This window comes from Protomyctophum bolini (genome assembly GCF_963924005.1).
Source record: "Protomyctophum bolini genome assembly, chromosome: 19".
Classification (NCBI taxonomy): Eukaryota; Metazoa; Chordata; class Actinopteri; order Myctophiformes; family Myctophidae; genus Protomyctophum; species Protomyctophum bolini.
In genome coordinates, this window is record NC_137880.1 from 16,745,694 (window position 1) to 16,817,782 (window position 72,089).

The window sequence follows — 72,089 nt, forward strand, 5'->3', positions numbered from 1 at the left end:
CTCGTTTCAAATTCCAAAACGTTTCAGCGTGGAAACAGGGCATTTAAAAAGTGGTCAGCGTCCGCCGCCGCGGAGGGAAAACAGTTTAAGCAAAAACATTAGTTTGTACACCAGGTCACGTACCGAGGTTTTGGTCGATACGGGATGGAATTGCAGTTGTCTCGGCTTATTCGATTGATGGTGACAGGGATGATGGATGGCCTACTCGGAATTCAAGAAACTGGATGGAGAGAGGAGAGGAGGAGACCCCCATGCTACCTTTCCTTTTAACAAAACCTCGCTGGAACTTTCATAGATCGCATATAGGCCTATATCGGCCCGTAACGATGCAGGATAGTGTGTGCGTACTGCGTGCGTGTGTGCGCGAGTAGGAGAGAGAGAGAGAGCGAAAGAGAGAGAGAGAGGTGTTATGATTTCCCCAATATCTAATAATTTCGTTCCATTTCAATAAGTCTTGTTGATTTTTAGCTTCTCCTTCGATTGAGTGTTGTTTTCGTTTCACTGGGGCAAGCTATCTGCATCTCCATGTTGGATATAGGCTACTGGCTCAGGCTGGCTGCCGAGGGAGCCTGGCAGGGGGAAAAAAAATAAAAAGAGCGCTTGGAGCTCATTTATCAATGTCAGCGACATAACGATTCAATGCGTGCCGTATTGATGAGGGAGGAGGCTGCTGGGCCACTGCTGCTTCTAAATGTGCTGTTATGATCACTGATAAATATTCATTTCAATAAGTTGTAGCGAAAATAAACTTACTATATACGCAAGTTAGAACTTTAGCCTACAAATTGTTTTCCCTGGCCGAATAGTATGCATATTATGGTTAATTAATTAAGGTGGGCTATTTCGATTATTATTATTATTATTAAGAAGAAATGTAATAGTAATACTATGATAATTCAAGTATGTTCGTATAGCCTCTCTTTCAAATAACAGAAACAAATATATGTATGTGATATTGACGTAAAAGATGAACATTAGATTCCTTTAAGAGCATTTTTTTTCTTCATTAAACGCCATAAGTAACAGTTGTTGAGAGGACGTATACGAGATGCCATTTTGCATAATGTGTACAAAACTCAGTTTATTCCATCATACTCGAATTAATTATATTCCAATTAGAATTTCATGATAACTTATAAACCATGTCGGGGCAAAAATATAACAACTTTCAACATTCTATTTTACTTAATAGCCTATAGGCGATGTTCAATGGTATATATGAAAACGAAATTAAGCATAATAATTTCCTGAGAAATCGCCTAAAGCCAGACAACTGTTTAGGGGAAAACAAACAAATAAAATAGAAAACAGTAATTTTCATTATTTAAATTTATAATAATAATAATAATAACCTGAAGCCTTTCATGAAGACTATAATGTATGTGGTATACCGTATTTCAGATATAAACAAAGAGTGTTTTGCTGTAGCCTGCCCTTGCCTACCCCGTGCAGTCATTGCTCGCGAAAATAAATGCGTTTTGATGGCTGCCGGAAACGGGCGCCTATACAAATGAAATATGGGTCATCCTCATCCCTCCTGCAGAAAGCAGCCCCCCGTGCACGTTCTGCTATAACTGTTATTTTTCAAAGCACATATATTGGCCTTACCATGAGGACAAGGACTATAACCTGCAATGTCCTCCACTGTTATAAGTGTTTTCCGAGGTTAAAAGTATCTCTGCAACATCTGAAAAGACCCCAAAAGACTGCATGCGAGTGATGACATTTTCATTTGAAAGTACTCGAGAAGCACTGTAGCTATAGGCCGTATACAGAAAATAGCAAAGTGGTAGGCCTATAAGAAAAACAAATCATCAACGTTTCGTTTGGAAAGTCACAAACTCACGACACAACATTTCCAAAAATGGCCTATAATGCCTATCTTTTAGTCATACTCATACTGATAGCTATAACAATTCAACGTACATAATAAAGCATAAATATGTCTGACTGATTTAAAACACAGTGTTTACTGTTTCGAGTGTTTCACCTCAGTGTATCGAGTCCCTGCAAAAGATAAAATATTCATAGGCCTATGCAACCCAAGTTCTCTTTAGGGATAGCCTATAGCCTAAGAAGGTTTTCCTTTTCTTTTCTTATATATTTTACGACCTGTCATAGCTTATTTGATCTTATCTCGTGATCCATGAGTGTAGGCCTGTACCACTTTATATCTGGTATCATAGTGGTTCTCAAAGTGGGGTCCGGGGACCTCTCTCTCTCTCTCTCTCTCTCTCTCTCTCTCTCTCTCTCCCTCCTCTTTGACGAGGTGGAGGGTGAGGAGGTGGTGAGTGGTGACGCGGGTGGCGGCGCATTTACAGCCGCCGGTAACGGGACGAATCATTCTCCTCCTCCTCCTCCTCCTCCTCCTCCTCCTCCTCCTCCTCCTCCTCCTCCTCATCATCATCATCATCATCACCATCATCTTCACCACACAACCACCGTGACCGCTCATCAGTCCCATCATGTCTTCCTCCTGTCAAGCGCGCGCCAATGTCCCAGATATTTGTTACTGACGTCATTGTTCCATGCAGAGCATCCTGATATACCCAAGCTTCAGTCTACCCATGCAGATGATGCAGTGATGGAAGAAGTTGGCTCACTTTTAAAAACTTAAATAAAGTATCAATAGGCCTATACCCTGTAGAAATGCAGTAGTATGTTACAACTATGTACAAGTTCGATATTCAAAATGTCTTAATACTATTGGCATCGAAATATACTTGTCTTAAAGTATACCAAAAGTAAAAGTAGTCATGCAGAATGTCCCATTTCACAAGTTTTTCGAATTTAAAAAACATATAGGCCTACAAAAAAAAGAACAGAAAAAAGAAGTGGAATAGCAGGTGCTATAGGTCTGTATAGCCTACAGAGTGGGCCGGCCTATTGTATAGGCTATTGATTCATGTTCATGTTCATCTCATATACAAATTTGCATACAATTAGAATGTGCCCACTGAACATTTTTTTAGTCTATTAGACGTCTAAATGGCCGTCTAAAAACTGGGGTAATTCTTTTTAGTTTTTTTTAGGGAGCATTAAAAATAAATTGCTTAAAAATAACGTGCTAATCAACGCACAACATTTCAAATCCCCGAAATGTAGAGGTTTGTTTAAACGCATTGTTGACATGTGATCCTTGACATGTGATCCCTAGTCCCTCCTCACTTCAGGCCCATTTGATCCCAGGTGGAAGGAGTTGTGTGTAATTGCTCCGGACGGCCGTGACAGAACCTCTAGATCGGGGCTGTCAAACACAATCTGACACATGTACATCCTCTCCTCCGGAATGGCGACATGTTCTCTTTGAGACGTTCAGCGGCATGAACTAGACTTGTTTATTCCCAGGCCTTGGACCCGTGGCGGCATACGGTAAGTCTGCTGCTGTTTAAACGTGCGTTAAGGAAAGTCATGTGTTGGAGACCGGAGAGAGGGAGGCCTCCCTCGAGTCTCACAGTCTTATTTGCGGGGATTCATGTTCGGGGTCAGGGGGTGAGAGTTGAGAAAATGGCCATGGCGTGGAGGCCGCCGAACGGTGCGGGTTCTTTCTTGGGGAGCTGATGCTTGACGTTTGATGTGTCAGTTCTTTTCTGCACGCTCGCTGCTCTCAACCTTGAAATGTCTAGTGGCGTTAAGCCGGGCTATTGCATTGCATTACTCCATATCAAATGGCGTCTCAACGAAGCTCTTTTTTCCCCTTCCCCATTTTGGAAAGTGCCCAGTGATATTTCAGCGCCACTCTGGAAGGCAGACAGATCATTATCGTCGTTATAGGAAACCCTGGGGGTTCAGGGGGGTTGCAATAGTTTTGAGGATAAATTATCAAATTGGAGATACATTGCAGATATTCCTATATGCTGACATTGACTTGTTTTTATAAAGATGTCTCGGTCAAGCTAAGGTTTAGGTGCTCCTGTCTGTCAATCTCAAACAATATTACCTGCAACTGCAAGGTCAGGTGTGCACTAGCTTCCCACATGGGACTACCAGGCTAACAGTTAATGGAGAAAGATACTCTGTGATACATTATAGTGGTCTGACTCTGTTCCCCATTTTTGAGGGGCACTAGCCCCTTCTATGTCCAGCTTTGTGTGTCGTGTCATAGAGTTATAAGGGATAGAGTGAGGACCGGGAGCGACCCCCTGCTATTCCTTTCAATGGAAGTTGCTCAGTGGCGTTTTGAAGCACCCGGAAGACTGCCGGAAGTACCATTATAATTCAATGGCTCGAGCGGTCTCAAATTTGAGGTCAGGGTTGATGCACGTTACGCACATTACGTCACGTGGACGTCCGTCCACCACCATGAACGTGCTGCAGTTCCACTTTTGGCCAGTAGGTAGTGACAGCTTCAACATTGGACAGCCCTTCTGGGGCTTGGTCTGTGTGCACCACTGAATGTGATGATTTAATTGGCTGAGCACGGAGTGCTACTTTCAAAATGACCAGCTCAACAAGATCTACGCACCAAAACAATATTATCCAGTTGCTGAAAACCGCTGTTTTTGTATTTTTATATAACTTTTTTCGGCGAATGTCTTGTGGATGTCTACCTGCATACACATACCTTTTGTGATCTACTGGTAGATCGCACTACCTTTTGGGCACCCCTAGTATACCATAGCCTACTGTAGGTGGGGAGATATCAGTGAGTAGAGTGAAAGTTAGGCTATGGTCTGCCTGAATACTCATTCTTATGCATTCTCTCTTCTAGATCTAGATGACGAAATAATAGTGAAATTTAACCATTTATAATTTTCACTATAGGGACTTCTGGCATTCCCTAAAATCAACCTCTGGAGGTCCCTATAGATCATTTTGAGAACCACTGTTTTAGAAGGCCAAACCTTTTTTGTCTGATTTGCATACTCTTTAATCCAGAGTGACTTGCAAGTGGTCTGATGGACAACATTTGCTCATTTGTTCCTTTTGGTCAGTCCTTCTCTACCACTTTATCCCCATGATGTCTGTCCTACAGGCCTCTGATGAGGGTCATTTACTCATAGTTGAGCTCATTTGTTCTAGTTAGTAGCTAGTTTACTCACTTGTCTCCTTTGGTTTGACCCTTTCCCAACATGGGACAAAATGTCAATTTATTGTCAACACTGGTTCTTAATAGTCTATTTACAGCATCCTTCATATGAAGTTGGTTGACAGGGCCATTAAACACATTAACCCTGGTGTGTCCCTGTCTTGAGTTTTTAAAAGAAAAGTGCACACAAACATGGTGTTTCTTAAGAAGTTCTTCAGTGATTCTTTGGAGTGGTTGAGGGCTGTATAGCTGTGTTACAAAGAAAATGTCCAGGCCCTTTATGGTTCTTTAGTGGGTCTATTCTGATTCTTATTTTATACACCTCAATGACTCTGTAACACGGTACACCATTTGACAAAGGTGCTGTATAGCATTATCAGATGTAGCCTATGGAACCAAAATGTGAGCCAAAGAAACACTTTTGGTGAGGGGGAAAAGTGCCCTCTCCAAAACATTGTATACTTGTCTACAATGTAGAGATGAAAAGCTGGAAAAGAAAAAACAACAAACTTATACTCTTTGTATACGGTAGTTAACTTTCCCCATTTCCCTTTTCCACACTTATAGTACCGGTATGTTAATTTTAGGATCACAAGATTGAATATTTTGCTGAACACTGCTCTGATCTTTGCAATCCTGGCCTTACTAATGGTTGCTTATGCACACTAATGAAGGCGATTTGTGTGAAGAAAACATTGTTTTCCTTACAGTCCTATAACATGATTGGCTCTCACTAGGAAGTGGGTTAATCTGCATGCTTATGTATGGGATGAGTGTAAATGCATGCGTGCGTGCATGTGTTTGAGGGATGTTATGAATAATACCACAATATCAATTATACCAGTGTTTTCCATATTGGTCTGTGCATACAACTGCACGTTTATTGTTTGGAATGTTACTAATATCACCATCAACATGGCATTATTTTCTTTGAGCCTCACATGATTATGAGCATCACATAAAACTCATATCATATCAGTAACTTTCTTAGTCTAAAATGATGACACAAGATATTGTCTCTCTTAACCCAGACTGCCATTGTCCATTCCTTTCAGTTTTTACCATAAATTCCCACATTTTGTGTCAGCCGAGGCGTCTCCGCCTGAAGCCCTGTCCATGTCCATCTGCCTTCTCTGAATATGTACATGTTTTCACTGGGACAACAAGACCCAGAGAGAGACACAGGGTGATTTGGACAGCCACAACGGACAGCGAACAGCAAACACTGACCATTGCTTCAGAATCAAAGTGACACATGTCGTCCCAGGTTCTTCACCTGACATTTTTGTCTGCACCGTTGTCCAGTCTCTGTGACAGGCATCTCACACTATGGTTAGCACGTCTCTGTTTCCCACCACCAACGCCCACTTTCACACGCAGAGATTCACTGCTTGTTTTTTTTAATCAATTGCTTAAAGGGAAAACACTAGGCAGATTTTGTCATTTGTTTTCCCGTACAGGTGAAAAATTGCATAAAAGTAAAAACACGGCAGCTTAATAAACAAGGCAGCTGCAGCAATGTGTAATGGGTAGGCCTATGTTAGATTTGGTAGTGCCATGAGCCATCGGTGTGCCAGTATAGACAGTAGTCAACATTATTGTCATTGCTCGTACATTTAATTGGCACACCTAAATCTAATACACCCATTATCAAATTGATAACTGTAGCTGCAGCTGTTTTTGTGTTCTATTTTTGTTCATGATTTCTCTAGTATATACCCTTTATTCATTTTTAAAGACGAGAGAGAGAGAGAGAGAGAGAGAGAGAGAGAGAGAGAGAGAGAGAGTACACGGTCAGAGAGACAGATTGTGTTTGAGATAAATTCACCTTTATTCTACATAATATATTTACATTTTAAAAATAATTATGTTTGGCCACTTTTGGAAGAAGAGCTTAAAAGTTAAGGGTGCCGACATGGTTATACATTAACTTGTTTTTAATTTTCAAAAAGAATAGAAATGAGCAGATCTATAAGCTTACAACGCATCTCTTTGTTACACTTTGTTAGCTTGTACATAAGCTATTTTCTCTGTTTTATTTACTATTTCTTGTACAACAAAGTATATAGATGCTTATGCCATTTGGTAAAGGTATTGAATGACAAGTTTGACAACCCGATCAAAACCAACCCACCCACCTTTCAAGCGGGATATAATACATGATATCTGAACAGAACTCGTTTTACTACAGTTCATATTGTGTCAAAAGCTGATCTGACCAAGTTGCAACAGTATAGCCTAACAGTAAATGTACAATTCCTGAAGTTAATTTAAGGAGAAAATACTTAATGATGGGTTCACATTAGTTCAAATAGGTTAGTGGCTTCTAGCATGTAACCTAATTACTCACACATGTGGAATGGTCCGGCTTCAGAGCGAGCACTGACAAATGAGATATTCTATGTCAGCACAAATTAATGAGAAATTAAAGGTCAGAGGTCAAACCCCAACCCCTCAGAACGCACATACGATTTTGATTAGCAGGCCATTCTGTTTGGCTGTAACTGTCACAAACATTCAAGCCATCGGGGCAATCACTGCAAGCCGGAGAGACTGGGAGGTGAGGTTTGTTTAGGCACAGTGTCGCAGGGCACGATGATGAAAAGACAAATTAATATTTCAGGGACGGTGTTTTGTTTTCATGGTTCACGACCCGTGGGTTCACAAGTGTTGAAATGCATTTGAATTCCTCTTCGAAATGGCTGTGATAACATTGAAGCAGTGCATGGTTCTCAAACGTTTTTAATTTGAAGGACCCTCATAATTCTGAGAGTGTACAAATTGAACTAAATGAAGGTGTGTGTGTGTGTGTGTGTGTGTGTGTGTGTGTGTGTGTGTGTGTGTGTGTTTGCGTGTGTGTGCGTGCGTGCGTGCGTGTTTCATATAGTAGAGTACAAAATTCAAAGTTGTATTATTGTTACAGCATCTTGTGCACAGATAGATAAGAGTAAAAGTATTTAATTCTATTTCTGTCCTCATACATTTTGGCAGCAGGAATAATTCACATACGAAAATTTGAAGAAAGAAATAAAGAGCATAATCTAAGAATAGCAGCAATATTAAGACAATTTGTACAATGGTCCCATAATAGTGCACTTGAGGTGCTTGTAGGTGCTTTGTGTTAAAATAATAATCTATTTACGTATATTTATTTGTGATTATAACAACTGTTGAGTGAATTCTGACAGTTTTACACACAGGCTGAGCCTTTACCACAGATAGGCAATTGAGGGGATTCACATTCTTTTTAAAGATTAATATTCTTTCCCCTGGCTTGTACATAGACCTGATTGTTCAGAAGAAGTAGTTGTTAAGCAATCTACTGACTTTGTCTCTGTTGGCTATACGACACACTTGCCTCCTCCTGGCAATCATCTTCTACAACAGTTTGTACACACTCGGCTGTCTGCAATCTCTGCATGACCTGCCTGCATGTATTGGGTTTTGCTTTGCGGATGAGGTCAGTACATTTCAGGCAGTGATACAGCCAGTCAGGATGTGCTCAGTATAGGATCTTGGGCCCCCATACCAAACTTCAGCAATGCTGTGTGTGTGTGTGTGTGTGTGTGTGTGAGTGTGAGTGTGAGTGTGTGTGTGTGTGTGTGTGTGTGTGTGTGTGTGTGTGTGTGTGTGTGTGTGTGTGTGTGTGTGTGTGTGTGTATATTGTAGCGGCCGGCTATGGCTTCAGCCAATAGGAGGGACTTTGGGGTGGGACTTCCGAGACTGGGGAGTGAGTGACGGATGTTATGTGTATGTGCTGGGAGTGGAATGTTGTTGTGTGTGTGTGAGCAGCACTAAGTTATGAGGAACATCCATGGTTGTTGTACTGATCCTTGACTAATAAATAGAGAGCCTCAACCTGTGAACTACGTCATATACCGGTATGTATTTATATATATATAAATATAGCAGCAAGTGTTACAATGCAGTATTACAGTCACATTGTTTATACAGAGTCATGTTGATAGATGCACATTGTTGTTACGGTAATAAAGCATGTACCTTTTTGCTAATTTCTTGAGCAGTCCACCATTGTGGAGGATGTCAATATTGGAGCCAATTATTACTTATGAACCATCAAGACACTTGAACTTAGCCAAGACACTGCACCCCCATACAGAGAGAGATATGTGAGAGCCAGGGAGGGAAGATGGAGATGGAGAATACGAGACAGTGAATGCTATATATAGACAGAGAAAATAAATAGATTGGCAAACAGAACAAGAGCGAGACACCAACACAGAGACAAGGTTCAGCAGCACCAGGGACTTTGGTTTGGCCTGAGCTCATCTGGTTCTATGTTACGACAACAAAGTCCGGTCCTGATGGATGGTGAGGGCAGACTGAGGGAACATGGAGGGCCTCCTCAGGGGGGCATGGTAGGGTTGAGGTAGGGGACACGGCTCGGGAGAAATCATTGAGTCAGGCCATGTTTATAAACAGAGAACCAGTCCTAGTCTATGCTTTCAGTCGTGGGAGGAGGCTGTATTGATGGCATGTCCGTTTTCATAGTTTTTTTCTTCTTCTTTTTTTTGTCTGCATTATGGGAGAGTGAGGAGAGACGAGGAAGCGAGGAGTTCAACCTAGACACACAACATTGCTGTAATATGGTCATTACAGTTGAGATACCAAGGTTCCTCATGACACCCTTTTATTAACGCTTATATTCAAGGCTTCTCTGCCAGCAAAGTCGTCGTTGCAGTAAACGTGTGAGGAGTTGGAACGCACTTGACAAGTCCTTGAGTCAGAGTCTTGACAAGATGGGACACCCCACCGCGGCAAATGCTGACGGGGACAACTTGACTTTTGCGCACATTGCACACCACTTGCATCACATAAATCTGACGCTGGATTTGCCGCAAAAACGTAGGACAATTGTACCCTACTGACTCCCTCCCTCTCATAGCAAATTAGAAATGTAATCAAAGGCCATGTCGTGTGTTTGATTATTCTTTTGGTGTATTTTCGTTTCCGTGTCACCTTTGTGTGCCAAGCAGTGTTAAGTTGGCAACATTTTCTTTTCTTTCACTTTGTTAAACAAAGTGCCTATCATGAGTAGGCCTATAAGTGAAAAAAGGTTCTCCCACAGGTGGGCCAAGTAAGTCGACCTTGAAATGTAGTTCAAGAGTTCAACTATCCATGTATCCCAAATGCCAACATTTAAATACCTTTAGTTGCGACATGGTATAAAACGCAATAAAAATAGACAGAAAAAAGGAAACATATGAGCTAAGAGATATCAAATGAACAATTTAAACCATGGGACAACTGAAGTCTATGATGAAAAATGTACTTTCCGCTGCACCTTTTGCTGAAAGCTGAAACGGAAAGCAAAATAAACCGTTGGTCTTAATGGGGTTCCTCCAAAGTGCACGCGCTGTATATTTGCTCTTGTCAGGTGAGGTCGTTTGATGCTGATTGCATCCATCACATTGAGCTGCGCGCAATTACTCTGAAAAATAAACACGCCCGCGGGTCCTTGCTCCCTGCCGTTATTGGCTGCCAGTGCATTTGATCCCAACTATTGATAATTCATCACCAGAACATCTAGTTTCATTGTAGGTTCTGTACGTTAAATAGGAGGTGAGAAAGGGCCATACCGGCACACGTAAACCTGTTCACGGTTCCGGTGTGAATTTGATTTTGGCGGGTTTATGCGCTGGGGCCCCATTCTAATTGAAACTAATCAAAAACCACTGAAACAGTTCGAATGTCTAAAAAACGAGACACACACACAAATACAAGTCATGGTCAGGTGATGAATGAGCCAGCCGCGGCCCGGGTCATCCATCACCTTCCACTGGTCGTGCCTTGGCAGCGCCAACGTGACAGGAACGGTCAAATAGCGTTTAGCACGCGGGGGGACCGGCCTGTTTGAGGGGAGATTATTACTGTCAGAGCCGTAATGGATTAGCTTGGACCCGCGTGGTCCAGCCAATGGGGCGCGGGCACGGCACATTAGCATAGCTATCAGGAGTGGCCCGGCCGCGCGGCTGCAGCAGCAGGTTGGGCTGATTGACAGATGGAGGTGGCTGGGCACCAGAGCAGACATCCAGCCAGGCAGCAAGTCTGAGGGGCCAAACAGCGAGGAGCCAATTATGTGGGGAGAAGCAGGGACATTCATCATTCAGTTAGACACCTGTCCAGCCACACAAAGGGAGAGAGAGGAGAGTCGGGAGGCTCCTCAGCTCGCATCCCCGAGACAGAGATGATGCTCATTAGATTGGACTGGAGGGGAAATAAAGCGAGGCTCACAGGTTCTTCTCATTCAGAGCACAACACAAAGGCAATGCACAGCGAGGAAATGGAAGGTGAGTGTGGTTTCGAACTTGTTGAAGGAATGGAAGCCCCACGTGGCTTTAACCACATGAACCCTATAGCATTCCTATTCTGGCAGATTTACAAGACCCCTGGATCCAAATAAAGTGTGTTTAAGTGTTAATGGAGATGGCATAGGCCTACACAGTAAAATCCTGAGAGTGTACAAATGGTTCCATACAGTTAAATTAACGACTTTCAGGACTCCGGACCGGCCTGTGCCCTGGGGCCCTTGACTACCAGGGGCCCTTGGGGGTCCCTGGGCTGTGAGGATGATCAATTTACTAAAATGTATATATTAGGTTAACGTTGAAATATGTGGGTCCCTTATAGGCTACACACTGCAGTACAAGTCCCTTCTTTATGACTCCTTTATCTGACTAACAGAACTAATATCTAGCATAGCAGTGGGCGTGGCTTTGTGGACCCACGGAAAACTCTCCAATTATTTTTCCCCATAGAGATTTACAAAAATAATTATCTAATCTTTTCTAACCCTAGAATCAAGCCATCCAGGATCCATGGTGAATCAACAGAACAGCCCAGCTTCATATATGGAGATATAGGGGAGATCAAGTCCAGAGCCCGGGCAAAGGCTTTTGTGCTGGTTCTGGACAACCAGCTATACAAACTCGACAGTGGGGGTACGATTTGTCTGCACGTTACCGCAGTGAAATTTGTTCTCCGCATCTGACCCATCTCTTGGAGGTGGTGAGCTGCAGCCAAGGAGCGGTGAGCTGCAGCCGTGCCATGATCAGGAATCATTTGATTAGTTGATTTGACAGGGAGGCATTGGGTTCCATGTTTACAGTCTTTGGAATGACCCGGCCAGCCTTCCAGTTTCAGGGCGGTCACTCTAACCACAAGGCCACTGTCTGGTGTGGAACGCGAGTGTCAAATTTGAAGTCGTGGGACGAATCGTTTTATGGTCATGACTCAACAGGAATGGTCGATTTTTCAGTGGGTCCAGAAAACCACGGCCACTGCTATGCTCTATGTTGTATTATTAAGTTTTTATACATGCAAATGAATATCGATATCAAAATACCCGCAGGTGCTTTCTTGACTCACACATGCCTTAAACTTTATAGGCCTAGTCCTAGTGCCTGAGTGCCCACACTCGTTCTGGGTAGCATACGCAGAGGCCCTAAAAGGCCATTGGCCTGTGGGTCGTGACCTCCATGGGGTTCCCCAATTGATTTTTTTGGGGGGGGGGGCCCTCCAGATGATTTGCTTAATTGGCAACAGTGTTTTCTCACGCAACAGTAAACAAACCAACATACAGTGTAGGTGTAGAGAGGGTATAAAGTGACAATTTAAGGACTTAATAATACCTACAATTTTATTTTAACATTGGCCAAATTGTCAAATGCTAAGAGCAATCATTGTGAAAATAGTATGTGAGCGTATAGTTCTTGTTTTGGCAAATGTTCAACTCAGAATAGAGATGCTATAGAGTTCATGTGGTTAATTAAGGTTTTGATTTCCTTGCCAGCCACAAATGTGACAGGAATGGTCAAAGAATGTTTAGTACGCGTGGGGGCCAGCTTGTTTGGGGGTGACTGACTCTGGTATAGTCGTTCCCCAGCCCGGGACTCCAGGGGCCCGGCCTTCAAGCTGTCAGATGATCACACAGTCACCGACCTTTACTAGGTCGCACTTTGCAAGCCCTGCCTCTTGGCACAGCAGCAGGCAGCAGGCCCATTCAAAGCATTATCTCAGGCTCTATATTTAGAATAAAACTAATGTTGACTAATCCTTACAAGTTGCTCTTATTTTGAAGAGGAAGTCTGTTTTGTTTATAGCCAAGCTGGCATGGCAACTTGGCAAGTTGTTATAATGCTGGCAAGCTCTATAGTCTAACCAAATAGACAGAAAGGTTATTTATTCAACGCTGCAATTCATTGGAGCGACATGTATCGCACTGAGGGCGGAAGTGCACCATTATATGGCGCATCCCCGGTGTCCAGTCACGTGACTCACGTGCCTTCCTTTCATTACTTTCCTTTGCACCAACGTGCTTGAACCTCACTTCAGAGCATACGCCCCAGAGCCGGAAGACATACCTTTGAATGTCTATGAGTCTAACCAAGTAGCAGTGTTGTTTTTGGCAGCAAATTTCTATTTTAGTTTTAGTAATAGTCTCTTGAATAGTTTTCACTTAGTTTTAGTCACATTTTAGTCGCCTGGAATGTTCTAGTGTTTAGTCTAGTTTTAGTCGACTAAATGTCATACGATTTTAGTCGACTAAATCTACTGTTGATTTAGTCGACTACAATGTGTTTTGACAGGCCTTGATGTCGTTGTAATGACCTATTTTACACTTTGGTTGCATACTGAAAATAGCAGATATACAATCTCCGTTGTGAGATTGTATATCTGCTATTTTCAGCATGCAACCCAGCATAAAACTGGATCTCTTGTCCACTAGTCCCTTCCTAACATTTTAGTCTAGTTTTTATTTGTTTTGACGAAATTGTCAGTATATTTAGTCTTAGTTTTAGTCATCATAGATTCGTTTTTATTTAGTTTTTATTTAGTTTTAGTCAGTGAAAAAAGGTAGTCGACGAACATTTTTCGTCTTAGTTTTAGTCGACGAAAACAACACTGCCAAGTAGTAAACAAAACCCACGTGGATTAAACACAGGCTTTTAGCCAAAGTACATATATTTACGGTATGAAAACCATGCATCTGTGACTTAAACAATGTACACATTTTGGACGTACGTTAAACATAGAATAGTAGAGTAGTTCATTGTATAAGTCTCATGCTGGCTCACGCTGGTAAAATCATCAACAACAGCTGCCCAAAAAACATTAACAGGTAGGCTACAGTACAGTACTGTCACTGCCTGCAAGAATGTTATTAAATTGAAGTTCACTTAGCTTGCTTATATAATTCCCTATATAATATATTGCTTGTAGGCCTACTTGAAACTTCGCTGCACTGGCCGCCGTGCCAATTCCTCGTAAGAGAAAAGTGTAGTATAGCCGAGGCTTGTAAGACCCGCAGTAGCCTGGCCCAGCCAGCGTGATTTCTGTTATAGAGGGGCAGGTGATTTCTGTTATAGAGGGGCAGGTGATTTCTGTTATAGAGGGGCAGATGATTTCGGTTATAGAGGGGCAGGTGATTTCTGTTATAGAGGGGCAGGTGATTTCTGTTATAGAGGGGCAGGTGATTTCTGTTATAGAGGGGCAGGTGATTTCTGTTATAGAAGGGCAGGTGATTTCTGTTATAGAGAGGCAGGTGATTTCGGTTGTAGAGGGGCAGGTGCAGGCGGCGGTGCAGGATCCTATTGGTTCATCTATCTGAGCGCCCACCCTCGCCCCCCTCCGCTCCTCCCCTCCCTGGTAGAAAACAGCGGACAACACTGACGTCACCACGTGGAGCGACGCCCCTCTGCACTGTAGTTCACACCCACTCCATACAGACCAGGAAATGTGGCTCGTTTCCCCATGGGCTATTCTTTTTGAGCCGAATGCGAACGAAAATAAAAGCCTGGTTACCGAGGCTAGACCCGCAGTTGCAGGGATGTGTTTGTTTCCAAGCTTTAATGGGTTATTATATCGCACCATAATGCAATGCATTGTGTCACTTTCGTACAGTGTGTGTGTGTGTGTGTGTGTGTGTGTGTGTGTGTGTGGGGGGGGGGTGGTCGTTCCAGTTCAGTGTCCCATAGCTTCGTTTGATTGGCTCATGAGCAGGTCTGAACTGGAACATATTGAAATATGTTTCCTGTTCAAATCTGCTGCAGAGTCAATCAAACAAAGCTATAGGACACTGAACTGGAACGGGAAATGGATGTGCCACCTTCTGAAAACTGGCCCTACAGTAATGCACAGAGCATATGGCCTATAGTAGCAGTGATACTCAAACTGCGGCCCGCGGGCCACTTCCGGGCACTTCCTCAATTTTGACTGGCCCGCCAATCAAATGTCCTCAATTTCATGTATCCAACAAGCTTTAAACTGAGCAGATTGGACCTTGCATTCCAGAGATAATGACCAAAACAGTGGCGATCGGTTTGGAATACTGTATACTATACTGTATACTGGTATGTACACAGCTGCACTTACTTCATGCGGCACAACCGAAAATATCCACTGAATGTTGTTAGATGGCTTATCTTAGTTCGTATCCCAGACGTTTTGATACATATATTACCTCCTTTTAACAAGCAAAAAGCCAAAGTGTTTGCATTTTAACAGCATGGGTGTGTGTTCCTCCTCAGCTCCGTTCGCCCGTCAACTGCTTTGCGGTCACGCCTCGTCGGCCCTCGGCCCCTTAGCCACACTCCCTTCACTGATCACAGACCATAAACCCCCTCCTCTCTGGCGCGCAGCGCAGAAATTAACAAACGCTTGACATTTGCACCACGTCCAATTACTCAATATCCAAGGCTGAGCACATGTTTAATCAACATTTATATCCCCAAGGGGTGGTGAAGACCCACTCTGCATCGCCAACCCCGGCCACATTAGATCCCGTTCCCTTGGGTTTGTGCTTGGCAAGGGGGCTGCACTGTTTACATTCTTCCAAAAACCCCAACGGAGAAAGTGTCATCCTGCTCGTGGCCCTTGCGTTGCACATGGCAGTCCAAGTCAACCTCACAGCGGGGGGTGGGGGGATCTCTGTCTGGGAGGTTGAGCAATCGATCCATCTACCACCGAGAGGTCAAGAATACTAACCAAGTTCCCCATTACCACCAGAGACCCCTGTATAGTACATGCATCACCACACACACACACACACACACACACACACACACACACACACACACACACACACACACACACACACACACACACACACACACACACACACACACACACACACACACACACACACACACTAACAGCAGCAGCGCATATCCCTCCTCAACCATCCCAGGGTTCGGGTCAAGAGCAAGGTGGTGTGCACACAGCAGGAGTGGTGCTGTTCTTCTCCATAAAGCCACGGCTGGTGACAGATCAAGTGAAGTGGAGTCGAGTGTAAAGCCTGCATGCGTTTTTATCAGCGCTTTAGCATAATCGTAAAGAAAGCAAGGGTGGAAGAGACAGAAAAGAGACAGAGCAACAGTGTCACGGGGGTCAGCTTGTGTGTGTGGGACGGGTGCACAGCACAGTGCGCACACGCATGTCTATGTTTGTGCATCTGTGCGTCTCGGCGTGTGTCTGTGTGCACGTCCCCAGCCTGTGTGTGTGTGTGTGTGTGTGTGTGTGTGTGTGTGCGTGTGCGTGTGCGTGCATGCGTGCGTGTGACAGCAGCGTGGAGACTGATTTCCCTTCACAGCGGGGGAGGCATGGAGGGCAGATGACTCCACGGCATCTGGGATGTGCTGGAGAAATGCATGAGAGACTTAACAAACATGCACGGATGATAATGAGCTCCTTCTTCATACGGAGCTGTCACTGGCCACCGTTTATTACCATGGCTGGGAGTTAAAATTGCCTTAGCATGCAGCTATACCGCGGGTGTTAAATTTGTGGATTTATTCACCTACTTATCGGGGATCCCTCGCTTAGCGAGGCAGCAACTGTGTGCGGATTTATTGCAGTTGGTGGCTAATGTTGCGTGAATAAGTCAATATTGTTCTTTAATATATTCATTATATATGCCATCGTAATTAAATTTATTGGTTTATCTTTAATTTCTTCTAAAGCACACTGACTGAATAAGCAGGAGATAGTGAGAGCGGGATGAATGGAGAGAGAGAAAGAGTGAGAATGAGTCTGAGAAAAAGTAAGATGAAGGAGAGAGAGACGATGAAATATATACAAAGAACAACGTTGAGGAGAGAGAGAGAGAGTTAGACAGGGAGACAGACAGACAGACAGGCAGGCAGATAGATAGATAGAAACAGAGAGAAAGAGGCACCTCCAAACAGATGGAGAGAGGCAACAGAGAGGAGAGCAACCAGGCCAGAACGTGTGCTGTGTAGGAAAAGCCCCCCGACTTCTGATCAAACAGCGGATTACATCTGTATGTGCGCCGCGGATATAAGTGGATGTGTCAGCGAATGATGGATGACCAGGGGAATGCGCCGGATCCCTGAAGTCTTATACAAGCGGCCCAATCCCCCATCCATCTGAGCCTGCCCCGCTACCTCATCTGTCAGGGAAAAACCATTTTCTGTGCACTGGTGCATGGTGCTTAAGGTTATTCCGTTTCTTTATTACAAACCAGGATGCAGTCCTCCCAATATCCCATACAGCAAGCCAGTAGGGATGCCATTGAAACGAATTCCGTTTTATAGATTGATATGAGTGTTTTTAATTACGGGAATTGTACAGGGGAAATATTCAGTTAATGGATTCCAGAACTGACATTTCACCAATTCATTCATTATTTAAACTGTGTCGTCAAAGGATGCGTCGCCATAGACAACATAACATTTACATACTGTAACCTACTATTGTGCATGTTAGGCCCAATCTGTGTAGGGTTTACAGTAAATATGATACGGGTCATGTTTCGGGGAGATTGTGCCGTGGCACAGATCGAGGCAAGCCACGCAGGGGAGACAAAGACGGGGACACCGTCATCATTAATCTTAGTCAGTGGGCAAGGCTATAGCCCAATCTGCATGACCAGGGCAGTGACAAATGCCACTATTGGACTGGGGCGTCGCATCTCCCCGGCTTCATTTCCCGTTAATGTCACATCCATCACGAGCAGCCCTGTCCTGCCATGTCGAAGGAGATGAGACTGGTCGTGGGTAAGAATTAATTGTAAGGACATGAGCAAGTTGATCCATGCAGCATGGTCAGGGCAGAACCCCCCCCCCCCCCCCCCCACCAACAGTGAAGGGGGGGGGGGTGGGAGCTTCACCAACATTGTTTTTTAAACATTATAGTTATGAGCTTTTCTGACTATCTTGGTTTCGTCTTGGGTGAAAGATTACATATTCCTCCTCATAATAGAGAGAGGAAATAGTGTGTGTGTGTGTGTGTGTGTGTGTGTGTGTGTGTGTGTATGGGGGGGGGTGTAACTTATTTTGAAGTTAGTTGACATCAAGGACGTGCTGACTTGCTACTGCCCTCTAGCGATGATTATATAGAAAAATAAAAAAGGACATTCTATACTGTATCTACACTACAACTACTATAACTTTATATACAAAAACATATTGCCATGTTTACACATAGGCTACTCATCAATCTCTCTCTCTCTCTCTCTGTGTGTATATATATAGTCACAAGAAAGAAATGCACAATCGAGGTTGTTGCTTTCACCGTTACATTGATGGGAGTAGGATTTGAACAGAATTGACTTGCTCGTTCTGTGACAAATGGGAATAATGTGATTCTTTCTCTTCTTCTCCTATAAAACACACACACACACACACACACACCACACCACACCACACCACACCACAACACAACACACACACACACACACACACACACACACACACACACACACACACACACACACACACACACACACACACACACACACACACACACACTCGCTCGCACACAGCGACAAAGCAGGCCCTTTGAATGCTTTCAGAAGACTGTAGCAGTAGCACGCTGATGATACTGGGCACGTCTGAGGGAGGCTTTTTTTGACTGATTCAATCAGGCAGTTTATTGCCCCTCAGCCAAGTGCCAAGTTCTGCCCATCCTCGTGTGTTACGCCGATTAGCTGCACTTGCATGATGAGGGATGAAAGAATTTGTCATCATTTGCATCACTCTGCAGAGAAGCGGTCGCCCAGAGTGATGGGTCCAAGCCTTGTCATGTCCCACGGGCAAGTTTTGCAGTACAGAATGTGTAAAACAAAAAAGCATCGTTTTTCAAATTGTACCCTAAACAAAAACCTCCCTTTTGAATAGCCCACAAAAAAGACAACAGATTGGTGATGGTTGTCATAACCGGGTGCGATCCCTCATCATTGTGGCATTTCATTTTATTGTTGTATTCTATTATGGTAATTTATCCATGTTAGAAAGATAAATAAAAAATGAATAAATAAATTATATATATATATATATATATATATATATATATATATATAATTCTGTGCAAATAACAAGAAGCACAGCCTAAAGTTATACATATTCATTTGACTTTAAATATGATGTTTGTGTCTCTCAATTTTATTAAAGAAATGAGCAAGATTAACAATTATTATTGTTATTTTTAAGTTGACATAGACATACAGAGGGGGGGTGGGGGTTATGGAAGTGGAACGTCTTTAATTTAATTTTATCACTCACTCACTCACTCATCCCATGGCCTAGGCCCTAGGGGGCCGTAGGGGTGTCATGGTGGATGCTTGGCCAGTCAGGGATCTCCAGCACTCTCAATCTTCTGTTGTGCGAAGCAAGGTTTGGAAGCTGTAGCCCAGGGGAGTTCAAACTGTTTTCAAAGGGGGCCATATTAGAAAATATTAAATCACCCAAGGGCCGACTACATTTAACCAAATATAACGTGACGTGCAAGGTAAAAAATAAATAAATAAAATAGCCTTTCTTTGACCCCTTCAGAATGAGACAACAAGGAACAAGGAATCCTGACAAATTGTACCTTGGGAAATGCCCAGGTGAATACAAACTTAAATGTAAAAATAATGTCCCATACTGTTGGGCGAGCCGTTCATAATACAATTCAGGTATGACACGTGGGCCACATAAAATTCTTCCCTGGGCTGCATTTGGCCCGTGGGCCACACTTTGGACACCCCTGCCGTAGCCAGTCCTTCATATTGTCCATCCAGGACTTTCTCTGCCTGCCACTTCTCCGCTTTTACTGTCCCCTGTCATTGTATCCATGGTACAAACAAAACCAGGGGAAGAAAGCCCACAGCAAACGCCCACATATATTACCTAATACTTTATTAATGTAACCTTTCCTCTCAGGTGTGCACTAGTACCCTATAACATATTAGTTTGTAGTGTCCACTGTCCAATGTCCACAGATATAGGTTATAGTCTAAGGCAAGCTCTCTATTAGGGCCACTAGATGGCACTGTAAGACTGCTAAATCATCGATTCATCAGTCATCATACACCACGCCTGCGTCATAGGCCTGAACTATACTATTTAATTTCACTGTTAATCTCGCCAGTTATTGAGTCAATATTGGCCTAACATAATTAGACATAATTGGGTAATAAGCCGCTAAGCCAGGGACGTTTACATTTTGTTATTAAAGGGATATTTGTTTTAGCCATTTTAAATCTAGAAAGAAGAATGAAAGATGATATTTATAGTTTTAGAGATCTGCAAGTTGATTTTCAATTGTCATATTGTTTAGGCACCTGCTATGAAAATCAAGTAGGGCTGCAGAGTGAGTGTCTGCATAACACTTTCACCATATATTTAAATTAAATTGTACCTACCTCACGATTCACGTGTGCTCTTCATGTGACTTGCCTCTTTGTGGTCTGACAGAGTGGCGAGTTTAGCCGTGCACCCGTGACCCTGGACCCATGTCACCTACCGAGGAGCACACCGCTGCCTGACACACAGTCCTTTAATTCCCAGTTGCTTTGTGGCATCACAAGTTGGATTAGGCCTCGATCGTTTATTCTCGTTATAGTAGTAAGTATAGGCTACTAAAATAGATATTCAACGAAAGCATTAGAAGTAAAACTCTTTTAGTTTTAGTGTATTGAATTTGTGAGCCTGGCCCTAAAGCTATTTAGGATTGTGACTGACGCTACATAAATGTGTGAAGAAATGTAGAATATTTCCTGCACTAGTATGAGTATTGGAGAAAAAATAAAGAAACATAACATACTGGGTGTCAGGGCATATATATTGGTTAACATATGGTTGAATATTTAACAGCAAAATGTAGTGTAGGCATATGGAGAAAACATTTTTTTTTGTGGAGTTGAACGTCATTAATTTTCTGTTGACAAGGTTTGATCATAAGGGCAAAAAAGCATGTTAGCAATAGTTCCAGGAAGTGAGGTACCAGGAAAAGCTATAAAAATACAGGAAGTGAGGCAGCCAGGGGTTCCAATTTAGGTATCAAAAAGAGTGTTTGGTGGTGGTTTGTCAAAGAGACTCTTTTAAGGCCAAATCTGAAATTGATAAACAAGTAGTGGGGCCTGAAAGCTTTTAAATCTGGAAGAAGAAAAGTTTGGTCAAGGAACATTTCTGAGGATTTAGCCATCAGAGCTTTTGGACAAAGGGGAACCTGCTGTGGCTTCCTGACTTGAAGGTTGGGTGAGGAATATAGATTTTCCCCTTTTTAAGCAATGCATTGGCTTTTTATTTTCAGATTCTATGGATTATTTGATTTTCTGGAAAATAGAAGATCTACAATTTTTGGTTTGATTACTTTTGGGATTACTTTATTGATACTTGACTCATTAGAGACATTGAAAGGAACTTTGCGCTGTGGGACTTAAAGAAATAGTAGCTTGAACATTTTCATTTTAAATCTATATTGATTGTTCAATTGAAGTGAATAATTATTTTTGTTTTAATCAGGTTTAAATCAGATAAAAATATTACAAATGTATCTGTTTGGTCTGCAATAGGCCTACAGTTTGGTTACAATCATAAAGAATTACTGACGCAGGTGCAGGACCTTTATTTCTTTTAGTTCTTTAATATAACTCAGACATGATACAATGTTATGGTTCTGATTGTCTAGGTCTACTCTGTCACTATGTCTGCAGAGTGCAGATGGAACACTAGCTTTATTTAGTACATTATACATGCACTTGGTAAGTGAAGGTGGTTTGATATACTGTAGGCTTGGAAGTTAGCAGTTGAACAATTTTAATCTGGGTTGTGATGTGTGGAGCTCCCTTGTGTTGTGTTTGTGGTACTTCTGTGGTACTTTTTGAAGTAGCTTTGACAGGTACATGGGTGTCTTTGTGGTGTAGTGTATCGCAGCTGTAGGGCAATTTAATTATCCTCATTTCAATATGCAAAGTGTTTGTTTCATAAAAACCCACCGTAGACATGTTATGATCTACTTTCTGCTAAGACATTTCCGTGCTGTGATAATTTTGTCTAAGTGTTGGAGTTTGGAAGCACTCGTTTGCATTAACATGTCGTGCTGCTGCTTCCTGCATATGCAAATTCTAAACGGGTAGTACGGAGGGCCGTTCTGTGACTTCCGACAAGCGCTTCCAAACTCCGACACTTATCACGGCACAGAATTTCTTAGCAAAAAGTAGCTTGTGACATGTGAAACAAATGCTTTGCAGATTTAAAGAGGAAAATTCAAGCTTTTCCTCAGCTGCAAAGTTGGTGAGTTTGAGGTTGTTTAAATCAGATCAGACATTTCTATATGGATCAAATTGCGGCTAATTGCTGTCTTCTACACTGAGCCACCCACCCTGGCAAAATGAGCAGGGGTTAGATGGGTTTTAGGTGTGAGTAGTAGTAGCCTGACCAAATTGTCTTAAACAATTATTTTTCCCCACAATTTGTTGTAACAATTGATTGTTGTCACTGCTGAAAAGTCCAAAATCACACACTTTCGGCACTTTAATTCACAATGGCTTGTAGTGCTGCTCTTTTACCACAAGGTGGCACCATCTTTCTACTTTGGGTTTACTGAAGAAATTCTTCATTCAGATTGTATTGATACAGACTTCTTTGAACATACCAATTATGGTGCATATGTGAAGTGTGAAATAAAAGATTCAAATGATAAATAGCCTGTTATTAATCATTAAAGAATTATTTATTGAATTTAGCGACACAGCATCATATCTCGCTATGTTGCTCCCTGACTCATCGCAACTGCATATTTTATAGGTCAGCTGGTGATTACAGGGTAATTTAATCTTTGACGTGTGTGTGTGTGTGTGTGTGTGTGTGTGTGTGTGTGTGTGTGTGTGTGTGTGTGTGTGTGTGTGTGTGTGTGTGTGTGTGTGTGTGTGTGTGTGTGTGTGTGTGTGTGTGTGTGTGTGTGTGTGTGTGTGTGTGTGTGTGTGTGTGTGTGTGTGTGTGTGTGTGTGTGTGTGTGTGTGTGTGTGTGTGTGTGTGTGTGTGTGTGTGTGTGTGTGTGTGTGTGTGTGTGTGTGTGTGTGTGTGTGTGTGTGTGTGTGTGTGGACATGAGAGCTAATCCTATGAGAGCCCCTTCCTGACCTGGGCAGCTTTTGGTTTGATTGGGTGTTAGAGAGACTCCCGTAGCCTATAGACCCCATGTCGCCCAATGTGCATCTACATCTACACTGTCAAATTCAGTGTTAACTCTGAGACTGCACTGCAAGTGGATTACGGGTCAGTTTGGTTCCATTTGTGTGCACTCACAGTTACAAATGGACACAATAGCACAGATTTGACTGTCTGACACGTTTACTGTGTATTGACTTGCATATAATTCATGTCAACAGGTTCTTCTTACCCTAAAAGCAAGGTGGCAGGGGAGTAGTCCTACACATAACTGTACTACTGTGGCAGGGGGGAAGTAGGCCTAAAAACTACTACTGTAACTTTATTGACAGGGAATTAAGAAGTAGACCTACAGTATATAATTATGATAAACTACTACTGCAATTGCAGTGAAAGGTTTGAATACTTTATTAGCGGTTTGCAAAAGGCACAGAGGTACAATAATGCTAAAAGGATAATGATAACACATTATAAACTGTACTGGCGTAACTGTATCTTTGCATGCATTTGTAGTATTAAATCAAGAGGCAAATCTGAATACATTCACATGCATTTTCTGCTAGAATGTATATGTATATTATATTATACATACATCAAATGATGCTGTTAAATGCACCCTAGAACTAAATAATGTGTGCTTAATTCATCATATAAATAAATAAAGCAATTTCACAAAAAACACCTTATGCCAAATGTAGTAGTAGACAATAGTTGGCCTAATAGTTGTAAAGATTACATTCCCAGTTAATCACATCATTGTTATTATTAGTTGACAGTCGTAATGTGATTATTTATTATGCTGGTTATTATTACTTATTTGTAATGGATATTTTGAACCACATGAACCCTAGCCTCCCTATATAGCAGATATCTACATGCTCACAACGCATTTGCAACACTGCATAGTAAGCTTGTAGATCAGCTATTTTCAGCAGAGATACTGTAACATATGTGGTACAAAGATTTTCGTCTAAATAAATGATGATACACACTAAACAAAGATGGTACTAAAAGTGGTTCTTTGGCTCTTTGTGTTTAGGTGCTACAGTATAGCACTGATGAATGAATCTAAATGCATATCATTTTTTTTAATTTTTATTTCTCCTTTCCCAACTAAGCTAAGAAACATTAGAGAACCCCTAAATAACCATAAAGAGACTTTATTTGTACGGCAATGGTGATACAGTACATGACACCACCTTATTTTCTTTCTCTTTCTGAAGACACAAATACAATGGAGCTTGCATAAATAATTATTGCACCCACTTCTTCTGATTCTGCAGGTGAACTAAACTAAACTAAGCTTGGGCGATGTACAGGAGTTATGATTAGGGGGCCACTGTTTGCCCCTTCTTGGATGTCTTCGGGGCAGAAGTAAGGAAACAGTTTCTCTTTAAATTGCTGGCCAGTGAAAGAATAGATATGAGATTTAAAATCCACATCATAGAAAGAGACCTGTCCCTTATCATAATCCACAAAGATTCCCACTTTCTGGGGTTTCTCAATCAGTGACAGTTTGAACACACTTGTGTCATATGCTAGATATTTGCCCTCCTCCAGCACTAAGGCCCAGAACCCATTACTAACCGACAGACTTGTGTCTTCCTTTCTCTCAATGGACTCTCTCGCCACTCCTAAGATCCACTTAGTCTTTCCCTTCACCTGAACCTCGTAGTAAAACTTCCCTGATGTGAACCCTTCCTTTGACAACACTTCAAAACATACCTCAAATCTCTTTTCATTGTCAGGGAGATTCAGAGGCGTGGCTACATGCCTCACTTCTTTCCCATCCCGGGACAGGATGAGGCCGCAGTGCACAGTGTCTGGGTCAAGGGTCACATCCACCGCATATTCTTTAATCCTCTTCAGTCTGATGCCAGGGAGCTGTTTCATTTCCTGATCCAGTGTCGCTTGCAGCCGTGACACAGCTGCTCTCAAAGAGGCAACAGACAGATTCCGTTCGACAACGCTGCTCTTCTGCTCCTTGTTTGTCAGAGTGGTCAGGCGTGACAGCAGCAGCACAAGGCCATAGTGATCTTCAGAGTGTGTGAGTTGCTCCAACTCAACAAATGCTGTCTCAAGCTCAGCGATTTCTATCTTCAGTTCTCTGATGAAGCCTGCTGCATGTTGTTCTGCTAATTTACTCCTCTCCTTGATCACCTCAACAAGCTCTGCCCGGCTTCTCTCAAGGGAGTGTATCAGGTCAGTGAAGACCTGCACACTCTCTGCTATCTCCCTCTCGGCTTCCCTTTTGTTGGCATCGGTGGAGCGTTCGATCTCACAGACCCTCTGAGACCCTGCAAGGATCATGTCCTGCACTTTTGCCACAGTCTGAGGCAGCGTTGCAAGTTTGGATTCATATTCTTCCTCAAGCGGTACAATTTGGTGACCTTTGTGGTCTGTCTTAATGCAAACGACACAAATACAAGTCTCGTCTGTCCTGCAATAGAGTTCACAGAGCCTACTGTGCTTCTTGCACATCCTGTCTTCCAGACCCGATACAGGGTCTATTAAGGTGTGGCTCTTGAGGCTTGCAACTCTCTGGTGAGGCTCCAGGTGTGTCTCACAGAAAGAAGTTAGACATATCAGACAAGACTTAACGGCCTTGAGCTGTGTTTCAGAGCAGAAATCACAAAGCACATCACATACTTCAACAGCACATGAATTTGGAACTGAGGGGCTAACTTGAGCCGACTCCTTAAAGTGAACAACTAACTCTGACATCGCACTATTAACTTGTATTTCAGGTCTGGTGGAAAACTTCTTCTTACACATAGGACACTGGCAAATGTCATTGCTGTCCCAGAAGTGTTGAATACAAGCCTTGCAGAAGTTGTGTCCACATGATGTTGAGACCGGCTCAGTGAACACATCCAGACATATAGGACATAGAAACTGCTCAGCTGAGAAAGAAATGCTGGCAGTTGCCATTTCTGGATAGAAAGAATTAAAAACACACAATTATGCTATGCAAGTTAAAAGCTGCTGTTGTTTAGTTTTAGTTTAAACAAAGTAGGCTATGTGGTTTTCCCTCATAGAGCACACATTCTAAAAACAAGTGCAGCAAGCTATGTTATATAATAAAACGTTTGACAAACGTTTGGCCTACCTCGGCTGCGTAACTGTGGTGTACAGTCAGACAACACAACTCGAATGTAGCTTTCAGTTTTGTTTCAGTGCAAGTGTGACAACACTGGGAACTGCTGACTGCTTCCACGCCTGGTAAAAAGACAAGGAAACTTAACTGTTTAGACTCCCTCTGATCACACTCAGTTTAAGCTCAAAGTGACCAATAGGCACACTTGCATTGTGTCTATATGCAACTTTTATCATAATCAGATTTGTTTGCACATAAAAGTAATTTGTTTGAGGTTGGTCTATATGTACACTATATATACTGTATGGCTGGTACAGCATTATGAGTAGAGTAGATGAATAAATACATATGAATTATCGGACATGAATGAATAAATGAATTTGGCTTTGACAATGCTAATGACATGCAGTTTTGCCTTTCGCATCACACAGGTAATGTCAGTCCTGCACTTGACGTGTGCCTTGTTGACTGTCCATGTGGCACTATTCACTTAAATGTAATCATTATTATGACTATACTGTTAATATTGTGAACAGGTGCATTTACTGTAGTTGTTGAATAAAGTGATTATAATCTGGTATATTGCTCAATCTACCATTGATTGATGCATCAAGGCCAATTCAAATATGTCACCTTTATTTCCAGTTCCATATGGATATAAATTGAACTGAAGGCCAAGCACTTCAGCCTTCAAGTTGTAAATTGTAGCAAATTATCTTAACCATTCAGAATCCTGCTGAAATAATTGGTGCTAAAGTAATTTTAGCCACTATGTTAAGCACTGGCCAGACTGCACAGAGGTTTTCATCTCCGCACCCAGTAAGCTACAAAACATTGGTGATAAACGGCACCCCATTACCGTCAAGCCATGATTCAGCCCACAGCCCTCCCTCACCGCTCATATCAGCTAACACAGGAAGTCTGTGTTTTTTTTCAGACTCACTCCCTATTTTCCATTTCAGTCCGAATATGAATCCCTTCAGACTCCAACCTCACCGCCATCACTTCTCTTGCGGCTTGCCTTGCATCTGTTCTTGGTCTATAGATTGGTATAAATCCAATGCAAGATATACTCTATGTTGTTTACTTGATCACACATGTTTTGTTATTCATATCATATGTGATATATTATTTGTTCACAACAAATGCCAAGAATGTTATTTAGATTGTAGCACGTTGTTTAGCCAGATGCTAGGTTTGATGTTTATTGTTTACCTGGTATCCTATAGTTTCTTTGAAAAGTGTTTTTCTTTGCACTTCTGCTTGACGATTAGGCCTACCCTGTCTTTTGTTGATAATCTCACACTTGTAAAGTGCTCTCAGTCTGGATATAAGGGTGTCTGCTAAAATTTGTAAATTGGCTCTAAATGTGATGGATTAGCCACTTTTTAACACCTATAACCCATTAAAACCTGAGGCAGATTCTACAAATGCCTTCAAAATCAGTAGTTCTCACACTTTCAAGATTTTTCAAAAATGTTAAAAAATATCAGATGTACAAGTATATCTGCTATTTTTGAATAGCCAACGTATACATGTACAATGACACATGCTTTCCCATTTTTAATACGTTAACCACTTGAACCTTTTATACTCTATTATTTTCCCCCCTCTACCTCAAATATAGCCGATCTACAAGCTCATGTCACGTTGTGAACCTGTAGATCTCCTACTGTCATTTTCCATTTGTTCGCCTATTATGACCCAAAATAGGGACGCTTTCATGTGGTTAAGGAGTTAAGTTTCTCTGCAGTAATATTTAGACTCATTGATTATAGAAAGGTCATGTAGCCACCTTGGTAGCTCGCCAAGTCTTTTTTTGTTTACATGGTTGTCTGGCTGTATTTTGACAGACATCACCCGGCCGAAAGAAAGACATGGCCATCGGACCTTGACGAAAATAACTTTAGACTTTAGGGGGACAGCAGGTCCATACATTTATTATGAGTCTGATATTAAAGAAGATCACTCAAACATCAGAGCAGTAGCTTTGAGCAGGGTTTAGCTGAAGTGCAGTTCTCAGAATATTCATTTCGTTTCACTTCATTATTCAGACTGAAAGCCCTTTCCACGGAAGTCGGCCATGCAACAAGGTTGTGTCATGAAACCATGTGACTCCCTTTGGAAATGCATTGAGGCGGCCATAACACACAAGACACAGGACTCAAGTGTGTCTTAGGTGTGAGTGAGGCCTTAAGAAACGATTTATCATAGGGCGATTTAGTAGTCCGATCGATACGTACGCAAGTTACCACAGCCATGTTTGTTGTTTGACAACATGGAGTTGAACCAGTGCTGATTGGCCGTAGCTGCAGTATCAGATTTACAACCGAGACTGTATAGTCACCAGACCTGAATCGCCAGAATTTTTTAATGGCCGTGGCTAGCGTTCTCGGCAGAACTGGGATTTGTTTTGTTTTTTAAAATAATGCTATGATATGCTATAATACAACAATGATGGTCAACCCTCCCCTGCATGATGGCTGAATATTAAGGGTTTATCTCCCCCCCCCCCCCCTTTTTAACACAACAAGCAATTTTAAAGCTTTTTACTCCTGATGGCAGTATAGCCTACTGTAATCCCATCACATGTAGACTAGACACACTGTTGCATAATAATGATGTAGGAAGCTGAATTTAGGAGCTTTGTGTCTGAAAGAGCAATATGGGGTCAGAGTAGAGTAATCTGACTGTTGACTCACAACTTTCAAATGCTTCCGTCATAAAGTCTACTTCGGACCTGGTGTAGTGTTTGGGTGGAATGATAGAACCCCACTGCACTGGCCAACTCAAACCACATGGCTGCGCTGTGTTCTCTTCTGTTTCTCTTCTGTCACAGTGCTTCTCAAAGTGGGGTCTGACTCTGAGTGAACCGTACAGGCCTGTAACTCAGTGTACAAATTGAACTAAATATGGACCCGTAGGGGTTAGAGTTATATTATGGGGGTCCTTGAAATTAATTTTTTGAGAACCACTGCAGTACTGCACTGAACTTTTCCAACAGGTTGGCGGGTTCATTTGAAATTCACACAGACATTCCTGACATGGTGAGTGTGTCCCCCCACAAGCAGTGTCTGACGTCAGACCATTTTAACTACTCTGTGTGTGTGTGTGTGTGTGTGTGTGTGTGTGTGTGTGTGAGAGTGAGAGTGAGACAAGATCTCTGAGACCTGGACAAGAATCCCAAGCATCTCTAACTGTCTGTCTGTTTGTTGGGAGCTTGGGTGGGGGGGTAGAAACCAGGGAAGGAGTTTTTAGGAAGTATCCTGCATGGATTCCCTAGGGCCCTATATAGGGCCATGGTCTGGCCCTTGTTTGGAAGTTGCTCGGGTCTTCTTGTGTTTCAAGGTCACTCGTCTACGCAGGAAACGCTACACCACTTTAGTGTGACACAGCAAAAGGGATGTGTCGGCCTACAGGCAGCTCATGATGCACCCTGTCCTCATCATCACCAAAGTGGGTTATGTTGTCACAGGCCACTGCTAGCCCCCCCCTTGTCACAGGCCACTTCTACCCCCTGTGTTGTACCTCATCTTGTCACAGGCCACTGCAACCGGCTGTTGCTCATTACCTCGCTTGGCCAGAGGGAGGCGGTGAATGAATCACAAATCAATTTGTATACATATGAGGGCTGTGCCTGTGTATCATCCAGGGGGGCAGTCAGACAGATATTTTGTGAAGCTACTAAGGAAATCGGGATTTCCTGAAAGTTCATATAATGGCCTGTTGTGGCGCTGTCATTGGGCCCAAAAAAAAACCCATAGCCCATAGAAGTCCATGTATTTGGGCCCAACTTCACCTAGACTGTATTACCTTAATAAACATGGTCATGAATACTTTCTGCTTCCAGTCACTAGTTTAAAGTCTCATTTCTAATGTCATAATATTCTTTTTGGAAAATTATGGTCCCATTTAAAAAAAAAAATGACCATAAAGTCGCGTATGTTCTGAGGGGCGCGTGGCTACCGTTACAGTCTATGATCGGGATTCCCCACCCACTCGAGTCAAAATAAAAACCAACAGAGAAGTCCCGCCTCGTTGTCTGGGCCAGCCAATGGCCAGCTGGGCCCAAACGAATCTAGAAAGATGGCGATGTACAATTCAAGGACTGACCTGATTTTACGTTCATGTTAGACCCGCGGAATGCTTTGTCCATATTTTTTACAGTCTATGGTATCATCAAGCACTGAGGCTGTACTGTATATGTTCTGTTCTTACTGCACACTCAGCTTGGACACATCTTTGGAATGTTGTAATCGTGACGAATATATATCTATCAACCACATTAACCCTGGTGTTCGTGTGTGTGTGTGTGTGTGTGTGTGTGTGTGTGTGTGTGTGTGTGTGTGTGTGTGTGTGTGTGTGTGTGTGTGTGTGTGTGTGTGTGTGCAGTGTGTTAAAGCTTTAGTTGCCATTGTTTGCCTGTGAAATGTGTTTTGAATAGTAGGTGACAGAAGTAATTGGTAATTGGTGTTCTCTAAATGCTGTGAATAATTTGCATCTTTTAGCGTTTCTCTGTAGATTTAATTGTACTATATCCCTAATAAGCACTTGGGATTGTCTTTTTCTTTGTCTACACAGTAAATGACCCAGTGTCAATTTATCCTTTTGTAAATCTGAGAGTACAAATGTAACCATCTGGTTCCATTTCTAACACCCGTGACCCCACCCTCAGACATTCTCCCACCTCTGTATACCAGTATGAGAATCACGTAGATGACTTAACCAAAAGATGGTTTATCCGCTTCCAGGTTGGTGCTGGTCCTCATCGTAGTGAATACGCATGTAACATTCTCAATGTTTAAAACTGTTGATACACCCTTATGGGTCCATTTGGTTACATGTATCCACTCTCAGGAATTCAAATCAATAAATGAACACTGAGTTTGAGAGCCACTTGGGGTCTAGAGACAGAGCGTTGGGTGGGCAGGCTCCCTGTGCCCGTCACTCAAAGACAGCTGCCACAGATGAGCCTGGTTTCCCCGCCCACTTCTGCACTTCTGTTCTGATCTCCCAGAAGTCACACTAGTTGACACTGGCACCGGCAGGTGTGACAGTTAGGTGATGTTCTTTGTTTGTCTCGGAACACTCCCGGGGGCCCACACAATGGGGTGTGTGTGGGGAAATTAAATACAAATAGTGCTTTGCAAAAAGAAAATAACAATAACTGAAACTGTATTGTGTATTTGAAACACTAAATTGAACAGTGATCGAGTGTTTTACTATTTTCGTCACAGGAAACGTGCCTGTTTCTAATGCAGGGTGAAGGCATGAAAAGGGGCTTTTCTGCAAAGGCTACCACTGTAATGTGGCCCTGGCTTGTCACCCATGATGTGACCAAGACCTACCACTCATGAATGTGACCATGTCCCCTCACTTGAATGTGAGCAAGACTCTTCACTTATTAAAATGGGCCTATATACTTTCTTGTTTATTTTGAAATGTTTCAGAAAATGTGTGGAAATACTTAGGCTACTATATAAAATTAGTACACCAAGTTCCAAGTGGATAACGTGACCATGTCCCCTGACCCATGAGGGATACAATACCAAATCTAAAAGATCATCGAATATTTATGTTTTCAAGTAGCTTTGGTTGTTGTGGCATTCCCTGAACACATAAAGTCATATTAACAAGTGGGTATTTAGATTTAGAGCACTTAGATTATGAACTCATGCATATTATTTTGATGTTAATGTCTTGTACTTTGGAACAGTGATTCTAGAACATGAATAAGAAGAACATGTCAAAATCTGACACTAATCTGTAATGTTATTGTGCTGTGCTGTAGGCCTACTCTTTTTTAAATTCTCAATTCTCAAAGCTGGGATTCATCGAACGATCCTTTATGCCTGAGGCTGATTCTAAATGTCTACAAAAGTAGAAGCAAAGATTTGAGTTAAAAATGTTTGCTTCAGTTCAAAATATTGATTTGCACACATTTCTCTAAAATAGCAGATCTACCACTATGAGCTTGTATATCTGCTATTTTTGAATAACCAAAGTAACAAAATAATGCTTTTTAGCTAAAAATCTAAAATGTATAATCATGTATAGCATGAAGAGTACAGTGCAATTATTTCTGTCATAGACTTGTCTGAGCAAGACAACAGCTAGATCAAAGTCCATTTCTAATTTAGGTGCAGCAAGTAAGGAAATCCATTTAGTAGCACAGTCCAAGCATGTATCAACTGTAAAACTCTAGTCTCAATGGCAACAGGGCATAAATATAGATTGTTCATCTTCTAGATTTTCAGTCGGATATAAGCAGGTAGAATCTTGGACATTGACCACTGTGGGGTTTTTTTTATCATTAATATACAAGCTTGTCATTTATGTGTTTAGTGATAATCATGATAGGCCTACATGTGAGGTTGAACCCTGAGTCAACATTGATTTAGAAAATAAACAGAATCAATCTTTCTTGAAATCTTCACCTTTTTGGAAATATTTAATTTTTGAACTGTCAAAAGTAGCAGATATGCAAGCTCACTCACAACCCATCAATCACATTGCGATGCGTTTTGACCGTGTAGACTGGCCATTTCCGGCATTTGTCATACAACAAAACATATAGGGGTTAAGTGAACTGTGTCCACGACTGACCCACCAATGGGTTTGGGAACCACTGCTCTAGAACAGGTCTGTGTACACAACACAGGCATTGGGTGGAACCGAGTTGACATTGATGGAATCCTTGTTGACAGGAGCAGATCAATCCTGCCTGCTCCATATGCACATGGGAAGAGGCTCCGAGAGCACTGGAGAGACGGGTTCAAAAGCCAGGGATAACATCAATCCCTGTCCCTCCCTATAGGCATTTCCTGCTAGTGACGTAAAAATACACAGGGAATCAACAGAGAATATTGTTGATGGTTGATCTGAGTCCAGTCCACAGCAGCGAAACATACAGTAACATTATTAGTGTTATTAAAGTCTGAAAGTGTAAAATATATTTTTTACACTGTGCAGGATCATAATCCCACCATTAACTTCCTACAGTAACTTATCTTGTAATGTTTGTATTCTTTCTGTGGTGCTTTCTTTTCTTTATTTCCTATCTGCTTTCTTTTGCATCTGCTTCCTTTATTGTTTTCCCTGAATATCTTCTTTCTTTTGGAACTATCTACTTTCTTTTGTTCTTTCTGAATGATCTGCTTTCTTTCTTTCTCAACTATCTGCTTCTTCCGTTTTCCGTTTCATGGTTCCTCTGGACCTCAAACATATCAAATGATGTGCAGGTATTGCTTCGTTTGATTCCTATAGTCAGTGGTGGAAGAAGTACTCACACTTTTGTTTTAAAATGTATAAATGTAGAAATACTAAAAAAGTATAAAAGTGTTTGCATTCAAATATATGTATGGAAAGTAAAAGTACACATTTTTCAGAATGTCCTATTTCAATTTCCAAATGTATAGAAATGTTTTGAAAATAGCCAATGTACAAACTCACAACACATGGTATGCTGAAGTGGTTAATTAATGTTTTGTAATAATCTCTAGGATTCTAATAATCAAAATGTAACTAGTAACTAAACTTGTCAAATGATTGTATTGGAGTAAAAGCTAGGTACAATATTTGCAAGGTAGTGGAGTAGAAGTAAAAGTATTGAAAAATTGAAAACACTACTAAAAATTGTACTTGAGTAACTGTACTTAGTTACTTTACACTGCCTATAGTGGATATAAAGGCATCATCTCACCTATTTGTTCCTCGCTTTGATAAAAAACAAAAACAAAACGTTGCCAGCTGTTACACACACACACACACACACACACACACACACATGCACACGCACACTCAGCAGTGTGAGTGCAGGAGACCCCAGCACAGCTGAGCTGACAGATGCTCAAAGACAGAATGTGGGTGGGCTCTGTGTCTAAAACACTGGTGTCACCCACTCAATTGGTTGTGTGACTCATAGCCAACGGTCACAGGGGGAGGTCAAGTAACAGGAATACATTTACACCTACAGTATTAAAATAAATTAGTGTCAAGTACCTAGATACTTAGTTAGGACTAATACAGGAACAAATACTATAGGGCTGTGCCTGTGGACTACTTGCTATATAATAGTCTAGAGCTGGGAATGTGAAACTGACACAATAAACATTTCTTGTTTTCAATTAGGTAATACATCCATTTTGGAAAGACGTTTGTTCTCTGATTGTCAATGATATTATGATATTAAATTAAAATGTCAAAGCATTTCAATATTTTCAAAAACAGTAATACGTGGGTGGGCTATTTAGCTTTTTGTCGTACAATGAAGTATATAGGGAGGGCATACGTTTTTATAGATTAATATTGCATACTTTTTCAACTATTACTGTTTAAGCTGGATATGGCTCGTAGCTATAGTAGCCTAATATATTCAGCATGGTGATGTAGCCTACATGCAGAAATCATTTTAGTGGACATATAGCCTATACATTTTGTCCCAAATCATTATAATCAGAGCATGTGACATGCTACCAGGGCAGTGTGTTGACCTTTGACTGGTTTCTATAATAATGGGATACATCACTAATTATCAGTAAAATGAAAAGAGAGTTCATTCCATAGTCTACTACTCTGAATCCAAAGATTCACACACAGGCGACAATAGGCTCCCCGTTAACTTCCTGGGCATGGCATTAACAAGATGCTTGAAACCTTATCCCACGAATAACATTTGCTTTGGCGTCCACCCGCTCCTACTGGGGTGTTGAAAACGGAGAAATGCCTCTTCGCACCATCACAACCCAACACCCTTCCTCCGCATGCATGGGCCCACTCCATACATGGGCGTCAAGGAGGCTCGGTGCCGGGAGGGGCCTCCCCACAGCCCTGCTCTTTGCAAGCTCTTCCATTCATGGAGACTCGGCTCAATGGCACAGGGGGGTCACCAAATAAGGGAAGAGGGGCGCGTCTGGAGTAGAGGCGGCAACATGTGGAGGAGCTGGGCTATAAATTGGTGTCAGCCCTCTGCATTCTCTACCACACTACTCTCTCTCTCTGCCACTACTTCTCAAGACAGGAACAAGCTCTTGGTGCTGATCTGGTGAGTAGCATAATTGATGAACTTAATACATTATCTGCTGAGGACGTGCACACTGGACTACCTGGAGACGCAAACATGGGATTAACTTCTATTTGGAACTTTTGATATCTGTTTTTTCATGTTTGAATGTCGGGTATTTTACAATAAACTATGTCTACTATGGATGGATTAGGTTACTGACAAATGGACACCAGTCTATTCCTATCCTACCTACAGTATGAGGACTATTTCACCAATTTTTTCCCCCACTTACTGTATCAGCTGTAAAAGCTAGGTTTTTTGTTGGTAGTGGTGGCACCATCATTAACTTGCATACTTGCATCACTGTTGTCCTGGCCTACCCCAACTCTATTCTGGGGCGATCATTTGGCCAAAATGGCAGATCTCACAAGCTCACAACCATCACAATATGTGAGCTTGTAGATCTGCTATATTCAGTGAAGAGATTTGGTGTAGAGGTGATTCCAACTGTAGTCATGTTAGTCATGTTTAGGATGTAGAGCGTAGAGGCGTAGAGCCTCTTTGTACACAGTCATGTTTAGGATAACATATAATTTCTTTTTTTTTGTAAAACATTTTTTCTCTGTCTGATAAATGTAATACACCTTGTCCCAACAGAAACCCACCTGACATCATGTGTGATGACGATGAGACTACCGCTCTTGTGTGTGACAACGGCTCTGGCCTGGTGAAGGCTGGCTTCGCCGGAGATGACGCTCCTCGCGCCGTGTTCCCATCCATCGTGGGCCGCCCTCGTCACCAGGTACGGCTTTGCACAAACTTTAGCCTTTGAGTGATTAAAAAGTTATTGATTTATATGTCACCGTAGGAAAAAGACTTTGATACATACAAATAATAGCGTGGGGCTAATATTTGAGGCTTTTGTTCAGTGGTTTCCAAGCGTTTTAGCTCGAAAGAGAAAAGAAAGAAAGTAGATGTTTGCCCGTGACCCAGACTAGTGAAAATGGCAAATCTACAAGCTCACAACGCGTTGCTTTGTGCCGCTTGTGAGTTTGCAGATCTGGTATTTTCACTACTTCTTAAATGTTTTTATTTTATTTTTGGAAACTATTTGATTTTATTGATGAAATATGTTGGAATTGTTTTTAATTGATGAAATATTGTGACTTATACTGAAATAAACAAAATAAGGGGATACTCGCAACCCATAACAGTTGAGCCTCGACCCAAACATGGGTCCTGTCTTTAGACGTGTCTTTAGATGCTTTAGATGTCCCTCTCTGGTTTGTAATTAGACATCTCCCTTCTCTCCCCACAGGGTGTCATGGTGGGCATGGGGCAGAAGGACTCCTACGTGGGGGACGAGGCCCAGAGCAAAAGAGGTATCCTGACCCTGAAGTACCCCATCGAGCACGGCATCATCACTAACTGGGACGACATGGAGAAGGTGAGCATCCATGGTATATGGCCATGACGCTGTACCCAAAATAGCAGAACTACAAGTTCACAGTGCAACGCACAGCGATGCGCTTTGTGAACTTGTAGATCTGCCATTTCTGGCACGCGACACTGACGTACAAAGTATAAATCGCACTGGGGCCCTAGTCTTTTTTGGCATTTTTTTGACAGACGTTGCCCCACCGAAAGAAAGACATGGCACTCAGACGTCAACGAAAATAACTTCAGACTTTAGAGGAAAAGCAGGGCCATGCATTTATTATGAGTCTGATAAAAATATCACTCGGTAGTATAAATCATGCTTAGAAGTCCTAGTAATCTGGGGCTCTGTAGTCAGATCCTTAGTCAATTTCCTGTGGTCCTAAACTAAAGGATAATAATGGATTAATTCCATTTTTGGAATGAGGACAATAGCTGTGAATAATATGAATAAAAAAAGCATTGATCAGCTAATTGTAACCTCATGATAAGGAGCTGTATTGAGCCTTTTTTCTTTATTATAATTTTTGCTTAATTGCCTTTACAAATCTCTCTGCCTCTCCTCAACTCCTCAGATCTGGCATCACACCTTCTACAACGAGCTGCGTGTCGCCCCTGAGGAGCACCCCACCCTCCTCACTGAGGCCCCCCTCAACCCCAAGGCCAACAGGGAGAAGATGACCCAGATCATGTTCGAGACCTTCAACGTCCCGGCTATGTATGTGGCCATTCAGGCCGTGCTGTCTCTCTACGCCTCCGGCCGTACCACAGGTGAGACCAGATGCTCTAACTGTAGGAGTTACATACTCGGGCTTGAGGCAATGGCTTTTTTGTCCACTCATCCAGAGCAGCTATAATATAATCTGTAATTGCAATATTGCCTAGTCTTTATAATGCAGTATAGTTAGTCATAGTTATATTAGGCCAAAGTTGTAATTGCTGCATTAGGTCAAAGACAAAGTTGTAATTGCTGCTACACTGTTGTTATGGAACCAAACCTCTTGTGTACTCAAGCATACGATATGTTGAATGTTGAGTTTTAATGCATGAAAACAAAACATTGTTCTTCAGATCTTTATATGATAAAGATGCGGAATTATATCATACAGAATCATTCATCCGAAGCCATTGGACTACCGTCTCTTGGTTTTAGGATGAGAATTTGATGAAGACCTTTTATCATTCTGAACTGAACTGGCTGCTGTCGATAGAGCTGAAATAACCATGAGTCCTTCAATAGGTATCGTTCTGGACTCTGGTGATGGTGTGACCCACAACGTGCCCATCTATGAGGGTTATGCCCTGCCCCACGCCATCATGCGTCTGGACCTCGCTGGTCGCGACCTCACCGACTACCTGATGAAGATTCTGACTGAGCGTGGCTATTCCTTTGTCACCACTGGTAAGTAGTAGCACATAACAGTTTTACTACGACAAACTCTGAGCCTTTTGTTTGGTGTGACGGCCCCTCCATGCAATTATCCAGTATCCATGTAGCATCTCAATTATATTACCATTTAACGACATGAACCCTACTATCCTTATTCTGGTCATGTGTTAATTAGTGAACATAGGCAAAATTGGGGAAAAAAACATTCAGTATGACAAAACCGGATGTGCAATACTGTATGGCAAAATGTGCAAGGACTTGAGCATATATAAATGAGTCATTTAACCCAATCAAATGTGCAAAGGAGTCAGCATATATACATAGAAAGAGTCATTTGTCAGGAACTGGTGATTGTGTAACAGTCAGTTGTTTTTAACTTTGCATTGCTTTTACAGTCTCCGTGTTTTTGTTCACCAAATCATTTGGGTTGTCTTCAAGTACATAAATGCTGGACCTGATCATCTTTTAATAGACTGTCTGAAACCAATATGAAATTCTTGCCTGTCCATTAAACACTCCCGTGACCTTCCCCGACAGCCGAGCGTGAGATTGTCCGCGACATCAAGGAGAAGCTGTGCTACGTGGCTCTGGACTTTGAGAACGAGATGGCCACGGCCGCCTCCTCCTCCTCCCTGGAGAAGAGCTACGAGCTGCCCGACGGCCAGGTCATCACCATTGGCAACGAGCGTTTCCGCTGCCCTGAGACCCTGTTCCAGCCTTCCTTCATCGGTGGGTGTCCCCTCCCCTCCCCTCCCCTCCCCCCTCCCCCCCTGCCCCGAGACCCTGTTCCAGCCTTCCTTCATCGGTGGGTGTCCCCTCCCCTCCCCTCCTCTCCCCCCCTGCCCGAGACCCTGTTCCAGGCTGGCGTTTGTTTTGTTTGTGTTTGGCACCCTGCTGCTGACAAAAGCTCCTCTGAACTGAGCTGAGAAGTTGAGAACACATCCATCACACCGCATCACATCAACATATTTATTCCTCCTCACCTGTGGTGGAAAGTAACTAAGTATATTTACTCAAGTACTGTACTTGAGAATAATGGTGAAGTACTTTTGCTTCTCGTACTTTATTTCCAATTTTCGATATTTTTACTTCTACTCCACTGCATCTCAGAGGCAAATATTTTACTCCACTACCCTTTTAGTTACTTTAGTTACTAGTTGTAGATTGTAATTATTATTACAAAACATACCTTAACTATTAACTATTAAAGTATTTAAACTATTTGAAAATTGATGTTCTTGAAGATCTGCTACTTTCAAAATATTTGAATACATTTTATACATAATGATACCGTGTAAAACAGGGCATTTTGCACAATGAGTACTTTTACTTTTGGTACCAATACCAATGGTAATATACTCAAGTACATTTTTATTCCAGGACTTTTACGTCTAATTGTGTTTCTACATTGCCGTATCGATATTTTTACTTAAGTAAAGAAATGTAGTACTTTTCCCCCCACCACTGTTCCTCACAATATACTTCCCCTCTTCTCACCACAGGAATGGAGTCTGCCGGTATCCATGAGACTACCTACAACAGCATCATGAAGTGTGACATCGACATCCGCAAGGACCTCTACGCCAACAACGTGCTGTCAGGCGGCACCACCATGTACCCTGGTATCGCTGACCGCATGCAGAAGGAGATCACTGCCCTGGCACCGTCCACCATGAAGATTAAGGTGCGTGGATCTGCCACTGCTGTGTGGAACTGTAAGCTATAGGAGGCTTAGAAGCACACTGACTTTATTCACTATAGGCGACTGTTTCATAGCCAATCATTTAGAGACGCTTATTTGGGGGTCCTCTTTGATTCTTGTGAAATCAGCACTTCTTTTAATGAATAAAACGTTATTTTAATGTCATGGAAGCTAGAATCCCTATTCTGGGGTGAACATTCTGCAAAAATTACAGATTTACAAGATTTTAAGATTTAGATTTTTAGATTTTGTTTTCCAGAAAAAGGAAGGGACTAAGTATATACAGTAGAACATTTATTTAACCAGTAAAAAGACATGGAGACAAAGTATAATTTGCAAGAATGCCAAGAGAATGTGTAAAGAATAGACACTACCAAAAGTATTGTGCACATAACAGTCACCAGCCACATAAATACAATTTATGATAAAAGCAAAGCAATGATAAAACACCAGTAAAATAATAATAAACGTCAAAGCAGGAACAGCTTGTGGCGAGAACTTCCGCTGTAATCTTTTTAAAAGTCCTAAAATGAGATCAAGGAGTCTGGATTGAAGGTCTTTCCAAGCCCATGGGCCAAAATAAAATAGGCTTCTTTTGCCAGCCTTGGTTCACAAATAGGGCACAATATAGCATGTAGCATAAAGATGTAGCAATGTAGCAAGATGTAGTAATAACCGACATGAAGTTAAAGATGACCAACCGACTAGTGAATACAAAGTGCAATGATGGGTCCTGAATGCAAAATTAGAGATAAATCTCAGTGAAGCATTGAAAGTATAAATAATATAGCGGTGGGACAAACCGAACTATAAACAGTGTCATCATAATCTAACTTGGACAACAAATATTCAGATGGTACACCGGCGCATATGTAAAATTATATATGAATCTGGGGGTCCTTGACATGAAAAGTAAATGTTTGAGAACCACTGGTTTAAAATAAGCAGCTCCACTTTAGAAACAAGCCCAAAACAATGCAACCTACCAATATTTACAAATGGTTTAAAAGAAAAACAAGCCTAAAGTCACTTATTATAATAAATGGACATGGCAACACTGACTGGTCCTGCACTTTCCTCACTCTCCCTCTCTCTCTTTCCCACAGATCATCGCCCCCCCTGAGCGTAAATACTCTGTGTGGATCGGCGGCTCCATCCTGGCCTCTCTCTCCACCTTCCAGCAGATGTGGATCAGCAAGCAGGAGTACGACGAGGCCGGCCCCTCCATCGTGCACAGGAAGTGTTTCTAAACGACAACCCAATGCCAAACACTCTTTACATTACCTCCGCCTGCAGATGTGGATGTGAGAATGACAGACGTCCAGACAGCCTTTTCCTTTATGATTGTTGTTGTTGTTGTTGTTGTTGTTGTACAGTTTATGTTTACACACAAAGTGCAATTTATTATATACTGTATGTGCTTATCTTTTTTGAGAAAAAAATGAAATGATTTTTACATGGATATTTATTGATTTGTAAAATAAACAAAGGACCAGGACCTTAAGCATATTGTCAAGTCGTCTGTTGAGTTTGTGGTTTGGGCAAAATTGGTATTTCAACCTCAAAATAATAATAAATAGTAATTAAAGAGATGGGGAGACCCCGAATTAATCAGAATATAGAGCCTTAACTTTTAAACACATTGTATTTTTTTTACAAAAGAATATCACTTAAACTTCTTCCTCTGTCAAATCTCACAATAGTCAATATAACAAGCTCACAATGCTTGTTTGTAGAATTCCTTATAAACTAAGATAAAATAGAATCAGGTTGAAATTGAAGCACTATATTGTAGCTACAGCTGGGTCTGCTTCCAGTGGACACTTTTGATGAGAGGCTCATAAATTGGAACTGATAATGGAAACAGGTGATTTGTTGTTCATTAATCCAGTTGACGAGGTAACTGTGTCATCCTTAAAGGAGCACTGTCATCCTTAAAGGAGACACAGCCTTGTCTTGGAGGTGGGCAAAGCTGGCTAAAAAAAGTCTACAGTTTATTAGTAATCCACATTTATTATGTCACTGGTAGGCATGGTTTCTGAACTGCCCACAGCTCACCTCTGAGACACAGAGCCAGTTGACAAATGCATTAGTTGAGGACCTTATAATATGAAGAAGACAAGGTTGAAAGTTATTGACGTGCTTCTTTAATACTTTAATTTAGTTTTAATTGACAATTAAAAATAGAACAACAACAATAGTGCCACAGCATGGCACTGTTAAGTTCTATAGAGGCTACATGAGACTTTAAGCCGGGTTTCAAAGCAGTAAAGAGATTAGGGGGCTATCCTGGAGCTCACTGTCCCACTGTGACTCCTTGTATTATGCAAGCAAGCACGTACACAGTATTGTCTCTCTCTTTCTTATCTAGCGAGTTAACTGTGTGTGTGTGTGTGTGTGTGTGTGTGTGTGTGTGTGTGTGTGAGTGAGTGTGTGCATGCACACCTGCCCCTAAAAATCGTTATATTTCACTTCCTTCACCTTCATAATTATCACTCTCCAGTCTCCATCTTCACCTACAGTATCACCTTAATTCCATCTCCTGTCTTTTGCTGCACTCTCTCTCTGACGCACGCACACACACACACACACACGCACGCACGCACGCACGCACGCACGCACGCACGCACGCACGCACACACACACACACACACACACACACACACACACACACACTCTCTCTCTCTCTCTCTCTCTCTCTCTCTCTCTCTCTCTGCCCACCATGTGATATCAGCATCCTCTGTTCCAGACGGCAGACCCTGGCGGCCTGGCCTGACCCTCAGCGACTACAACTTCATAATTGCTTCATCATCATGAGCAATTTAGTGTTGTCGCTCGCCCCGCGGGTAGTACCATATGTTCCTTTCCTCCAATCTTTCACCATGGCTGGAAGTGGAAGGTATAGTAGTCCCAAAAGACAGCCCCCCATAGGCTCCCCCAGCCCCCACCGTTGCTTCCCAGCATCATCAACCAACCTGTGTGCGTGTGACGTAACGAACGTCTACTTAAAGCGGGATTAGCGCTCGCCCAGCAACACTGCTCCGCCCTCCATTCAAGCGCCGCGCAACCTGCCTGCCTGCCTGTCTTGCAGTCGTGCGCTGCGGGGATCGAAAATAGGAAGGGCTTTCTAGGCTGCTAATCAGGACCTCCAAGTTCAAGTGTTCATGGGATCAGGGGTGATCTTTTCTTCTTTTGTAACCGGAGGTACAAAGGGCAGCAAGCAGGTTAGCAGGTGCGGTAACACATAGTGAGGAGGCGGAGAGAGACCGCCGCGGAGCTATCAATGCATTCAAAAGATACCGTCGAAGGAGGAATAGACGGGGAATAATACATTCCCTTGTTTCCTTTTTTTTCTTCTTCTTTTTTTTCTTTTTTTTTCTATCTCTGAGGCGCCAGTATTCCGAATGAACAATCATGGGGGAGTGGACCATACTCGAGCGTCTCTTGGAGGCTGCTGTCCAGCAGCACTCGACTATGATCGGAAGGTAAGAGCCGTGAAGTGCAAAAGTTACCTGTGTCCTGAGCGTCAGAGAGCCTCTGAATGTATGCACAATATTGTAGCCTATAAATTGCACAAAGATCGCGATGGCCAATTTATGGAAAGGGCAACACATTGTGTTCATATTACATTTTCACGTTGAAGACACCCGGAAATTTTGGATTATAACATTTGGAGGAATTATTCAGTGAAACCCAATGAAAGTATAGCGTTATTGTCTGTAGCCCATGCAGTATGTGTGTATGGAAAGCGTGCTTTCATTTCAGTGTAGGCTGGTGAATTTCAACACTGGACAGCTCCCAAGTACTAATCTCTTTCTCTCCACCCGGGGACCACAGATTCATGATGCATTGCATTCCCTAATTGAGCTTAATTGTTTAGAACCGCTTAAATAGCAAACAGGATCATGAGTTGCATTTGTACCATGATCTGCTCTTTTTTTCCATCGACACCAAATCTTCCCCCCAAACAATGCCAAACAAAGATCTGTGATCTTGTAGATTGTCTATTTTGGGGCGAATGCCCTCCAAATGCTAGAGATCAAGTGCTTAAAGATGATGCACATCAAACAGCCCCCATACAAAGCTACAAAAGAGGGAGGGAAAAAAGCATGTCAATTTTAAATGTGCTTCTTGCTTCTGTAGGATCCTGCTGACAGTAGTGGTGATATTCCGCATCCTCATCGTGGCGATCGTCGGCGAGACGGTCTACGACGACGAGCAGACCATGTTCGTGTGCAACACGCTGCAGCCGGGCTGCAACCAGGCGTGCTACGACAAGGCCTTCCCCATCTCGCACATCCGCTACTGGGTGTTCCAGATCATCATGGTGTGCTGCCCCAGCCTCTGCTTCATCACGTACTCGGTGCACCAGTCGGCCAAGAACAAGGAGCGGCGCTTCTCCACCGTCTACCTGTCCCTGGACAAGGACCAGGACTCGTGCAAGGACCATGGGGACGCCTCCTCGATGACGGCGGCGGGCAAGAAGGTCAACGTCAACGGCGTGGTGCTCCAGAACTCGGAGAACTCCACCAAAGACGCGGCGGACCAGGACGATATGGCGAAGGACATGATGCCCAGCTCGGCGCTGAGGAACTCGCGGTCCAAGATGAGGCGGCAGGAGGGCATCTCGCGCTTCTACATCATCCAGGTGGTGTTCCGGAACGGGCTGGAGATCGGCTTCCTGGTTGGTCAGTACTTTCTCTACGGGTTCAACGTCCCCGCTGTGTACGAGTGCGACCGCTACCCGTGCATTAAGGACGTCGAGTGCTACGTGTCCAGGCCCACCGAGAAGACCGTGTTCCTGGTGTTCATGTTCGCGGTGAGCGGCATCTGCGTGCTGCTGAACCTGGCCGAGCTGAACCACCTCGGCTGGAGAAAGATCAAAGCCGCCGTCCGAGGAGTGCGGGCTCGGAGGAAGTCCATTTATGAGATCCGCAACAAGGACTTACCCAGAATGAGCATGCCTAATTTCGGCCGCACTCAGTCGAGTGACTCTGCCTATGTCTAACCGCCTATGCACAGTCCAGAATGTTCATTTAGCTCTTCAAAGTGTGGAAATGGACCTGCATTGTTTATGCACACTCTCCAAAGGTAAATAGCAATCTGCAGGGCCAATGTGGAGGGACATTTATCTGAACGACCTCGACAAGAGGAATTCGGTTGGGTATTGATCTTATTTTTTTTATTATTTTTTATTTCATGGACAACCACGACAAGGAAACCGAAATGACCAAATGTCTTTGTCGTATTTAACGAGAACAAGGCACTGATGTAACTTTAGTGTTCGTTTTTTAGTTTTTTTTTAATAAAGTGCTTCTTAAAAGCATACAATCATATTTCATTGAATTTAAGTGTTTAGATGTTCCCCTCCATGACTCTCTCTCTCTCTCTCTCTCTTTCTGTCTCTCCCTCCGTCTCTGTATGTCTCTCCGTGTGTGTCTGCTGTTCACGTGTACACTGCGTTTGTTCTTGCACTACTAAGCCAAAACGATAGGCCTATTCATACTTGCAACAGTGATGCAATGACATTCCACTCAGACAACAATATGCCATAGTGAAAACACACCGTCTGGTGAAACACATTCATGCAGTGAAGAACTCTCATTTAGCATATCTTACATTAGTGATGTCATTGTATTGGGTTGCCTGTATTTACACCATTGTCCTTAACCCAAGTGATCGCTCATTCACTTTAGCTAACAAGCATGAGCAGCAAATGCTGCAAACACCTCAGTTCTTTGATGCTTATTTATTTTCTATATGTGCTTTTTGTTTGTTTGTTATACACAATCACATTTCTTTCAATTGTGTTTTTCTTTTGTTTTTGTGTCATTAAGTGCCATATGTACATAATGTATATTATATTATATTATATTCTACAGTATATCTATAAAATATTACAATCTTTATCCAGAAATATGACTTCCAAGAAATCCCCCTTTGGACTAATAATACACTGTCATCCTCTTTCATTGAAAGAATTCAATCATCATGTTTCTTTCTTTTTTAATTGCAATACAAAAGACCAAATCTTCCTGGCATAAGCTGAGTTATTGAAGGACTCAAATCTTAATAAGGCATAAATAAGGCAACACATTTGAATTTCATTGGCAAAGACAAAAATAAATCCTTCTGCGATTGGTGCTACCGTATCCGAGAGGAAAATACTCTTTCAACCTGGCATCCATGTTTAGGGCATGTCATTATAGGCAAACATTGTTAAAAAAAAAAGAAGAAAACAGTCAAAAGCAGAAATAGCAATAAGCTCACAACACATCGCAATGAGTTGTGAGCTTGTATATCAGCTATTTTTGCTACTTGCCATCTGACTAAGTATACTATAGGGCTTAAGTGGTATGATTGTAAAACAACACTGACATGGGTCTATAATAAAAATGGAAATCATATAAATGAGACACTAAACGTGTGCAGTTAATTCTTCAATGGTATATTATACATAAACGATTGACTGGAAGCACAAGTTACTGTACTTATATGTGTGGACTCTACTTAAGACAATTGTTCAAGTCGCTCCGGTCCGAGTCCAAGTCGAGTCCCAAGTCGTTTGGTCCCAAGTCCAAGTCGAGTCCCAAGTCAGTCCAAACCCTCAGGTCCGACTCCCAAGTCGAGTCCCAAGTCATTTGGTCCCAAGTCCAAGTCGAGTCCCAAGTCTTTCTGTTGTGGGCAAGTCAAGCCGAGTCACAAGTCGAGTCACAAGGTTGTGTCAAGTCTAGAATTTGAATTTTGTTATTTGTCATGTGACTTGTCATGATTATGAATTGATTACCCAGGACCGAATGGAAACAAGACAGCAAGGACTTTTTTCAGTGATCCCTTTTTGATCAGTGTTTGACTGTACCCTATACCGATTACATTTCTGCCAATAAAGTATTCAATCAATGAATCAATAGATATTCCCCACTGTATTTCACTGTACTATGGCTCCCCCTAATGGCCGTTTTGTCCCTGTACGCTGGAGCAGAGGCAGTGCAATCTGCGCATGCTCACAACTGTCACTGTGTGCCTGTGTTGACATTGACACTAGTTTACAGACACAACTTCACACTTAGTTTAGTACATACCGGTATGGAAATATGGAATATACAATTGGATCTGGGTGTCTTTCAGCAACACTAACTCAAAGGTAGGAAGCAACTTTTCAATCTACTGCAGCTGTGTGGTGAAAATAAAGGTTTTGCCTTTTGCGAGTGAGTTGCGCTGCACACCGACGCTGTATTCAAATACCGTATGCTCGGAAACAAAACAAGTCACAAGTCATCTTGTCTCGAGTCGAGTTGAGTCGGGAGTCATTGGCTAGCAAGTCGGAGTCAAGTCTCAAGTCTCGTCTTTTACCTTCCAAGTCCGAGTCGAGTCGCAAGTCTTTACATTCAAAGTCCGAGTCGAGTCGCAAGTCTTCAAATATGCGACTCGACTGACTCGAGTCGAGTCACTATGACTCGAGTCCAATTGTCGTACTTTTACTGGCCTTGATTAGTTTGTCCTGCCCCTGCTTTATAGTGGATGTGCTCTATTTCTTTTAACTTTTCACACCTTTTCTATTCAGCGCTGGTGGTCGCGTGCGTGTGTGCGTGCAGCGTTAGGTCTGTTGTAAACAGAGGTTGACTGCAAGGTCACAGCATTGCACTGTCAAACAGGAAAAGCATATTTTATCTATGTGAGTGAGTGTGTGTGTGTGTGTGTGTGTGTGTGTGTGTGTGTGCGTGCGTGCGTGCGTGCGTGTGCGTGTGTGTGTGTTCACACCTGTAGGATTCCTTGCATACGCATACACTTGCATTCATGTGTGAGTGTGCGGGACATGTGACACACAGGGGACAGTGTGGGGTGGCCAGGAGGTGCTGCCAAGAGCATGACTCTGCAACTCCAGGTGAAACAAAATCGAAGACCTAGGTGCTGGAATATCAATCTCAAATTCAGCTGGGACTGGGAGTTTACTGTCTCCCCTCAGCTGAAGTTTACTGTCTCCCCTCAGACACAGAAAGAAGCTGGGCTGGTGTCTCTATTTAACTATAAATATAATTTGGGATGCTTTTATCCAAAGCCAATGACATCTACCCATGGTCTACATAGGTAACGAATTCCATATGCCTGTCGGTTTTTGTCACACTCTTCCGACAAAGAACAAAACCCTCTAAAGTCTGATTTATACATGGGTTAGTTGAAAATAGGCGATTTACAAGCTCTCAACATACTGCCTTCCACACCTCTGCAATTATCCCACAATTTTCCAACCCATTTTTCACCCGGTGCCTAAACTGTAATCCTGGGTGCTACTCTCCCTCTGCCAACCTGGTGAGAGCCCCGAACTGAGCTCATACTTCCTTCAGTTTTCCCGGTAGGACGTAGCGTGTTGAGGGAACATGTTATTCCAACCAGTTCCTTTCGCCTCTATCAGACTGACCAGATTCTCTGTGTTTTTTATAGGCCTACCTGGCTACCTCACAATTAAAACATGTGTGCGTTGCTGACACATCCTCCTGATTTGTCAATCTGAAAAATCACATTTTGGTGTCAGAATAATGTTCAGAATGTGGCTTGTGAAGACGGCGTCCAACATTCCAGTGACAATGGGGCAAAATAATCATAATTCTAATAAGTCATAATCTTTGCTCATGGTCACTTCTCTATTGGATTTAAGAGACTAATGCCCTGCTTCTCATCTCCTATAAAGCCATGTGACAGAGATACAGGAAATCAATCAAACATGGTGTGTTTTTGTTTCATCCTCTCCATCTTTGGCAACATGAAATGTTATGAGCTTCTAAATCTGCTATTTTTGGTACACAACACCAATGAGCAACTACAGTAAAGGTATATTCAGTGATTTTACTTCATTCAAATACCGTAGGTTTCATTTTGGCTAGAGGGCCCAGCCATCATCCAATCAGGATGACAGGGGCCTTCCTCCAATCATGATCGAGTGAGGGCGGGCCTTGGTGCACATGCTGTTGGCCTGTTGCACGTCGTCCCCCCACTGTAGAGCTTGTGCATGTGCACATATTGTTACAGGGGCGGACCGGGTCTTTTTCCCAAATCACCCAAATCACTGCAATGCTCCTTTAATTAGCCAGTGTTTGTTCCACGTTCTCCCCATTTGAACTCCATAGTTATCTGCACGATGCGCACAGCACACCCGTGCCTGTGCTTCCTTCCCAAGTACGGCATGCTACCTATATCTCCTCTTGACACCAAGCTTTATGGCTTTATGCAATTCATCCAGCTCTCAAAACATGAATACTAATTCCCACGCCTTGCAGGAGTGGGACCGGGGAGGGGAGCAGCTAGTGATTAAAAAGCCACCGATGAATATGACAGGGTGAGAGAGAATTAACTGACTAACTGAGGAACAGTTCTCAGTATTTGCAGCTTAGCCATCGGGAGGATTGGATTATAGGTTACTAATATTTCCCTTTGTAACCTTCACGACTCAAGTGGAGAGGTTCTCTGATAACACGCCACCCGGTCAGAGTGGTAATAACAGTAGTTTCTTCTATAAATAGCCCCCAGCCAGCAAGTCAGCCACTGACTGAACTCCTTTTCACTTCCATCTCCCTGCAGCTTAACATTGACTGAGCATCGTCTGTATGTAAAATACCAACAATGTGCAGTTCAGAATGCTGTGGATTAATTCTGTCCAGTACACTTACTGTATTGTATTTGTTTTGATTTGATTTGATTTATCTTCACAATTCACATGTAGGTTAAGATTATCTGCTTGCCGCTAACTGCTTTTGTAAAATAATTGATTATCAATTACTTTAAAAAAGCAGTTAGTTAGTGTTCAGATGTACAGTTCGTGTGCTATTATCTGTTTAATCCTCAAGCCAGCTGAGACGGCATAGGATAATAAAGTCTGTTATTTTAATCTATTGTGTTTTTTGTTCTCTGTCCATTCCGGTCATGTCACATCACGTCACATACAGCGGGCGTGTGTGTGTGTGTGTGTGTGTGTGTGTGTGTGTGTGTGTGTGTGTGTGTGTGTGTGTGTGTGTGTGTGTGTGTGTGTGTGTGTGTGTGTGTGTGTGTGCGTGTGCGTGTGCGTGTGTGTGACAGTGACCTATCCAGAGTATAAAAATATAAAAATAGACCTGTAATGGTCTGGTCTATGTGTACAAACCAGACAGTGGTCTACTGAGAGCTCCTTCAGTTACATAGCCGCTCCTCATAAATATTCATATTCCACTAGCTAATCGTGCTCTCTTATGATCAATGGGCTGTGTTTCAAACAAGCCTTGGAGGATAATGTCTCTGCTTTAACTACGCTATTGACCCTGTGCACTTTTCCTTAACCATGGAGTTATTTGCCAATACAAGCCGTCTTTGCTCACCTTTATGCCTCATTTATTAGTTATTTATTTAAGGTTAGGAGTAGGACCCGCTTTAGCTAACTAACACCATGACATTAGCTATAGGGTCCAGCGGCTCCAGCCTCGGATCTTTTACATTATGACTATTTATATGTGACAACCATCCACAGTGACTATTGAGTGTATTTGATACTCAACCCTGGCACCATCGTTGGATGATCTGCCTGGTGTGAATGGTAATGTAACTGAGAACATTAAGAGCATTAACATTTCTTGCAGAAGAACAGTGTACATACATGCTCAATGAACCTAAAGAAAGATTAAGAAAAGCATGTCAACAGTTCTCTCTCTCATCTGTGTTAGCTGTCACTACACCTTGTACCATCTAACAAAGCAGAGGCCACATGGAAGAAAATCTGAACCGGGTTCTTCATCAAAGGATTCTTTCACTGGCCTCATATCCGGCATCATTATGACACAGGGAGATAGAATGGCAGCATTATAGGCTTCCGAACGATCAGCATCAATCCCTCCTTCCAGAGTGATCGGTGTATCTTCCTGCACTGTACCTGTCTGTCCCCTTTCAGGAGGGATGAGAGAGGCTCATCCACTAAAAACGCCGTGACAACGCTCCACACATCCTGAACTCTTATCCTTTCTGGCTCCCAAACTATGGAATGCACTTACCATTGCAATCAAAACTGCATACCGAATACCGATACCAGAGAATAATAATTATAATAATAATTAAAAAAAGATTTCGTAGGGTTGTAAAGTAATTTTCTTTTTTTTTATTATTCAAATTATTATTCTCTGGTATTGGTATCGGATCGGGAACAAAAAACGTGTATCGGGACATCCCTAATTCTTATATAGATATTCTACTCTTAAGCTCTTAGTTTACGTAGGATTTTGGATGACTATTGTTTATGTATTACCATGTTTTGTTCTTGCTTACTGTAAATTGCTCTGGATTAAAAGTGTCTGCTAATTGCCTAAATTCTAAATTGTAATCCTTTCGTCTGGAGTAGATTAAGGCTTCAAAGGTCCCATCAGGCCATGGGGAACAGGACCCTTCTGATGTTGTTGAGTGCTTCTGAGATGTGGTCACGATATAAACAGAAGACAGGAGGGAAGAAAACACTCATGGCATTACAAAGGCGTCAATTCATATTTATGAGGAGGCTTTCGCTTTGTGTCTAAGAATAGAATCCCAGGTCAGAACAGCGTAGTAGGGGTTGCATTCGGCCACTGGGTCAGGACCCGAGGCGAGAGCTGGGTGGTAAGAATTTACCGTGGCTTGGCTTGTTAGATTTCTATAGGAAAGGCACCGAATCAATACAGCATGAAAATAAACGTGCAAATCCTATATAAAAATGGGTGTGTGGAAAGAACTATACTTCCTTACCAAAGTCTTACCAATACTTATTAAGGCTCCCTCTGTTCCATTTAGTGTAGCACAGTGGTTCTCAAACTTTTTAATTTCAAGGACCCCCATAACTCTCACCCGTTTGAGGCCATTTGGAACCAACTCAAGGACACTTTGACTGCTGGTGTAGCAGTGTTTCCAGAGTACTTATGTGCACAATAGCAGCAGCAGCAGCAACCTGACTTTGACCAGAATGGAACAGAGCCTTAATTAATATCATTGGTAACACCTGTGAAGGAAGTAGGAAGAGAGTTCTTTCCAAAATGGCTGCTGTGCAAGACAACAGCAGCTATCAATAGTGACTCACAGTTTTTTCTTGTTTTTCTATTCTTTCTGTCCGGCACTGGGGCTCAGGGAGAGAGTGGATGGGTCAAGGCGAGAGACAGCAAGGTTGAACCAGGCACCCCTTTGTCGCCTGACATTTGGGTTGAGCTGAAAGATCTGGCATGGTGCACACTGCATAGCCTGGGAACCATCGAGGTAGAACAGAGAGAGAAGCTGGAGAACATGGAGAGAGAAGCCAAGGAGCAGAGGGACTATAAGTGACTGATCTTCGGGTGCAAGTTGCAGGTTAGGATGTGAGTACAGACTGAAATGTGTAACGTGATTTTCTCTGTATTATATTGTTCAGAAATGGCTGCCAAATATTATTGCCAGATATTTCCAATTTTCAGTACTTTTACTTCTACTCCACTACATCTCAGAGGCAAATATTGTACAATTATTTGACAACTTTAGTTACTAGTTAGGCTACTTTCTAGATTTGGATTATAGGCCTACAAAACATACAATAAGAGCTTCAGCCTATACTTTTATAGGTTATTTAAAAACAGCAGATCTAGCCTGGATGTCTTGCTTCTAGGCTTAAAATAATTTATATTAAATATATTTTTGAAATCTCTATTTTTTGTTATTTCATTTGAGTGGAACCACAAAATGGCCGCCCAAATCTCTCACTGACTTTCCTACTAGGCTGAGGAATATATATATACCACCCTTTTCACATTGGCCTGTTATAGCGCCACCAACAGGTGGATTTTTGCAAAACACATTTTTGGAACAAAATGCCTCAAATCATCCAATTGCCAACCAAGGCAAGAAGAAATGGCACCCTTTTCACATTGGCCTATTATAGCGCCACCAGGAGGCCACAACCTGCCCTTTATCTAATTGTCCATGATATTTTGCTTAAATTGTTACCATGTAATGTACCTTCTGTTGCGGTCTAGCTGCTAGAATGCATCACTTTCATGATCAGACCCTTCATGGGGACGGTGCCCATGATGTTAAACATTTATGCCTGGAGTCATACTGCTGGCATGAGGAATTAAGAGTGGCAGCCATTAAAACACCCCTCATTCTGAATCTATCTTGCTACTACACTCTCCCACTGCAGCTCATCAGCTGCAGACACCACTGAACTGAAAGACATATATTGTAACACAAAGCTGCATTCAAACAGCAATCTAGTATCCACCCTTCTGATGGCTGAAAAGGGAAGAAGATTTCTATCTTTCTGAAGCGGTGTAATAATGCAGCATGCATTCATGCAATGAAAAGGGAATTATTATCTTTATGCCTTATAGTTCTATGACATTTATAGGGTCTCATAGGGAAATATGAGACACTATATATCTATAGATATATAAGAAGATCACAACATATTGCAGCGCAATGCGTTGTCAGCTTGTATCTGCTATTTTCAGTGCAAGACACCCGTGTGGAACCAAGTATTTTAGGCATAGACAGTGTCTACAGTGTCACTCAAAGAAGTCAAACATGATCACCTCAGTCTGTCTGACATAACAAATACTGTCATCTGCACTCTCACAAGTCTCTGCGTCTGTTGTGAACATGTCTACAACTTTAACTCTCAGAATAAACAGCCGGCGCTCATCAGAATCAGATCTTTTACAGACATACATTTTTTGCCAAAGCAAGAGGCAGCATTTTAGTGTTGTGAAAACTTCTATTTCTTTTAAAAAACGCTTTACTTTGGAATTACTGTCACAAAACTGCCTCGATTCCAAGTCACACAGAAGGTGCACATTCTGTTGGGACTGGAATCTCTTTAATATAGTTTTGTTTATTATCTGCACAGAAGATGCTGTTATGAGTTGTGTTTGGTGGCTGCAGATCTGATTGTGGGCCCGGGTTGCCCTTTTAATCCTGTTGGCTCATTGATTATCAATAGAACATGGGTTGCATCTTGGGTGGGCTTATACTGTGGTTGGTTGATAAGAAATGGAAGGTGGAGTCTGAGACTAAGAGAAACATCCCAGTATGAGTGCCATCATTGCGGAGAGGTTGACGCTGTGCCTCCATTTATTTAAGTTTGGTTTTTCATTTGTCAGAATGTGTCAATGTTTTTATGTTTAAAGTAATACAGTTCTACAAACTTACAAAGCATCGCAATGTGATGCATTAAGCTTGTAGATTGGCTATTTTGAGGTATTTTCTATATTGTCTAATGAAGAAGTAGCCTATGCTTACGCTAAGATTAAGAAAATGTAATGCAAGTTAAGTAAATGTAAGATACGATAATATATACAAGAAATAGACTAGTAAAATTACAGGACGGAAGATCATCTTTGGCGCTGATTACAACCGTTAAAAATGTATTACAACTTGTAATAATACATTTCTCATGACCACCAGTTGATCGATGCATGACAATGGCTTCGTATTTTGATATGTTGTATTGTGTTGCGCTTAAAAAAAAAAGGAAGTGAGCATTCTGCTTTTTTATATAATACAGAATGATGTTAGGAAAGCTGAGAGGGAAGCACAGGAAGGCAGAGTTGGATGCAGGGTTTAATCCTGGGCAGCTCGGTATGGATCCGGAGGTGGAAATATTAAGCACCTTTTCTCTCCTGATGATCCTGCAGAGGAATAAATCCTCCAAAGACGCTCAAGATGGATTGATCACACGCGCGTCACCAGCCTGCATCTATCAGTACATCACAACATATATGCCATCTTTTTAAATCTACACGGAAAAAAATAAAAGAGACAGCAGACCAAGAAACACCTAGATGTAGAAGAGGTCTGATCAACAAAAAATTCAAGATGCATGTTGTGTAAGACATTTATTTTGTTCCTCAGATGTTGTAGCAGCAATGATAACCATCATAAACAAACGATAAAGAAATATAAAATGTTGTGTGCAGCCTGTGTACAGGGTGGCTCTGACCACAGACAGGCAGGCAGACATGGGGACAGCTGAGAAAGTGGCCTGTGGGCCTGGCCTGGAAAGCCTGGAGAGCCCATGTTCATGTGAACAAGGGACCAAAGTTGGGTTGAGTAAGTAAAGTAAGAAAAGTTTCCTCTTGATTGAGTTCCTCCAAGGATATGCAAGTCTCAATTTCAGTGCTGCAGGAGACGGCACTGCATGCTTTGTTTGTAGAATGGGTGTATAATGCGTTCATTTCTATCCTATTCTCAGATTTCATGGCGAAGTGGCCATGATTCAAGGACTCTAGTTGAATGCATGAAATACCCCCCCCCCCACCTCTCAATCCAAATCCCTTTTACTTTGCATCTGACTAATCCAGTTTTATACTGACCATAGTTGAATTGTGGAATCAAAGGACAGCTAAAGACGGAAAAGACAAGTCTTGGTACATAGAAAAGTTTCCCTCCTACTCATCAAATTATATATTATTACATTTAGACAAATGCATTGTGTTGGATTGTTTGATTACTAAGGCTGCCACTGTATTTGCCTATTATGTAATGAATTATGTTTTCCCCAAAAGGTAGAGGAATAACTACAGTATAGCCTTTTTGAAGCGGCATTCATTTTACTCTGGTCTGGATTCTGATCAGCTATTTTAAATGGGGGCTTAAGTGGTGAATGAAGCCTCTGGAATAAACAGTACTGCTCCTGATCTCTGCAAGATGTCTCTGCAGGGTACGTACTGCCTGTAGCCCTCTGCGTTTTTGGTTCTTAAGTCCATGACACTACTGAGACCTCTCACGGGTGTCCTGTTACTGCAGTTCTCTGACTGACCTTGCAGTGCCACAGCAGCCTACCACAGTGACCTGTTCTGTGCTAATCTGTGCTATACGGTTATTATATTAATGCTTCTGATGAAAGCAAAAGGGCTCCATTTTCATCACCGCTAAACCCCTTATCCCTAAACTTCTTTGCCTTTTTTACTATTTTGAAAAACATTTTTGAATAGTTCAACTAGCCAATCTACATTGACACGTTGTGAGCTTGTAGACTGGCCATTTTAACTATTCAAAAATGTTTTGCAAAATAGTAAAAAAAAGGCAAAGAAGTTTAGGGATAAGGGGTTTAGCGGTGACGAAAATGGAGCCCAAAGTATCCAGCAGCAGATCCGTAATGGCCGATAACTATGCTTCTGGTTCACTGGGATGAATTTCGGGGGTGTACAAAATTACCCCTCCCCTGCCGGCTGAAATCCCCAGCAGGGGAGGGGTAACATTGGAGTCAATGGTGGGCGGCACAGAATTAATTTTAAGATCAATGCTTTGCTTCTATCATGTAAAACCATGAAGATGCCATGGTCCCATGCAGTCATCGATCTTCCGCCATGCAGCAGAACATCTAGCCCTGCCAGGCTCTCCTCTGCTGCACATGGACAGAAAATTCCACTGCGGTGCGTGGACTCTCACTTTAGTAAAATTACCATTTTGGTCCGGCAGACATATTTTATTTAGAGCGCCCTCTACAGATATACAGTAAATTACCCATTGGCCAGATCTGTAGAGTGTGCTGTAAATAGAATATTACATTTTATTTAAGCTACGTGTGATGTTTGCGTTGCAGTCACAGTACTGACACCCACAGACGGCTCCAGGGGGGCATTAGACCCCTCTAGTGGACGCTTATCCCCCCTCCCCCAAGCCCCCTCCCCACAAACTCAATTGACTCACTTATATGTTTACCAAACTTTATAGCCCCTGCTCTAAATAGGCATCCCCCCCATAGTCCCCCCCCCAGTCACAATTTTTTGGAGCCATCGCTGCACACCACAGATGATTGTCCTCCAAGTCTTCAAACAACGGTTACTGACGTTATAGTACACTCTCAAAGTCGGGTCTGGAGGCCACCAGGTGGTCCAAAATCGACCGTTACAGACTGTAGTAGGCCTGTAACTCTTTATTTATTTGTTTGTTTGTTTTATCCCACAATTTTGTAACCAAGCTGTAATCATGGGCGCTACTCTCCCTCTGCCAACCTGGGGAGAGCCCCGAACTGAGCTCATGCTTCCTTCAGTGCATGAGGAGTTAGCAGGCCGCTTCTTATCGCCTGACAGGGCATAGTATCCCCGGTAGCGCGTGGAAGGAACAACCAGAGTTGAGTCCCTTGAGTTGCAGCAACTCGTTTTTTAAGGGGGTCCTCATTTGGACCCTTGGTGGGCCCCAGACCAGATGTTGAGTCTCATACAGCAGTACATAGTACACTCCAGGGACACCGTGGCCTGTCAGTTCAGCCGTTTGTGTTCCTCAAAAAATGATATGCCCTGGAGAAAAAGGCTGTGTAGTTTTTCAATATTGATTCATTCCACATAAATGGTTAGTTTGAGTTTCCATGCAGGTGTAACCTTTCTATTTCAGCTGGCTTGTACATTGGAAATTGTATTATTGCTTTTATTTGTTTGTATGTTGCTGCTACGCCCCCACACACCAACACCCAACAAAGCACCACAATGACAGTAAGCTCTCAAGCGTTTTAGTTTCATCCTTTTGACAGATATGTACACATGTTGCTGTCGGGCAAAAACCTCTCCATATTGTTATGTAAATGAATGCCTCATCACGCTACAGTGTCACACAAAAGTACTGTAGAAAATATAGCTGATGTTCAAGCTCACAACGTATACGTGAACTTTTAAATCCGCTATTTTAGCAGTTGTACATGTGTAAAAGACGACATGACTAAATAATAACTATACATTGGATCTACAGGTCCATTTCCTGAAAAGTAACAGGTTTGGACATATGGGGTTTTATCAATAAAAAGGCAATATAGAGGAGTACATATTCAGTATTATCTGAAGGTAAACTTTGTATAGCAACCACCTTGATTGTGCAGGGCTTCACAGTATGCATGCTGCCAACAACCACGATAAAGCACTCCCTCTCGTGTAGTATTGCTTAAGTAACTATATAAGCCTAATGTGCCAATTGTCCTGTTTATGGCCTTCATTCAATGACACTTTTGGCAGCTATGTGGGGTGAAGACTGAAGAGCATAGTCTTCTTTTATTGTAAAAGTTATGTGTATGTGAACAAATTGTGTCCAGCGGAATACTTCCCCACAGACAGACAGACAGACAGACAGACACTGACTGTACATCGGAGTACAGGAGAGACTATTTTTAAGGAAACTGAGAGCCTGTTTCAGACAGCCAGAGAATAGCGCTTTATCCGTTTTTGGAGAGATATTGGATTAGTAATGACTGCATCACTACATAGTATGTAGCTAAAATACATTATTATACTATAATCCTTGCATTTGATTTGATTTGATATGATTTTGTTAGCTAGCCTGTCAGGAAATACAGGAAAAAAACTGTAAAAAGGAAAATGTTACATGTTCATCGGGGAAACGTCAAGGATACAAACACGTGAGACTTATTTCCATTGTGGTCCTTAATTGGTCTCATTCTGTTAAGAAAAGAGGGCGCTGTTTTTCACTTTTCCATGTTTTGACGATGGGTTCTCAGATTGGATTGAGACAAACAATACATTGCCACAAAATACAGACAGTACATCAATACAGTAAATTAACAATCAAGAGCTACACTATACATCATAAATTAAAAGGATCTCATTACCAATGTAAGTGACCATACTATTCTTTTTTTTTATATATAACTTTGTTTATTGGTTTTTTCACAGAAGCATTATTTAAATACAGTTGAAAAATATACAGTTGAAAAATAATAAATGGTGGCATTAACAGCTTCTCTTAAATAAACCCCACAAGTATGACATATAAGAGTGAACACAGTGACCATACTATTCTGCAACATTTTCTAGAAGCCATACTTTGACCTTTTTATCTTAAAAAGGTTATGGCTACTGAAGCTCTTTATCGCCGGGGGTAGTGATCGAGTTCCAGTTTACTGCTCCTACAAATCTAAACGAGCGTTTTCCCATTTCGGTGATGAACGTGGGCATAGTCAGGTCTGCAATGCTGTCTGTGGTTAGGTGGGAATGAACGTTGCTACGCTTCTGAATTTTTTTGCAGAGGTACACATTGCATGACATATGACATGTACAAAGAACACAGGCCTCACATAGACTTATTATTAGGCAACCAAAATCTGGCTATTGACTTTGCCATTGTAAATGTAGTATTTTGTTACTGGGACCTATTGTTTTCCTTCCTCTTCTGTAATGCTAATTTGTATAGCCTATCAACCTTATCTGGATCAGAGTCCACTTGAATTTTTTGAAAGTGTTCACCCATTACCCAAGCGGTCAGATGTGTGAACCACGTGCAAGGGTACATGTTATTGTCTATTCACAGCTCATTTTTTTGTTTCTATATACGGCCAGTGAGTGGACAGCCATGTGCGGGGGGATTATAGTTTTTGATTATCCATACATCCATACATCCGTCCATAAGACCGTAAATCCATTTGTCCCAACCTTGTGAAGGTGAACGAAACGCCTGGATGGAATGTCATGACACTTGTCTGTCTTGTCACAAACGACCACTTGGACCCAAGGATGAACTGGTTAGAAGTAAAGGTCAAAGGAGATTTATTGCCATGAGAAAACACACGTTCACATTGCCAAATCGAGCGTCTCTGATTAGCCTACCAAACGTCCCCTGTAATGGTGCCCGAGATACAGGCGCCCCAGAGCCACAGGAGGCGTCTAACTTTATGTCTATGCTAAAACCAGCTCAGTGGCCTTGTGGTTATAGCGTTTCCAACCTGAGATTGGGTTTCAATTCCCCGGCTTGTTTATACCAAAAATTATAAAAAGGGGGGAAAAGGTGGAACCAATACCTCCCTGCTTATGGGTGTATATACACCCAGTGGACATGTGACATGTCCACTGGGTGTATATATATTGTGGCTTATATATCAGTCTGCCTCAACCTAGAGAAACAGCTAGGAAATATAGGCTCTGCAACTGTTGGTTCCCAAGGCTACTTGGGAACCAACAGTTCCAATAGTTACTTGCTAAATGGAATGGAACCTTCATTAGTATGATTGATAACACCACCCTACTAACTCATGTCAATATGGCTTCCATGAAATGATTTGCCTGTCACAGACCACGTACCTCTATGGCTTTGCTGGGTTAGCTCCTCTGACACTGTATAGGGACACAGGTAGATTGTGCAAACTGCTGGTGGAAACCAATATATTTATGACATAGTCTTTATCTTGAGTGTGTGTATATGGATGGATGATTTATCCGTGTGCAATGCATTGATTAAGTCACACTCAGACTCTTCATTAGTTTGACTCAGGCCAGGTGTGAGTGTCACTGCCAGCCGCCACCCTCACCACAACCTCAAATCACAGAAGAAATGTGACAGAGACCTTGAAGAAAGGCTAATAGAATGAATAGAAACTTAAAAGAGAATTATTATTATTCTATAATATAATAATACATAAATGTCAAATCTGGAAAATGTCACAGCAATATTGCATTCATTAGCATTTGTTATCAGGCGTTAGTTGAAAAGGTCAACTATCAAAAGACCATTCCCAGGGTTCCAATTAGCAAAAAACAAACATAAGGACATCTTTATAACCATTTAAAGCCCTATATAATGTTGTTAAACGGCTCTACAATAACGGCTCTACAAGCTCACAACATGTCTGTAGAGGTTTTTGTTTTTAAGTAATTTCACAGTTGGAGGGCCACATCCAGTGTCTATGGCTATGTGGGTGGGGGGTCCTTGGGATGGAAACTGTCATGGGCAGCCCGTGCCCTATAGACTAAAGAGGAACAAACAGGCATACACTACTACACAGCTGCTTCCATTTAACAGCAAGCCGGCTTGGAGGACTGTGACTGGACATTAATGTTGCATGTTGTTATTTTATTATTTGTACAAACATGAATTATAAAAGGACACAAAGATGGTGCATGGGTTTTAACAGCATTTCTGTTGATTGGGAATTGTGTGGCACCAGGCTCTCCTGCAGTACTGCCTAGTGCCTGGTGATCCTCTTGATTGAGTGGGGGAATTAAGGTACCAAGTGAGGAGCAGGAGCAGGAGGGGTGTCGGTCTTATGTTTCAAGAGCTCTTGTGTTATGTTTTCTATTTATCTTGATGTTTGGTAATGTACTGTATCTGAAAGGTATTTGGTTTAGTTAAACTAAGTAATTGTGTAAGTTAACTCATGGGCCATAGTTTGCCTTATTTGAGTTAAGTGGTTACCAATTAGTTCTGTGTCTTGGTATGGTCTCACCCAGTATAAAAGGGAGGCTGCAGGATGCCGAGGTTGAGTAGTGGCTTGGGCAACCAGCAGGTAACATCCAGGGAGAGCTTCTAGGGGTCCCTTTTTTGAAGGGTTTACTTTATAGCCTAATAGAGTTTCTCAAGTTCTGGGTTTGGTTCCCTACTTGCTTTCAAGTAATTTTCTGTCTATTGTAAGTTTAGTCTTCAGTGTTTCTTTTGTTTGTCAGGCCTGTGTTTCCACTGTGAATAACCTGCATCGGGAGAAATAAAACTCCCTAAAAGGTATTGCTGGATTCTGTCACTTTTTGGAGCCTTGGCCACTCGGCCAACTTTACAGAAACGTTTGGGAACCCCTGGGTCAAAGCCAGTGGCGGAAAAAAAGTACTCAAATGTTTTACTTAACTCCGGAATTCAAAAATGTACCTGAGTAAAAGTATTGGCATCAAAATGTACCAAAAGTAAAAGTAGTCATTATGCAGAATCTCTCATTTCAAGTTTTCAAATGTATAGAAATCTTTTGAAAATAGCCGATCTACAAGCTCACAATGCGTTGCATTATGAGCTTGTATATCAGCTATTTTCAAATGGCAGAAATGTATACAGAGCTGGAGTGGTTACTATAATGTTTTGTAATCACAATCTACAAAGTAACTAAAGTTTTTTAATAAATAGTAGTGGAGTAAAAGCACTATTTGCTTGCAGATAGGGTAGTGGTAGTACCAGGTAGTGGAGTAGAAGTTAAAGTTATGTAAATTGCAAATACTCAAGTAATGTACAAATACCTCTACATTAAATGTACTTAGTTACTTTCCACCACTGCCCCTGGGTCAAACCACTCTGGTTCAGTTGGGTGTAGTCAGAGGGACTTTTAGACGTATAAGTGTACTGAAGCCCTCCGTGGAGCTTGGTTATGGGGGCAGACAAGACAATATGTAATGTCCCCGGAGCAGTGACGAATATGAATGATGACAATAAGAGGACAGTTCCTTGCTTTGCAGCCTGAGCAGTGAGCACATCTAACATAGCTCTGCCCACTGTGCACTCTGTCATTCTGGAGTCTTCTCTCTGCTCCCCTGACGCTAAATCTGTCTTTTTTTTGTAAATGTACTGTGTGTGTGTGTGTGTGTGTGTGTGTGTGTGTGTGTGTGTGTGTGTGTGTGTGGGGGGGGGGGGGGGGGGGGGGGGGGCGTAGGACCACTACCAGTTGACCTGTAGTAAGTCTCATGGTCGGGGGGGTAGGACCAAGGGATTTGGTATTTGTTTATAAACATTTTGGTATTTGTTTATAAACATTTTGGTATTTGTTTATAAACATTTGTGATTTGTTTATAAACATTTGTGATTTGTTTATAAACATTTTGGGATTTGTTTATAAACATTTGGGATTTGTTTACAAACATTTGGGATTTGTTTATAAACATTTGGGATTTGTAAGTCTCATGGGGGGGGTAGGACCACTACCAGTTGGCCTGTAGTAAGTCTCATGGTCGGGGGGGTAGGACCAAGTCTCATGGGTTTTGGGATTTGTTTATAAACATTTTGGTATTTGTTTATAAACATTTGTGATTTGTTTATAAACATTTGTGATTTGTTTATAAACATTTGGGATTTGTTTATAAACATTTGGGATTTGTTTATAAACATTTGGGATTTGTAAGTCTCATGGGGGGGGTAGGACCACTACCAGTTGGCCTGTAGTAAGTCTCATGGGGGGGGTAGGACCACTACCAGTTGGCCTGTAGTAAGTCTCATGGGGGGGGGTAGGACCACTACCAGTTGGCCTGTAGTAAGTCTCATGGTCGGGGGGGTAGGACCAAGTCTCATGGGTTTTGGGATTTGTTTATAAACATTTTGGTATTTGTTTATAAACATTTGTGATTTGTTTATAAACATTTGTGATTTGTTTATAAACATTTGTGATTTGTTTATAAACATTTGGGATTTGTTTATAAACATTTGGGATTTGTTTACAAACATTTTGGATTTGTTTATAAACATTTGGGATTTGTAAGTCTCATGGGGGGGGTAGGACCACTACCAGTTGACCTGCAGTAAGTCTCATGGTCGGGGGGGTAGGACCAAGTCTCATGGGTTTTGGGATTTGTTTATAAACATTTTGGTATTTGTTTATAAACATTTTGGTATTTGTTTATAAACATTTGGGATTTGTTTATAAACATTTGTGATTTGTTTATAAACATTTTGGGATTTGTTTATAAACATTTGGGATTTGTTTACAAACATTTGGGATTTGTTTATAAACATTTGGGATTTGTAAGTCTCATGGGGGGGGGTAGGACCACTACTACTGGCCACATGAGGCCCCCACCTAGCTTCTTAATTTTGATCTCAAAGTGCACCAGATTGAAGCATTTTCATGGCAAATTTACAATTTTTATCCGGCGTGGCAAAGCAGGAGGGGGGGGGGCTCTGTATAATATGTTGCCTATAGGGCCTCAAAAGGCCTAGAACCGGCACTGGTGGGGGGGGTGTATACAATATCTTTGTACAATATGAGCATATTTGTGTGTACAGGTAGAGACACACACACCTCCACACAACACACACGCGTTGGGCACAGACACTTTGTGATCAACCTATTTTGTTAAGAAATACATTTTTTGTGGACTCGACTGTTCAGAGAGGTCCCTGAAAAGGCGGCCCTGTGTCCTAGAGATGTCGGGAGAGGGGGCTCAGGCTCCTGATATTGACTTATCACCCAGGGGCCACTTCATGTGCTGAGATTTATAGCTGATTTCCAGGGCCCTCCTCCTCCTCCTATCAGGGGCCAGATGAGAATGTGCAATCAATAAGAAGATAGTGACCAAGCCTGTAGCGATGGTTGAATTTACTGTCACCTTCATAACTCCTGTCGGGGTGGTGCGGGGGTAGGGCGATATCGGGCTCTTTGCTTCTCAGCTTCCTCAGTGACGGATTTCACAGACTAGTCATCTTAGCACCTTGAGACCTATATGCTAAGTATAGAGTATACTGTAAAGCCTGATTTATACTTTGTTTCACGCCGAGATGGACCAAGATGTTTAGACAACACAGAGCATTGTCATTTACATCGAACACAATGCCTCCAAATGTGTCTCATTTGTTTGTAAGCGTCTGGTAACTTCTGTGTTACAGAAAACACAGACGGAAATGCGACATAATATTACTGTTAAGTGCACAAGATCAGAAGAATGGCATTTGGGAATATTTTGAGTTGTTTAAAAAACGCAATACAAACAAGTTAGTGAAGTTACCATAAATAGAACATAATCAGAAGGAGATAAGTTTAATTCGGTCATGTTGACATAATCAGATGTTTGATTCCTCTGCTTTATTATTGAGGACTTTTCACTGTCATGTTAGTTTACAATTATACGTTTGTTCTGTATGTGATAGCATGTGTCAGCTCAGATAATTTACATGCAAAATGCATGTGTGCTGTTCACTTCACAGATTTATTTCTGTATGATAACCCATTTATGAAAGGTTGCAAAACTAGAGGGTAGCACGGGTCCATAAAATTGGACCCGGGCCGAAACTGAACCAAGGATATTTGGACGGAACCGAACCGACCAGAGAAACCACACCCGGCCCGAAAATGCACAGAAAAGGATTATTTAGATCTGTTCCGAAACGGAGACGATTAAATTAGGATCCGTTCCTAAATAGACATTATTCTAGCTGGGTCCTTACAGGCAAATGCCAGGCAAATTCATTCTCAGTTCGGCTCTCTGACCCGTGAGCAAGTCTAGCACAAACTATAACACTTTCTTTCCCTCACCTGTATGAGTCCTCATGTGTTTCTTCAGACTACCATTACGACTGAATCCTTGTTTACAAACTGTACAGGTATATGGTTTTTTCCCCGTTATGAGTCCTCATGTGTCTCTTCAGATCACTATTTTGACTGAATCCTTGTTTACAAACCGTACAAGTGTAGGGTTTTTCCCCTGTATGAGCACTCGTGTGTCTCTTCAGATGACTATTTTTTACTGAATCCTTGTTTACAAACTCTACAGGTATATGGTTTTTCCCCGTTATGAGTCCTCATGTGTTTCTTCAGATCACTATTTTGACTGAATCCTTGTTTACAAACTGTACAGGTATATGGTTTTACCCCTGTATGAGTCCTCATGTGTCTTCAGATTTGTGGAACCAAAGCCTTTGTCACAAATGGTACAACTAATTATATTGTTCTCTGTGTGACTCTTCATGGATGGAGTATGTTTCACTGATTTCAAGTCAAGGAACAGCTTGTTGCTTAAAGACAATCTTTGTCCTTCCACATGTTGTGTCTTGAGTGATTTCAGTGTGTTTAAAGCCGACTGATGTTGCCTGGTCTCCTCCCACTCATCACTGTCTTCAGTGATGTCAGATTCAGAACCGTGTGAAGAAAGGAGCTGTTTCTCACTAGTTGGCTGCGATTCTGAACAGTCGGCAACATCAGTTGTAGTTTTCATGTGTTCAGTTGAGATGCTGGATAGAAGCTCTGTGTCTCTGTTTTCATCATTTTCACTTTTTACTGTTAGTAATGTCAATATTGACCCGGCAGCCTCCTCTGGTATTATAAGTAGCTCTGCGGGATCCTCTTTAATCTGGTGGGGTTCTGGTTTCTCCTGGACCAGACTGGGGATCCTCTCCTGCTAAATTAAATCATTGGATAACTTGTTCATATGGATTGGAACAGGCAAAGTCACATGGTAGATGTGTTTTACTAGTTTATATTGTTTTCCACGCTTGGTTACCACACTAGGTGTTGATTCAGACACAAGCAGCATGAATCATCTCATGTGCCAAATATAATTGATGTAGAAACCACCCCTAAAATTTGCCAATGTGTCAGTCAGGTTATGGAGCAAACCTGATGTTCTCACTTCTTCAGTCTCCTAGCCTTCTTTGCACAAGCCATTAGACCCCTACACAGGCTGCACCACGATCTCATTAATTTCCTCCACCTACTCAGCCTCATGGTGGCGCTACAACAGGCCAAGTTGACACACACACACACACACACACACACACACACACACACACACACACACACACACACACACACACACACACACACACACACACACACACACACACACACACACACCCACACACACCCATACAAACAAGTTTAAATTACTCCTAAACATAGCTGTCGAGGCAGCTAAAAACAGGGGAAAGGGGAGGTGGAACAATGTTGGCATCAAGTTCAAGGTCAAACAAATCAGAATCGAATCGAATCTGAAGGCAGAGTGTCACTTCCTGCCTATAAGCAGTAAACACTCGCAGCATGGGCTCAATCCCACTGATTAGGGATGACACTAGGTGACGTGTGAATGGTCATTGTCCTATTGTCTTCTTTAAAGTGCTGTAAACATATGGGGAAAGAAGTTTACCCAAGGCACCAAAGGCATGCTGGGAGCAGCAGTGAATGGGAAGCTGACGGAGCTGAGGCGGTCCCACAAGTAGACAAACAAGTAATAATGATATTATTAAAATGAAATAAAGCTGTTGATACAGCCCCTCCTATATCCAGCTTTAATGTCTGTCCACTACACAAACATTAAATTCAGATTGACAATGAATGGAGAATGTAATGTATTGTACGTCATGATGACATGACGCAAATTGTGTACCAGTGTTCTTCATTCCATTGCAGTATTATCATCGGTGTGCTCATAAGACTCTCCCTGTGTTACTTTAATTTCAGGCTAAAACATTACATAGAAAATACAATGAATAAAAAACAAGTAAATAAGTAAAAAATACATTCCAGCCCGAAAACCACAGTAAGAATCTCTCTTACACACTAATAACTTCTCTGTACTGTAATCGACTTCACTTTGAACCTTTACATAACTCAAAACATGATCATTGGCATAAATGATAACCGCATAGGCTACATATAGCTGACACTTAAACACAATACACGCTGAATCCACCCCTTTTGCTTCACTCAAAAGCACCCAATTTTCGAATTCTAAGTGTGTTACAGTATTTCAAACTGGACATCTGAAGCTCTTATAGCTTCAGTTAATGTCAAGGATAAAATTTACCATAGTCATCCATAAAATGATTCGTTTTTTTGTTTAATTAACTCCTCTTTAGGACATGCAGAAATCATCCATAATTTTTTCAACACTCTAGATTCCAAGGCTCGTACGTACAGAAGACAGCACTGCGGCGATCATAACTTACCCTCTTCCCATTTAAAAGAGCCGTAAGTTTTCCAGATCTCATGCATGCCAACTGGATTACTTACTTGTTAAAATCCTAGAGTAATCTATATCACTTTAGAGTTTCCTCACATATCATGGCAATTAAAATACCTTTGTTGACTTTTCCCATTCACAAATTTATTCAAACAAAAATAAGAACGTTATGCAAAATCAGGACGATTAACACTTATGCGTACGACAGGAGCGTTGTCTTTCGTCTGACAAAGAAACATCTACTAATTTTACTCCGGTAAATATTTCTATTCAGATCCAAATCTCCCGTAGGCAACTTCATCCCCATTAAGTCAACTCTAATTAAATACCGACACATAAAATCAACATACATGCCCATTATATGTTGAACTAGACAAACGTAGACATATACATTTGGAATCAAATGGAATGATATTCATTTGATATAATAGAACTCTTCTGTAATGTTTCTCTCGTCTTTGTCTCACCTTCGATGTTCATTCAGCCAGCACATGCGCCAAACGAAGCTGCGCATGCAGTTGCAGTACCCTTGTGCACCGCATGGCGTAGGCCGCTGTTTGTTGTCGAGTTGTCCTTTGTCTGAAAATGAACCCATTCTAATCTGAATTCACTTTTATCACTTCACATTAATATAGCATAGATGTTTTAAGTTGTCTCTCTTAAAATTAGAGATTCTGCTCTGACCAACTCCTATAGGGGCAGCTGCAGGGTAGCCTGGGTAAACCCACTCTCCCTGCTGGACAACATTTCATTCTGCCAGCAGAATGCAAATCTGGCGAGGGGGGAGGGGTCTACCCAGGTTATCTGCAGGGGTCCCTGTAGTGGCCATTTGGTTACATTGTATCTAATGTATCACATGAATACAGATATGACCATCATGACTGACAGGGACATTCACACATTGCAGCATTGATAAGGACTGAACAAGTCTTTGAACCATTTAATCTGCACCTGGGCAGTTGATATTCATAAATGCAGAATGTGGGAGGGGTCTGATATTATGTGGGCCTGTGTGATCATTGGCTGTTCAATAATGTATAGTAGTAGGGTTGATATAGGCTACATTGTTTATATCACTATACATAGCTGTGTGCTCACACTCATAGTAACTAAGGCCTAGAGTGTGACTTCACTGTGACCTAGTGAAGATGGTTTATACACCCTGGATGTAGAGAGAACAGTGGCCTTGTGGTTAGAGTGTCCGCCCTGAAACTGGGAGGTCGAGGTTCGATCCCTGCCCGGCCGGGTCATACCAAAGACTGTAAAAATGGGACCAATTATGCCTCCGTGTTTGGCTCTCAGCATCAATGGGTTGGATTGGGGGTCAAATCAACGAATGATTCCCGAGCGTGGCAGCACAGCTCACCACTCCAAGAGATGGGTCAAATGAGGAGAACAAATTGTGTGTGACTAACCGTACCACTTTGACTTTGATACAACAGTAATTTCCACGAGTTAAACTTCTCCCTTTCTTCTGTTGTTTTCAGGTGCAAAGACCCCCATGTTCCCACCATGATATGATTCACACCCAGAGCCGGACTAACAATGGAACTAGGTGGAGCTTAAGCGCCAGGGCCCGAAGCTTGCAGGGCCTGGTACGAGACTATAGTAGGTAGGCCTACAGCTGTTGCTTCTTTTGAAAAATATAACGCAACATAGGAACCCCCGCTAGTGTTTTTGGTCGTCTGACAGTTTCTGTAGCAGTTTTCTGGAGGGGGGGGGGGGGGGGGGGGGGACAGTCGGTTTGGGGGGGTTCCCGACGGCTGCGCGTAGCTTCCACCTCTGACGGGGGAAGCGAGTGAGCGACGCCGTCAGAAGCCCCCTCACTCAGGAAGGCCCCCTCACTCAGATCTCAGACGGACCAAATTGCGACAATTCCTATGTAGAGAGGAATATAAACAAGACCTTGGCGCAAAACTTCATATTTACCCTGCTCTAATACAACAAAAGTGTGTTCTTACATCCTCCATTTCACGATTTCAGCACTCGTGAGTAAATTAATTTAATTGCCATTATGAAAGTTTTCAGTGACGTTGGACCCACAGGTTGCATTGTCGTCAATAATTAATCTGTCTTTAAAACGTTCTAATGTTAATATAGCATATTGGCATTGTCTGTTGGTGCACACATGTTATATGGACCATGTAACAACATGGTCAACAGCACTGTTTGCAAATGTAGCTACATTTGTTGGCCACAAAGACAATTTAGACAAAACATGCTGCTGCCTGCTAATGGAGCTTGTAGATGTAGGCTAATTATTTTTCGGGGAAATTGCAGATAGTTTAGCAGACTGAAGTTGGAAAGGCTGTGCCCAGTGCGGCAGTGCCTGATGTGTCTTGTGTGTCTGCGGGCAGCACAGGCAGTAGTGGATATGCGCTAAACGCATGTGCGTTAATTAATTAATTAATTAATTGGCTGAATCAGTAGGGGCCTTTTGATTTGGTGAAGCGCCAGGGCCTTGAGAGGGGTTAATCCGTCACTGTTCACACCGGTGAAATCCCTAACTCATTATTGACCAAAATCAGATTACATATCTGTAATGTGGGTTAGTAGGCTGGAGGGAAGACACTGACATTCGTGTGAATGCCATTTGGCATTCACACGATTAAATTAGGATCCGATCCTGAATAGACAGAGGTATAATTGAGCCGAATTTTCGTGAATTAACGCTATACTATACTTGATCATGAGCGGCAAACAAAAGCTTCAAAAGTTGCAGATCCGCAAGCTAGAAACGGGACGTGAAGTGACACGTTTTGAAAATCGCCATGAAAATCACCATTTTAGTGTGAAGATGTTCTGAACATAGCGTACTGTACTGTACTGTATGTAGCTTGTGAAGAATGTGTCCAATATTTACTTCAGTGACCATGGGGCAAAGGAATTGGTCACAATCTGTATTCATGTTCACTGCTCTCATTGGAATGAATAGACTCACAAGTCAAAACATACTTCTGGTCTTCTAAAAGGGCGGCCAGTTGGGCACCTATACAGTACGTTATACAGGACGTCAAGTATTACTGCAACCACGGGTGAGTGTTTTCTGTTGTCTTCTGGCATTCCTCTCTCCTCCGTCAGTCTATGAGTTCTGTCCAGGCAGCAAGGTCCTCACTCCTCAGGCCTGATATAATATTTCTTCAGATAGGTCTTCAGCTCCATCTACTTATGCTTTATTTGCCCCCTGCCAAGCATCGGTCATGGTGTAACTGGCTTTACAGCACTTATTGGGGCACAAATAACCAGAGCATTGGTGCTGGGGTGATTGTGGCCTCGACACTCCTGCAGCTAGTATTTGCAAGTAATTCAGTATGGCACACACACTTTTCCTCAGTAGAAGGATGGGTAATGGAGCCCACTTGATGGAAAGTTGTCACACAAAAGTCAAATGCTTGGGCATTTATGTGAAGGGACAAAGTCCTAATCAGGCTAACAAAGTCCAGTTCAATTTAATTCAATTAATTTCAGTACAATTCAACTAAATCCAGCCCATTTTCAGTCGCTTCGTATTCACCATCTCCTCACAGCAATTTGGTCTCGACTCGCATCCACCTGCTGTTATAAATAACCTTGTTGATGATACTAAAAGCAGACATTGACAGGATGGATGGAGGATGGGGGACCTGTCTGATGGAGTAAGCCCAGCCAGTGGCAGTGTATGGGGGGTTGGCCGCGTGACAGGCCTGCCTGGCCGTGCATCTAGCAGTCGTGGACAGGATTAATGTCCTGGACAGTCAGTCATCCATCACATGGGGGGCGGGGGGGGGTGGGGGTCTCTACAGAGATGGGAGATGGGGGACTGGGGCTAACACAGTTAAATCCTGAGTGTTCATTTAGTGTGCCTGACTTTTAATTTAAGGGACCCTAACAGGTCCATTTTTAAACTCATAGTTAAATGAACTCTGGGCAAACCCCCTCATTCCTGCCCTGTCCCTGTCTCTGTCACTTCTCTGTCACAGCCAACACACGCTGACAGATGGCTCACTGGGGACCACATGTTTAGGCCTCGCTTGATGGAACCCCATGCATCAATGGGACTCAATGGCCCCTGAAGCCGAGGGCCACTGCAAGGCATTTTCAGCCACTTCTCACACCAAGCAGTTCCTCTGTGAAGGAATAAGTTGGATAAGTTAGGATGTCTCTGACCTCGGAATAGATTTGACCTTACCTGCAGAATGGCCTGTGGGTTCACGGCACTCCTACATTACATGCCGTTCTGTTCACTGCTCACAGCGTGTGCCTCATTTTCTACTCTTTCATGACACATTTTCAATTTGCACTGAAAATCTCTCAGCAGGATCACAGTTTAGTTGAATATAGGAGCTCTCTTAGGGGGCATGCCCTTGAGCAAGAACCAAGGAAATTAGCATAAATGGGCTCGGTCAAGCCTGATATCCTGTTATAACAGACAGCTTTCCTCCAGATGTTAAAAATAAATAAATTAACAAATGCTTTCTGGAATTCCCCCCAGAATGTAAAGCACTTCTGTGATTTTGCATCATAGCTATCTAACCTCCAAATTTATAATAACAAAAACACCCACATGTCAAATCAAAGCTATATGCATTCATTATAGCATTGTGTTATCAGACATTAGTTGAATAAAACAATCAAAATATTCTTTCATTTTTTTACAGAATGGTTTCCCACA

The 72,089-nt window shown here is 42.2% G+C and overlaps 3 protein-coding genes across 3 annotated transcripts; 2 read left to right on the forward strand and 1 right to left on the reverse strand.

Moving 5' to 3' along the window:
• Window positions 1–23,914: 23,914 nt before the first annotated feature.
• LOC308333734 (E3 ubiquitin-protein ligase TRIM39-like) lies at window positions 23,915–26,374 on the reverse strand (the record flags this gene model as incomplete). The annotated part of the gene is made up of 1 exon (XM_080790202.1): window positions 23,915–26,374. One exon carries the CDS (start codon window positions 26,372–26,374, stop codon window positions 24,737–24,739), a length of 1,638 nt encoding a protein of 545 aa, XP_080646328.1. The 3' UTR covers window positions 23,915–24,736.
• Window positions 26,375–35,527: 9,153 nt separating this feature from the next.
• LOC308333708 (actin, alpha cardiac muscle 1-like) lies at window positions 35,528–41,577 on the forward strand. The gene is made up of 8 exons (XM_080790161.1): window positions 35,528–35,583; window positions 36,202–36,346; window positions 36,863–36,991; window positions 37,557–37,752; window positions 38,222–38,383; window positions 38,909–39,100; window positions 39,874–40,055; window positions 41,180–41,577. The coding sequence occupies exons 2-8, from the start codon at window positions 36,218–36,220 to the stop codon at window positions 41,321–41,323; spliced, it is 1,134 nt and encodes a 377-aa protein (XP_080646287.1). The 5' UTR covers window positions 35,528–35,583; window positions 36,202–36,217; the 3' UTR covers window positions 41,324–41,577.
• Window positions 41,578–43,465: 1,888 nt separating this feature from the next.
• Window positions 43,466–45,081, forward strand: LOC308333834 (gap junction delta-2 protein-like; the record flags this gene model as incomplete). Its single annotated transcript, XM_080790336.1, has 2 exons — window positions 43,466–43,558; window positions 44,217–45,081. The coding sequence occupies exons 1-2, from the start codon at window positions 43,488–43,490 to the stop codon at window positions 45,079–45,081; spliced, it is 936 nt and encodes a 311-aa protein (XP_080646462.1). The 5' UTR covers window positions 43,466–43,487.
• Between the last annotated feature and the right edge of the window lie 27,008 nt (window positions 45,082–72,089).

Bases quoted from the DNA above. Each gene is read 5' to 3' on its own strand.
- LOC308333708 (XM_080790161.1), top strand. From the start codon at position 36,218: ATGTGTGATGACGATGAGACTACCGCTCTTGTGTGTGACAACGGCTCT. The intron at 36,347-36,862 runs GTACGGCTTTGC...CTCTCCCCACAG, and splicing joins TGGGCCGCCCTCGTCACCAG to GGTGTCATGGTGGGCATGGG. The intron at 36,992-37,556 runs GTGAGCATCCAT...TCAACTCCTCAG, and splicing joins ACTGGGACGACATGGAGAAG to ATCTGGCATCACACCTTCTA.